Source organism: Drosophila subpulchrella, unplaced genomic scaffold, assembly GCF_014743375.2.
Source record: "Drosophila subpulchrella strain 33 F10 #4 breed RU33 unplaced genomic scaffold, RU_Dsub_v1.1 Primary Assembly Seq66, whole genome shotgun sequence".
Lineage (NCBI taxonomy): Eukaryota > Metazoa > Arthropoda > Insecta > Diptera > Drosophilidae > Drosophila > Drosophila subpulchrella.
This window is the reverse complement of record NW_023665702.1, coordinates 737,938-810,026: the sequence shown is the minus strand read 5'-3', so window position 1 is coordinate 810,026 and position 72,089 is coordinate 737,938. Positions and strand designations below refer to the sequence as shown.

General features: G+C 42.4%; 1 protein-coding gene across 2 annotated transcripts; it reads left to right on the top strand.

Moving 5' to 3' along the window:
• Nucleotides 1–37,853: 37,853 nt before the first annotated feature.
• On the top strand, nt 37,854–63,374 carry LOC119562590 (2-oxoisovalerate dehydrogenase subunit beta, mitochondrial). 2 transcript variants are annotated; one of them, XM_037875811.1, is made up of 7 exons: nt 37,854–37,894; nt 38,023–38,365; nt 38,420–38,497; nt 61,607–61,853; nt 61,920–62,138; nt 62,812–62,904; nt 62,967–63,374. In XM_037875811.1, the coding sequence occupies exons 2-7, from the start codon at nt 38,055–38,057 to the stop codon at nt 63,192–63,194; spliced, it is 1,176 nt and encodes a 391-aa protein (XP_037731739.1). In that variant the 5' UTR covers nt 37,854–37,894; nt 38,023–38,054; the 3' UTR covers nt 63,195–63,374. The 2 variants fall into 2 exon arrangements, with proteins under 2 accessions (XP_037731739.1, XP_037731741.1); XM_037875813.1 differs by lacking the exons at nt 37,854–37,894; nt 38,420–38,497 and having other exon boundaries at nt 38,070–38,365.
• Nucleotides 63,375–72,089: the final 8,715 nt, after the last annotated feature.

The following is a 72,089-nucleotide window of genomic DNA, read 5'->3' as shown; positions in this document are numbered from 1 at the left end:
GGAGTGGTGTGAGTACAACCTTTTAAATTTGAACTGCCTTAAATGCAATGTTATGACTTTTTATAGGGGTACTCCTACTTTTGTTAGTTACTCTCTTTAAAATACGTCACTCGACCGTATATATTCCGTTAATGACTAAGGCGTTCTTCTCGACCCAAAACTTTAATTTGACTGCCACATAATGTCCACTGTCAACAAGGCCATGAGTGTTCTTGGGTTTATAAAGCGTTGGTCAAAAGAATTTGATGACCCTAATACATCCAAATTATTATTTACCTCCCTTGTCCGTCCTATTTTGGAATATTGTTCTTCGGCTTGGAGTCCACAATATCAAGTGCACATTGACCGTATTGAGTCGGTACAAAAAAAATTTCTTCTTTTTGACCTTCGTAGTTTGAACTGTGATCAAAACGTAAGGATACCTTCCTATCAGAGTAGATTACTATTGCTTAATTTACCTACACTTGTAAATCGTAGAACAATGCTTGGTACTATTTTTATGCAAAATCTTATTAGAGGTGATATTGATTCTGTAGAACTTGTAAACCGCCTAACTTTCAATGTCCCTGCTAGACTAACACGAAATTATTAGCCCCTAAATTTGCCACGATGTACATCAAATTTTTGTCTGCACGAGCCCTTTCTCGTTCTATGTAGTAATTATAACAACCTTTACCATTTAATTTGCACATCAACTTCTATCCCGGTATTAAAATCTAATATTTTAAATCATTTGCTTCATTATTAGTTGCTTCTTTTATTTTCATTTGTGTCCCGTCTCTATTTGTTTTTTGTATCTTACTCGCGAACTCGCATTTTTGCCCAAATTGATAAGGGCCCCCGCGCGTAACAAGCACGTGCTTGGTGTCATTGGGCCACTTGTTTGTACTGCTCGTAGTGCTTCAACGTCCATCATATGTATAACTTTTGACGGACAACCTTGACAATAGGGGATCGTATTGCGCGGCCCGCGACGATCCATTGGCACACGAATGTGTGAAGGGGAGGGAATATGGCCAAAACACAGCCCGATCGTATTGCGATCAAGCGACAGCTAAGCTAGTTGGGCAGTGTGGACTGACGACTGACGAACTTTATGACTAATATTATTTTCCAGGCACTTTTAATATTTATTCTCGTTATGTTGGAGAGGAGAGAGGCTTACCAAGATCTCACGACCCGAATACGACGTAGCTTATGCCGGCAAATGGTGCCAGAATATCGGACGCCACTCCCTCGGCCCAAGTCCCTGTCAGGACTCAGCCACTAATATGCCTACGTAACAGAATTGGCACCCAACGCTAGGATTTTTCATATTCCTTAAGGAATATTATTAGGGTCAACCATCTCGATGCCTGCGGTATCGGAGTGGATGCACCTAAGTATGGCAAAGCTTTCATTTTTTTTTGGCCATAGGAAATTTTACTGTTTTATAGAGCAGGGAGATTAAATAATTTTAAATGTCCCCAACTTCTGTGACTGTCAGTGTTGAGCGGCCGCTCAATAAGAACTTCGTCTCAGAATAGTGGCTTGACTTTAGGATGTTTTAATTTTTGTCTTTTACAATCGTAGAATTCCCTGTTTTGTTCATGGGTCAATTTACCGAAATTTCCTTAAACCAAGAACTATGAGTTATCCTTTTTATAATACTATACCTACAACTAAGTGCTGACCGACTTTTTGTTGAAATTAACGTAAATACAATTTATAGGTGCTTTCTGGCCGACGCCCCACGACGTACTAGGCATTTGCCAGGTCGTTTGATAGGTTCGAGTCCAGAAAGAGCAGAAGCGCAAGCATTACGATAACGAATTTAGCAGTTGCGGTGCGGGTCTACTGAACTGACAGGAAACGCAAAGCCGACGCCCCACAACGTACTAGGCATTTGTCCGGTCGTTTGCTTGGTTCGAGTCTTTGCGGTTTCCCTTGACCATATTTGGGCGGTGGACGATTTTTAGTTCCTCTGGCCGACGCCCCACAACGTATTAGGTTAGATGGTCAGGTCGTTTGCTTGGTTCGAGTCCAGAGACATAGGAGACGGTTGTGGAGCCCGAGAATGATCGGTCAAACAACTTGTTTTCCGACGACTGGCGGGAGAGGGTTTTAGGACAGATTCCTTATCTAAACACAGCCATTCCGTTTGGAACATTAGAGCTGTCTAGAGAAAGGGAAAGTAAGGGCATGTTAGCTTAGCGGAACCCAGTTGTGCAGAAGCGGCTAACACCCCTAGTTAGGGATATTTATTTTGTTTTGTTTTTGGGGCTTAAATATCGGACGGTTCTTTACCGAAGAGAAACTTGAGAAGCAGAGAGAAGCACCCCCAGGTTATAAACATTTTTATTGTCGACTTACTCAGCGTTACGTCGCTGACCAGGTGTTTTGAAAAGAATCACGTAAAGCTTTTATACCAATCGAAATAGAGTGAAGACATTTTTAGTGCGGGTATTAATCAGCACAAAGTGACAATTTATAAAAAGAAAGCGGAGGCCTTTAAAGAAGGTCCAATCATATAAATGAAGGGGGCCAAGAAGAAGGTCCTATTCCAACCCAGCACCGGAAGAGTGACCCGAGCAACAACGCGCGGAGACAATCACCAACCCCGGAGTGCGAGCGCGCCAAGGCTAGGAGATTCACCTGAAAAGAGCCGTCGGAGCTCGCACAGAATCAGCCAGGACAGGTAGATACCCTGTCCGAGGAAAACAGTTTGGACCAATATACTGAAATGGAAGGAGCCGCCGGTGGGGAGAATCTTCCGAAAGGAAGATCAAGTATGCTTCCCCAATTTCAGAGGCACGAGGAGGACAACTTAGAGTCCGCCGTGCGACGTGAACAAAGATTGATGGAGCTCTTAAGGCAGAGCAACGAAATGCAGCGTGGTATGAGCGCCCAGAATTGCAGTCTCCGACACCCAGGAGACCCCAACAGAAGGGACTGCCTTCGCCGCCCCGTACTGTTCCGAAGCCAACCGACTGCTTCTTGAGGTACCAAGATACTCCGCCTCTGGAACCGGTAACACAGGACATGCTCAATAGCCAGATGCACCGGTTAAGAACACCCAGGCGGATGGACACCCCGTCCCACAGGCAATCCAGAACAAACGAGAGGGAGACGAGTCATCCAGAGATCGATCCGAACTCATCGTTTCAGGGACCGAGATTGAAAGACGTCAGATTAGACAGATGGAACCTAAAGTTCGATGGAAGCGGACGCGGCATGACAGTTGAAAGTTTCCTGTTCCACGTGGACCTATTGCAAGAATTGTACGACCTCAGTCGCCAACAAATCTTCTGCTGGCAGGTGCGGCCACCAAATGGTATTGGCAGTTAATGGAGGACAGGGCAGAAGACTACGATTTTGACTACTATTCGTTGACACAGGAGATGGAACGAGCGTTTTCCGCTACCGGAAGTGACCTTATGAAAGTCAAGGAATTAATGGAACGCAAGAGAGAACAGCACGAAACCTTTAGCGATTATGTCTCCGGTATGCACAACTTGCATTTCAAACTGAAGCATAAAATCGCTGAAGATATATTTGTTGAGCTTCTGAAAGACAACATGAACTCCCAGATGGGCGGCTTGCTGCTAACATCCCCATTCACTTCGCTAGCGGAATTCAAAAGGGAGGGTCTCCGAGTGGACCGCTGGTTAAAAAGTACTGCGAAAAACATGCCCAACACTACAAAGCTTTCCTAATAGTACAAACGTACAAACATATAAATCAAACATTTCTAATAAATATGCTTTAACAGATCGTCAGTTAGATCAAACACAGATTCCATGCGCCAAGTGTAAGAAAAATACCAGAGTACATAATATACCTTTAACATAAAGCAACAGCAGTGATGATATCAGCCCGGACAGCTCAGCCGATAAAACATGAGACTCTTGATCAGAGGAGTGGGTCGAAGCCACACGTGAATGGGCGCCTAAAAAGGAGAAGAAACACGGAACAGACAACGATGGTCGTACGCAGATTCCTTTTGCGAAGTTATTCCATGCGGTCCGCATCGATCACGTACGCCCTCCACATAGAAAGATTCACTTAGAGAAACAACGACGAATCTTTAGACAGCGGGAGGGGAGCATGTAACTAACCAGACTCATAGACCTACTGGTAACCATACTCCATTAGCCGGCAAAGTGCAACAGCCGGCCGTTGACTCCCAAGATAGCAGATATCGAGGAATAGTAATCCTAGCTGGGAACACCTAGGTGATCCGATCCATACCGGCAGCCAAGTAAAAGCTCTAGTCTGGTATAAAAGACCTTAGACAATTAGAGCCGAGAGAAAATCCATTTTTGTGTCTTGCTGACGGAAGCCGGCAGCTCCGAGGGAAGACGACTTTCCCTGGGGTAGTCGTTCACGGAGTCTTCCGCCACCAGGACCAGCCAACATATCCAACAGTCCTTGAGGAGGACACAAATCGCAGCTCGAAAGGTTCTTATGTGTCGGACCAGCGCCGCCATTGCCATCAAAGAACTTGGAGAGGATCAACAATACGGACAACATCTGTCATACTGTGATGTTTGTAGCCGCAGTACCCGTGATCCGAAAATTGTTCAGCTGTAGGAGCCATCCGTTCAGAGGCGTAGCGACCAATAGCATACGTCGGAGAAAGTAGTGATGCAATATAAATGTGTTAGTCGAGCCAACCAAAGTGAACTTACGCATAACCAAAGACCAATATCCTCTAATAATACAATTGGAGAACAAGTGAAAATCAAAAAAACATTGGATTCATTCATACATGCATTCAAAATACATTTAAACCAACCGAATCAATAGACAAAGTGCGAATCATGATGAACAACCAGAGAGGACGAATCTCTCCACCAGCCGTTGAAGAAGTCGTATGCCTCTGGCATAATATATCTATATATTTTGTGGTTAAGTGAATTGGTATACTTAAGAACAGCCGTATTTTGGTATTTATATATATATATATAACCAATATAATATTTTCCAAAGCCCAGGATCCGGAGCGTCGAGATCTTATCGCCCAGGATTTAAAGAGGGGGTAAGTTTGTCGGAACACGGTTCCTTTCTTATAAACATACATATATAATTATTCGTGCAGTATCCTACAGTTTTATAGACTACTATAATATATTACCCAATAAATTTATAATGTGAATAAGAATTCGAAACCATGGTGTGCTAGAACTCTAACAAGGGGGGAGTGCTGACGCGAGGAGTGGAGTAGGTCAAGTATAATGACATAACTTTTGACGGACAACCTTGACAATAGGGGATCGTATTGCGCGGCCCGCGACGATCCATTGGCACACGAATGTGTGAAGGGGAGGGAATATGGCCAAAACACAGCCCGATCGTATTGCGATCAAGCGACGACTAAGCTTGTGGGGCAGTGTGGACTGACGACTGACGAACTTTATGACTAATATTATTTTCCAGGCACTTTAAATATTTATTCTCGTTATGTTGGAGAGGAGAGAGGCTTACCAAGATCCCACGACCCGAATACGACGTAGATTATGCCGGCAAATGGTGCCAGAATATCGGACGCCTCTCCCTCGGCCCAAGTCCCTGACAGGACTCAGGCACTAATATGCCTACGTAACAACTTAAAGCATATTCTGTCCTTGGAAATCGCTTAATGCTGAGTTTACGGCTTACGGTCCAACGACCAAATTCCACCAAACTCTAACAACTCGGAAGCCAGCAATTGAAATAATCTTGAAAATAAATATTGATATTCTTTTTTAAGGAAATGGCCAACTTCCAACTTATGTCCTTCTTGGCAAGACCTGGCACCCGTTGCACCAAAACGTACATTATTATCTAAAGAAAAAGACATAAGAAGGGGCATCCACCACCCAAAATTGTTGCCTAAAAAATAAATGTAGTCAAAGAACCTTCTAAGAGGACGGTATTATAAATGACGAAAACCGCGAGCTAACCATAGGAGCGCGTTACTCAGATGAGCTAAGGAAATACCAGAAAAAATACCAGATTTCGCGAGTGAATTTTCGATGAACGCCGTTAGCCGCGGCCCAAAGAATAAGAAATGTAATCTTTGGCGGTGTTCGTGCGGAATTTAAAAATTAAAAATGGAAGAAAAACACCAAAAACGGCTAAAGGAGGTCAGATCATTATCTATTATTGTGGGACTTGACTGACAGGAAGCAATACCACAACAAGGCAAAGCCGCAGAATAGTTGAAGAGAGTTACCATAACTTTGGTAATTGGATCCCGATTTCGAAGTGTCATACCTCCATGAGTTTGTGGTTGAATTCTCTATTAATCTACATTCAAATATTTATTCTATTCGAGGGTCCATTTCCAATGGCTTCTAAATGGGAACCCAAAACTAGACTTTTGAGTTCCATAACTTTGGTAATTGGAGTTGGAGATCCACTAGAGAAGGAACATGGGACATCGCTCGATCTCCGACGAGCTCTCCATTGGGAACTCCACCTCTACCAGCTACTTGACAGCTAAAGCGGAGATGGAGGGCGAGCCTTCTATAGGGAGCAGAAAATAAGGTCGCCAGCTAAGGGACAGCTGGAGGAGCCATCACCAGCCATTATTGGCCAGCTAGAAGCTAGACTACAGATAGCGCGGGAAAGATGGCGAAACATCCTTGGGACGAGAAGGAAGCCTTAAACTTATAATTTACATGAACAAAAACATTCGTTGAAAATGTCATTTATTATACCCGTTACTCGTAGAGTAAAAGGGTATACTCGATTCGTCGGAAAGTATGTAACAGGCAGAAGGAAGCGTTTCCGACCCCATAAAGCATATATATTCTTGATCAGGATCACTTTCCGAGTCGATCTAGCCATGTCCGTCTGTCCGTATGAACGCTGAGATATCGGAAACTATAAAAGCTACAATACTGGAATTGGGCATAAAGATTTCTGAGATTCCTGCGCAGCGCAAGTTTGTTTCAGCAGAGTGACAAGCCCACTCTAACGCCCACAAGCCGCCCAAAACTGTGGCTCCTACAGTTTTGATGCTAGAATAAAAATTTTAACTGAAATAAATTGCTCTCGTCAAAAAACGCCTTAATCTGTCTACCGCCGGTAGGTGGCGCATTTCAATCTCACTTTGCTGCTTGCATATCTCCAGTTCCCATTGGTCCCTTTAGCTGAGTAACGGCTATCTGATAGTCGAGGTACTCGACTATAGCGTTCTTCCTTGTTATACCCGTTACTTGTAGAGTAAAAGGGTATACTAGATTCGTCGGAAAGTATGTAACAGGCAGAAGGAAGCGTTTCCGACCCCATAAAGTATATATATTCTTGATCAGGATCACTAGCCGAGTCTATCTAGCCATGTCCGTCTGTCTGTCTATCCGTCTGTCCGGATGAACGCTGAGATCTTGGAAACTACAAGAGCTAGGCTATTGAGATTTGGCGTGCAGATTCCTGAGCTTCTTACGCAGCGCAAGTTTGTTTCAGTAGAGTGCCACGCCCACTCTTACGCCCACAAACCCCCCAAAACTGTGGCTCCAACAGTTTTGATGCTAGAATAAAAATTTTAACTGAAATGTATTGTTCTCATCAATACCTATCGATTGATAAAAAAAAAGTTTGCCACGCCCACTTGTACGCCCACAATCCGCCCACAAACTTCAAAAAATCGTAAATATGAAAGTGGATATCTCGGAAACTATCAAATATAGAGAATTGGGATCTCAGATTTGGATTCCGTAGCCTTGTGCGCAGCGCAAGTTTGTTACGCGAATATGCCACGCCCACTCTAATGCCCACAAACCGCCCAAGCCTGTGGCGCCCACAATTTTCATGCTAGATACAAAATTTTAACTGAACTGTATTGGTCTTGTCAATACCTATCGATTGACCCAAAAAAAATTTGCTACGCCCACCCTAACGCCCATTACGCTTAAATCTGTCTACCACCGGTAGGTGGCGCATTTCAATCTCGCTTTGCTGCTTGCTTATCTCCATTTCCCTTTGGTCCTTTTAGCTGAGTAACGGGTATCTGATAGCCGAGGCACTCGACTATAGCGTTCTTCCTTGTTTTTATTTTAATTTCATTGTGCACCAGCAGACTCTTCTTTTTTAAATTGCTTAAATTGATTTGTTTTCCTTTTGGCAATAAGCCCAGCCGCTTGACAGTAAGACCATGCCACATGCATCGCGGGTGAACTTTGAAAACTTCGGTCCCACAACAAAGAATAAGATTTTTCGACTAGTGAAACTCTTAGCCGATCTGGGTACTAGGCTTAAAAGGGTCCAAACGGTTCTAACTTGCGAAAATTCTGGTGGCGTCACCGTTGTCTCAAAATAATGTCGATTCAATTTTGACTTCGCTTGCATGAATAACAATGAAATAATCATTTGGCGATGAAACATTCCACATACTAGCTATTAAATTGTATTAAGTATTGCGTTGTTTATTATTTTTTCGGAGCAACTGAATTTGCACATCCTCTCCCTTTGCTCAACTTGTATAACCCGATCAGGTGTTCGTCTGAGCTATTCTGTATGTGAACAAGAATCCGCTTAAAATTGCAACAACGATTTTAAGCAAAAGTGTACATAGGGTATAAGGCCGCGCTTGGACTGGGACTTAGATTCGTGTTTAAGCCTAGTACTCAGATCGGCTAAGAGTTTCACTAGTCGACAAATCTTATTCTTTGTAGTGTGACCGAAGTTTTCAAAGCTCACGCGCAATTCATGTAGCATGGTCTTACTGTCAAGCAGCTGGGTTTGTCGCCAAACGGAAAACAAATCAATTAGAGAAATTTAAAAAGGAGTAGTCTGCCGGTCTGTAAGTTAGTCGTTTAAAGCTTCCTTCTCGTCCCACGGATGCTTCGCCACCTTTTCCGCTCCACCGCAGTCCAGCTCCGAGTCCGAATAGGCATATTGGGAGCCGGGTTGGGCACGGGGTTGTTCCGCTGATGCTGCAGAAAGTCGGCCAACACCCTGGCAACGGCTGGCTGTGCTTCTCCAACTGTTCCTTAGCGGGCGCCCTATAGAAGCCAGCGCGTTCTCCAGCTCCGCTTAAGCTGCCAAGTAGCTGGTGGTGGTGGTGTACGGAGTCCTAATGGAGAGGTCGGAGAACGTATTACTAGTGGTTTTTTCTAAAAATATACTTCTATCAGTACAACGTTACCAAATTGTTTTGGCCAGAACTTACATTCCTTGCGAGGACACGCCCGGCAGGATGTCCATATAGGCAGCGAAGTCCCACCGGCATGTTCCTCCCTGTTGTGGTATTGCTTTCTGTCGGTAAAATCTCACAATAATGGGCAACAGCTTGGATTAGGCGTCCTATTTCATCTGCACTGACCTCCTGCAGTCGATTTTGGGGTTTTCCATCCATTTTTAATTTTCAGCTTCCACAGCGTCGTTGCACGAACACCATTAAATTTCTTATTCTTTGGGCCGCGGCTAACGGCGTTCATCGAAATTCACTCGCTAAGTCTGGTATTTTTTGTGGTATTTCCTTAGCCCATCTGAGTACCGCGCTCAAAAACAGACCCGACGAAAAGCGTTAGCCGCGTATCTGCCTCTCGCTCACTCCTATGGCTCGCGGTTTTCGTCGATGTGAGTACTAGGCTCTATTGACATGACTTCTGGTCATGGTATTGAGGTATACTCTTCTCTTTAAAAACGCCTGATATCAAACGTAAGAATCTAGTGACGATCGCGCTTACATTATACAAATTTTGCATTAGAAAAGTTTTAGTATCAACAATATATATTATATGAAACGAATTAATAAACTTTCTAAGTTACACTAGAATAATCTATTGTAAATGTATTTATTTATAAATAAGATCGTATAATACATTACAGTCACAAAAGTTGATTTCAAAACTATTGTATGTTGATGGTGTGATCGCCACTAGTTTTTTACTTCGTTAAGAGTTGTTTTTGTTTGTAGTAATAAAACATTTGCCAAAATAATAAGAAAAATAAAAAAAAAAAGCCTGTGAATTTGGAAAAAAAATATTTAAAATATTTGTGTGCACCAGTGTTGTAAAGCGGCGACAACTAAATTATGAAGTATCCATAGATTGTTCAATACAACCCGATAGTGTTGCTATCCACTTTCATAGCTTATAGCCTCAGCACACAGCCGCTTAAAATACCTGTTGCATTTAAAGTGGATTCTTATCTATATAAACAGCGTCAAATAAATCCGAAACGCCAAGAATAGAAATCACCTAAGCTAGTAAAAAAAAGGACGAAAGGAACGTACTTTTAGTACGGAAATACTGCTTCTGAGGTCCCACTTTTCGCAGAAGCGGATTATAAGCACGAACAATTGGTGGTGTAAGATCAGTTAATGCCTTTGCTTTGCACAACCGTATGCTCTCTAATACCAGTTATTTTTTTATTTTTTTAATATTTGGGTCATGTTTTCTGGGTGCTCTATTGTATTAGTTCATGTCGCGGCTAACACTTTTAATGGTTTCGGCGGCACTTTTATGAGGCCTTCAGCTCATATTAACACATACCAATGCTGTCGGTTTTCTTAAAAGCTGTTTGCGAAGCTATTTTTCAATTGATTTTTTGAAATACTTCAATACCTCGAACGTGTTCAAGTCGTGTGTATATCGTTAGATTTTTCTTAACATATCTGTTTTTGAATTTTTTGATTACGCCCACATCGAGAAAATGGTGCAGTTGCAGCTAGGTGAGGTTTCAAGGCAGTAGCTGCTATATTGGGGATCAGAGCCGATCCCATAAAAATCACGCTCTGCTGAGAATTAAATAAAGAAGATTAGTAGTGACAGCTAATTATACCCGTTACTTGAAGAGTTAAAAAAAAATGCAGAGTTCCTTTAAGCATAGCAACATCCCACTCGCAGTTACGAGTATTTAATAGTCGAGGCAACAACACGTATGTATGTATCTCTAGGCCCATCAAAAGGGCCCCGGGACATTTTTTATGCGAAGCTTCTTGGAACACCCTTATACTTAATCTGGCATTAGCAGCAGCAGGTGGTAAAACATTTTGACGAGAGCTTCCTTCGTCTACAGTGGCAGGATCGAACGGCGCAATTACGACCCCACAGGAATCCGTCGACGGTGAATCCGTTCCGAGCAACCAGAATCCGGTTGCTCCGCGACACCAGGGTGGCCCTGCTTAGCAGCGCAGGACACGAGTGTCGCTCCCCATATTTGATTCCCCTGCGTTCCGCCAATCTTCGCCTAGTTCCAACTACCCTCTTCTCAAGGTGAAGCGACGGGCACTAGGGCCAATATACTTACCTCTCCGTCCAACTATTGTTCGGCCGTTGAACCATCCAGAGACAGCCGACCAATCCTCGCCACCCGCAGCAGTCCCACGGCCAGCAACACTTACCCGAAAAAAAATTAAATTTGTTTAACGCAAGTAAATCGAAAGACAATTGCAGCGCACACATATACTATGATTCTTATCCCTTGGAGCTTTTCAGGATCAGGTACCCATACAGTTTATCGGTGCAAAAATAGACCGTAGACTACCAAGAGTTTATTCCGGCCGTTGATGATGGGTGGTGTCTCCATTGGGGGTACTTCCGCCTAAGAAATTCCGAAGCTAATCGGAACTGTCCTGGTCAAAATGTAGCAGTTCCTTAACGAAAATCAAGGAAGAAGCCTAGTACTCACATCAACAAAAACCGCGAGCTAACCGTAGGGGTGAGCGAGAAGCAAACACGTGGCTATCGCTTTTCGTCGGGTCTGTTTTTCAGCGCGGTTCTCAGATGAGAAGAAATACCAAAAAAATACCTGGTTTAGCGAGTGAATTTTGATGAACGCCGTTAGCCGGGGCGCAAAGAATAAGAAATTTAATAATTTAACCCAATTTAACCACCCCCTGCTATTTGACAGCTAAAGCGGAGAGAGAGAGGGAGGAAAAAAGTGCGCCCGCTAAGGGATACTTGGAGGAGCCATTGTCAGGATGCTGGGTGACTTTCTGCAGCATCAACTACCCCGGGATAAGCTTCCGTTTAGCTCCAACGCCCGATTTTTTTCAAACTTTCCATATCAACGTGTTTTTGGGTTGTTAAACCAGGGATGCAAAGTGGGTTTAGGGTTTCCAGTGATGGGCAACGTGAAAATTGGAGTCAGTTCGAGGCGAATTCAAATTCAAACCGGACAAATGGAGGTTATAGGGACATTGACCCAGAATGCAGGGAACAGAGGTCCGTAATCTGCATGGGTTGGCGGAAGGAAAATGGCCGACACTAGATCAGTTCAGATTTGGTGTTGGCGGCGCGCAGTCGCAGCGGGTTCGGTGAATTAACTATCTCCTCACGCGGTCGTGGTGTTCAAGTGGCCATCAGCGCCTAGATAAGTGCAGCCAAAATTTCGAACGCAGTACCGATAAATAGTTTTCGCCGGTTGCCGACGCCGGAGAACGGTCTCTGAAGCCGGACTGGCCAAGACCCTACGGTGAGTGCGTTCCAGTTAGTGGGGGGAAAGAGAAAATTCCAATAGGAATCCCATTTCAGGCCAGCGAGAAGAGACGAGGAAGGTAGTGGCCAGGTTCCATTAATTAGGGCCTGGCCAAGTTTTTTCTTGGAGTAACCCCGGTTCTCGGCCGGAGATTACGTCATCGGCGAGTCCGGTGCCTCCAGCCGCTAGCTACCTGGAGGAACCTGTCGTGCCTGCGAGAAGTCATCCGCGCGCGTGGAGAATTTACTCCAGGAGGGGGCATAATCCTCCCCAGAATTCGGTGGAAGATACGATTGCGCGTAACAGCACGTGGAATTACGTCACCAACCGGACCTGGAAAAGATCGGCGGCTTAACGCGAAATAATCATTTCATCTTTATATTGTGTTGTCCCTTATTTTATTTAGTTATTTGTTTATTTAATTATTTATATTCTTTTCATATAAAATTTGTTGGGGGAGGGGATCTTATATAGCACTTAAAAATTAACCTATATATTGCACATAGATACTACCCATAATGCACTATTATTTATTTATTATATGACAAATTTTAAACTGTTTATTGCCGGATGTGAACAATTCACGGCGAGTTTTTTTTCACATTTGTATCTATTATGGGCGAGGCTTGACATTTAAACCGTCAAAGCCAAGCACTTGTTAATCCCACGGGAAATCTTCTCCAGCGACCGCGTCGAATAGGTTCGCGTGTTATCATCGGGTCTGGGACCCACTTAAGAGAGCTCTTTTAGGTAGGGACCGAAATAAAGAGAACAGACCAGTCTACGTAAATCCCGCCCGGCGGGCGGTGGTTGATGGGTTTCCTTACGGGAAGCTGAAGCCCTGTAAATAATTTAAGTTAATAAATGGTACTAGAATGAATATGGAGTAGACATATCTTTCAGAGGGGAGGGAACATGTAAACGGTTGCAAGGTATATCACGGTGACGGGTCCAAGGGGCAGTCGGAGACATCTACGGCTGCTACGGTTGGGTGGGAGCGCAGAGGCTTTGGGTTTGCCCCCTAAAGCCCACAATATATCTGATGGCGTCCTGTGACCTAAAAAGGAACAAGTCGGGGAATTAGTTTTGTGACAATCACGTGTTGTGTTAGTTTTATAGTTTCGCATATTTCGTCAATGTTTTGGTCGAGTCATAAGACAGCTGTTGCAGCGTGAAGTGTTGTGAGGTACAAACATCTGTTTGTATATTGTTGCGTGTGTGTGGGCAGGGTTGGAGTACCCACACCCCAAGTGCTCTAGAGCTAGCCGGCGCTGCCCACTCGCGGACACACGTAGTCCTATTTTGGGACATAACAATATTGGCGCCCAATTTTCAAATATAAATGGCAGCGCACCAGGCTCCAACAGGATTTTTCTCTTCCCATAAATCTTTTTGAAGTCCTCGTCTGACCGGTAGGCGAACAGCAGAAAGATCTGGGGGAAATACGAGAAATAAAGTTTGGATTAGGAAAGTAAGAAAAGCAAGAAAACGTTCTGTACTGTGTTTCTTTCTCGACGACATCAGCTGGTCCAAGCAAACTGGAAGATTTGCGATCGAGATACAGGAGCAACAGTCGGGGGGACGTAAAAAGATCCTTTTTCTTCAGGCAGTCGACAATACAACCGAAATCCGGAGTCCTGAGTTTCTTAAGGACAGGAGTCTCAGAAGCTTCCGGATGATTCCTCGGTGTCCTTAACTGACGAACGGTGGTTAAGATGTATCGAGAGGTCGATGGGATGATGGCGAGTGAAGAAACGTGGATTTTTGATTACTAAATAAAATGACACCCTTGACTCCCATACTTCGACTGAGTCGAAGTTGGAAAGAGTCGACTCTGTCATTGTTTTGTGTTAAACGTTAAATGTTGTTATCATGTTCCGAGGTCGAGGACAGTCCATTAGAGAAATAGCGCCGCAGATCAGTTCACCGTGTAGGATGGGACAGTTTATAGTAGTTCTTTCCCCTTCTGTTTCCTGAAAGAAAAATTACGAACTAATAATTTTTGAAGAAATAAATAATCAAATTAAAATGGGTAAGAATGGAAATAATATGGAAGATTGCGGGAACCTTACGACCCCTTTAGGGAAGGCAGGATCATTCACTTGTCCCCCACTGCAACCAATGCCGTTTCACACTCTAAACCGGGTGGGAAACCCAAAAAGATTAGAGCTTGGCGACAACTCCACACCAATACCGACTTTTTCACACATCCATCTAGATCCGATCCAAGAACAGTATAGCCTCGAAGGAGTCGACAACCAGGGCCATGGTAGCGATTTGAGGAACTTTGTGGTAGAATCCCAGAACCAGTTTCGAGCTGAAATGGAACGGTTTATCGGCGACAAGATTGACAAAAATATCAAAGAAGGCTTTGCTGAGTTGATGAGGCAGGTCGAAAGGAGGTCATCTCTATCGGGGGGGTCAGAACCATCAACTAGGTCTCAGGGACTCCCTGCGGGCGGTCATTTTGGAAGTCGTCAACCTGGGAATCAGCCGACAATACAAAACCGATTCAGGAATGACCCGGAAGTAAATCCTGGCCCTACTGGACAACGTCAGCAAATCGGTCCGTCGAGTTATCAGCAGAATCTTTAACAGGAAGGTATGCACTTCCGACCAGGTTCCTCTTCCAGTGGAAGCCATCAACCAAGAGATACGGAAGGGCGTCAAGGGGCTCTTCGGCGGAATCATGAAGTCTACGGGTATTCTCAACGAGGACACTGTGTCCCAGTGCACAAATGGGGGATACAGTTCTCTGGCAACTCCGATGGGATGAGTGCGGAAGAATTTATATTCCGAGTCGAGCACTTAAGGCAGCATTATGGCACGCCTTGGGCGGATCTTATCCGAAACTTTCACCGCTTGGTGGTCGACGGTGCGACGGAATGGTATTGGCCGCTAGTCCGTACTAACAACATAGCAACCTGGATGGAATTGCGGACGGCTATTGAGCGTCGGTATAGCGACACTAGATGCGATTATGAGAGGATCCAGGACCTGAGTGGGCGGAGGCACATGCCAGGAGAGTCTCTGGATTCTTTCTTCCACGCGATGCCAAGACTGAGGGCTGCGGTGCGGTTACCAATTACGGAAGAATGGATGATCAAGACCGTCAAGCGTAATCTGTGCGAGCCCTTGAAGCAGTACGTGTTTCCGATTCGGGCATACACCTTGGAGCATCTCAGAGACGAATGTCGAGAAGCCGAAAGAGCTTTCGCGGAGGAAGTGGGACGAGCCAGACAGACACCACGGTAGACGAAGTCCAGTACAGTAGCATTCCAGACCAGGATTTCCGGACAGTGGTCGAAGATGAAAGCGAGGGAGGACTAGTAGAGGCCATCCAATCTGTCAGCCAGCGGAAAGCCGTAGTATGTTGGAACTGCAAACAAGCCGGGCACGTCTACAAGCAATGTGAAACACCGCAAAAGTCCTACTTCTGTTTCAAATGCGGGCGAGCCGACACGTTGACTCCTAAATGCCCAAACTGCAGTCCGGGAAACTCGAAGGGGAACGTAATAAACCCAGTGGAGTTGCGTTCCGGACGGGAGCCGGTCGGTGTAACCCCAATGACCCAGAGTCGTGCGAAGTAAACGCAGGACCAAGAGTGGAATGGCAAGGAAGACTGGCTATACCACTGGAGGCGAGATGGCGTCGATACAAGGAGGCTCGGGAACGCATTTTTAAGGACCACCAACTGGAGGGAATGACAGCTGTAACCAGACTGATTCATAAGGCCAGGCAGCGCTTCAAAAAGAGGAAAATGGAAAGGCAGGAGGTCCAGCGCACGATATTACAAATAGAATCCCTTAAGTATACTAACGACGATCCAAGGCCCTACGCGACAGTGACTATAGCAGATCAGGAGATCCAAGGAATGCTGGATTCCGGAGCTTCTATTAGCGTCTTAGGTACCGGCTGCCAGGAGTTGGTGGATCGACTTGGATTGCATTGGTTACCATACAGGGGAAACGTGAAGACAGCGAACGGCGGAGATCAACGGATACTAGGCAAGGTCATCGTGAGAAACTTTCACCGCTTGGTGGTCGACGGTGCGACGGAATGGTATTGGCCGCTAGTCCGTACTAACAACATAGCAACCTGGATGGAATTGCGGACGGCTATTGAGCGTCGGTATAGCGACACTAGATGCGATTATGAGAGGATCCAGGACCTGAGTGGGCGGAGGCACATGCCAGGAGAGTCTCTGGATTCTTTCTTCCACGCGATGCGAAGACTGAGGGCTGCGGTGCGGTTACCAATTACGGAAGAATGGATGATCAAGACCGTCAAGCGTAATCTGTGCGAGCCCTTGAAGCAGTACGTGTTTCCGATTCGGGCATACACCTTGGAGCATCTCAGAGACGAATGTCGAGAAGCCGAAAGAGCTTTCGCGGAGGAAGTGGGACGAGCCAGACAGACACCACGGTAGACGAAGTCCAGTACAGTAGCATTCCAGACCAGGATTTTCGGACAGTAGTCGAAGATGAAAGCGAGGGAGGACTAGTAGAGGCCATCCAATCTGTCAGCCAGCGGAAAGCCGTGGTATGTTGGAACTGCAAACAAGCCGGGCACGTCTACAAGCAATGTGAAACACCGCAAAAGTCCTACTTCTGTTTCAAAAGCGGGCGAGCCGACACGTTGACTCCTAAATGCCCAAACTGCAATCCGGGAAACTCGAAGGGGAACGTAATAAACCCAGTGGAGTTGCGTTCCGGACGGGAGCCGGTCGGTGTAACCCCAATGACCCAGAGTCGTGCGAAGTAAACGCAGGACCAAGAGTGGAATGGCAAGGAAGACTGGCTATACCACTGGAGGAGAGATGGCGTCGATACAAGGAGGCTCGGGAACGCATTTTTAAGGACCACCAACTGGAGGGAATGACAGCTGTAACCAGACTGATTCATAAGGCCAGGCAGCGCTTCAAAAAGAGGAAAATGGAAAGGCAGGAGGTCCAGCGCACGATATTACAAATAGAATCCCTTAAGTATACTAACGACGATCCAAGGCCCTACGCGACAGTGACTATAGCAGATCAGGAGATCCAAGGAATGCTGGATTCCGGAGCTTCTATTAGCGTCTTAGGTACCGGCTGCCAGGAGTTGGTGGATCGACTTGGATTGCATTGGTTACCATACAGGGGAAACGTGAAGACAGCGAACGGCGGAGATCAACGGATACTAGGCAAGGTCATCGTGAGAGTAGTTTTCTGGGGACGAGAGGCCAGCATGTGTTTGTATCTATGTCCTGCTTTAAAGCAACAGTTGTATTGGGGGTAGACTTTTGGAAGGAGTTCAATATTGCTCCGGAACTATTTGGAGGTGGCGTCGAGGAATTGGTAGAGTCGCAGGAAGTTACAACTGTCGAGCCCGAGCGTCATCAGCCATCGGCGTCCCAGGAATCCCGACTCGCTGAAGTCCGATGAGTGTTTCTTTCTTACGAAAAGGTTGGATTATGACGAACTAAGCTTCTAAAGCACAGGATAGAACTGGAAGAAGGAGCGGTACCAGTGAAGTCAAGGCACTATCCGATGTCTCCGGCAAAACAGGCGGCGGTCTATGCTGAAGTGGATGAGATGTTGCGACTAGGCGTCATCGATGAAAGTGAAAGTGCTTGGAACAATCCTGTGACGTTGGTCATGAAACCTGGGAAAAATAGGCTTTGTTTGGACGCGCGCAGGGTGAACAAGGTGACAAAGAAGGACGCGTATCCGCTTCAAAACATAGATGGAATCCTAAGCAGAATTGCCTCAACCATATTTATCAGCAGTGTCGACCTGAAACATGCTTATTGGCAAATCGAGCTGGAGGGAGAGAGTCGACCGATCACTGCATTTACTGTCCCTGGAAGGCCCTTGTACCAATTCGTCGTAATGCCCTTTGGGCTCTGTAACGCGGGTCAAAGCCTGTGTCGGTTGATGGATAAGGTCATCCCATCCAAACTACGGGAGAAAGTCTTTGTTTATCTCGACGATCTACTGATAGTAACCCCAGACTTCGAATCACATCTGTCCATTTTGAAAGAAGTAGGAGAATGTTTGAAGGCAGCCGGACTCACAATCGGGTTACAAAAATCACATTTCTGCTTCAAAGAATTGCGCTATTTGGGTTTCGTAATTGGCGGAGGGGAATTAAGAACAGATCCCAAGAAGGTAGAAGCTATTCGAAAGCTAAGTAATCCCCGTAATCCGCGGGAGGTTCGTAGTCTGTTGGGTACAGCAGGATGGTACTGCAGGTTCATCCATAATTTCGCAGAAATTTCCGCCCTCTTACAGATACCTTGAAGAAGAGTGGGAAATTCCACCTAACCCCCGCGGCTCAGCAAGCCATAGAAACCCTGAAAACTGCACTCGTAACGGCGCCCGTGCTAAACCATCCAGATTTCTCACGGCGTTTTTTCATACAGTGCGATGCGTCCGACACGGGAGTTGGGGCCGTGCTATTCCAGCTGGATGATCAGGGAAACGAAAGACCCATTGAACAAATGCCAAAAGAATTACAGCGTCACAGAAAATGAATGTCTGGCGGCCATCCTCGGAGTGAAACGATTCAGACCGTATGTCGAAATGATGCCCTTTACTATTATAACAGACCACGCCAGCCTGAAGTGGCTGATGTCATTAAAGGACCTGGATGGGCGGCTTGCTCGTTGGTCGTTAAAGTTGCAGATCCATGACTTTGTTATAGAACATAGGAAGGGCTCAGAAAATGTAGTGGCTGACACTCTTTCCAGGATGATAGAGTCGATTGACTTAGAACCCTTGCTGGGGTTCGAGACGACAGAACTCGAGTCTCCAGAGTACGCTGAGTTTAGGAAGGAGGTATTGGCACATGAAGAACGTTTCCCAGATCTCGTTGTGGATGGAGATTATGTGTTTCTGCGGTCTAAACGAGATGATAATAAACCCGAATTAGGGGTGGAATGGCGAAAACATTGAGTTGGCTGCGTCAGAGATTTCACTGGCCGGGGATGGTGAGCCAGGTCCGAGCTTATGTTAGGGATTGTACAGTATGCAAAGAAACCAAGCCAACGAGATTGGTTCGGAAGTGGTTACACTTAGGCCATTCCAGAAAATATGCATCGATTTTCTGGGAAAGTATCCGAGGTCTCGAGGAGGAAATTCATATGTGTTCATAGTAGTTGATCATTTCTCGAAGTTCACACTCCTTAAAGGCATGCGGGAAGCAACCTCTGCGGGGGTAATTCGATTTTTAATTCAGGAGGTGTTTAACAAGTTCCGGAATTGTTACATTCCGATAACGGGAAACAATTTGTTTCCAAGCAGTTCTCGGAATTTCTGAAGGAATATGGAGTTAAGCACATTCGGACCGCTGTTTACTCACCTCAGTCAAATGCGGCGGAAAGAGTCAAGCAGTCTGTTTTAAATGCAATTCGAGCCTATTTAGAGGACGATCACCGAGATTGGGATCTGTATCTGTCGGAGATTGAGTGTGCGCTCAGAGGAGCGGTTCATCAGGCTACTGGAGTATCTCCATATTTCGCTCTGTTTGGGCAAAATATGTTCACCAACGGGGCAGATTACCAACTGGCGAGACGTTTGAAGGCATTAGAAGACAACGAACTGTATGTCCTGCCAAGAGAATCTAAGATCGTCCTGATGCGCGAAGAAATCCGGAAGAATTCAAACAAGGCATACGAAAGAAGCGCAGCTGTGTACAGTCGGACAGGAAGTATACCGGAAGAATTTTACTTTGAGTAATTTCGGCCAGAACTATAATGCCAAATTCGCGAAGAAATTTGTTAAGTGTCGAATCAAGTCAAGGATAGGGAACAACATGTATGAGACCGATACATTGCAAGGAAAACCTAGTGGAATATATCACGCGAAGGATTTGAAGCAGTAAGAACGGACCTACAAGCGACCCCCGACGAGCACTGGAAGAGAAGGTGTTGGTGAGAAAAGTTTGCTGCGATTATGTACTCACCTGGCTCCCGCGACGAGATTCCGAGTCCATTAGTGGTCATCCACCCAAAAAAAACCAAAACAAACACAATCCGATGTCCAGCTGGGGAAGAAGAAGACATCGCAACGAGCTGTTCGGTAGTATGTGTGGGTGTGATCCCTCGTTGGGCCTTGTCCTGATGTCCCAAAATGATCCTCCGTGTTTTCAGGGTAGTTCCGAATTTACAGATGTCTGGAAGATGTCCATAGGAGGGATGTCTTCTATATTTTATTAGCGTTTCGGAGAAACAAGCATCCGAAACGCGTTTGGTTGTTATGTCGCCATCCCTCAGTAATCGAGTAATCGAGAAAACCAGGGATGCAAAGTGGGTTTAGGGTTTCCAGTGATGGGCAACGTGAAAATTGGAGTCAGTTCGGGGGCGAATTCAAATTCAAACCGGACAAATGGAGGTTATAGAGACATTGGCCCAGAATGCAGGGAACAGAGGTCCGTAATCTGCATGGGTTGGCGGAAGGAAAATGGCCGACACTAGATCAGTTCAGATTTGGTGTTGGCGGAGCGCAGTCGCAGCGGGTTCGGTGAATTAACTATCTCCTCACGCGGTCGTGGTGTTCAAGTGGCCATCAGCGCCTAGATAAGTGCAGCCAAAATTTCGAACGCAGTACCGATAAATAGTTTTCGCCGGTCGCCGACGCCGGAGAACGGTCTCTGAAGCCGGACTGGCCAAGACCCTACGGTGAGTGCGTTCCAGTTAGTGGGGGGAAAGAGAAAATTCCAATAGGAATCCCATTTCAGCGAGAAGAGACGAGGAAGGTAGTGGCCAGGTTCCATTAATTAGGGCCTGGCCAAGTTTTTTCTTGGAGTAACCCCGGTTCTCGGCCGGAGATTACGTCATCGGCGAGTCCGGTGCCTCCAGCCGCTAGCTACCTGGAGGAACCTGTCGTGCCTGCGAGAAGTCATCCGCGCGCGTGGAGAATTTACTCCAGGAGGGGGCATAATCCTCCCCAGAATTCGGTGGAGGATACGATTGCGCGTAACAGCACGTGGAATTACGTCACCAACCGGACGTGGAAAAGATCGGCGGCTTAACGCGAAATAATCATTTCATCTTTATGTTGTGTTGTCCCTTAATTTATTTAGTTATTTGTTTATTTAATTATTTATATTCTTTTCATATAAAATTTGTTGGGGGAGGGGATCTTATATAGCACTTAAAAATTAGCCTATATATTGCACATAGATACTACCCATATTGCACTATTATTTATTTATTATATCACAAATTTTAAACTGTTTATTGCCGGATGTGAACAATCCACGGCGAGTTTTTTTTTCAAATTTGTATCTATTAGTTATTTGCACTTATCGCTCCTTCTGGGCGAGGCTTGACATTTAAACCGTCAAAGCCAAGCACTTGTTAATCCCACGGGAAATCTTCTCCAGCGACCGCGTCGAATAGGTTCGCGTGTTATCATCGGGTCTGGGACCCACTTAAGAGAGCTCTTTTAGGTAGGGACCGAAATAAAGAGAACAGACCAGTCTACGTAAATCCCGCCCGGCGGGCGGTGGTTGATGGGTTTCCTTACGGGAAGCTGAAGCCCTGTAAATAATTTAAGTTAATAAATGGTACTAGAATGAATATGGAGTAGACATATCTTTTAGAGGGGAGGGAACATGTAAACGGTTGCAAGGTATATCACGGTGACCGGTCCAAGGGGCAGTCGGAGACATATACGGCTGCTACGGTTGGGTGGGAGCGCAGAGGCTTCGGGTTTGCCCCTAAAGCCCACAATATATCTGATGGCGTCCTGTGACCTAAAAAGGAACAAGTCGGGGAATTAGTTTTGTGACAATCACGTGTTGTGTTAGTTTTATAGTTTCGCATATTTCGTCAATGTTTTGGTCGAGTCATAAGACAGCTGTTGCAGCGTGAAGTGTTGTGAAGTACAAACATCTGTTTGTATATTGTTGCGTGTGTGTGGGCAGGGTTGGAGTACCCACACCCCAAGTGCTCTAGAGTTAGCCGGCGCTGCCCACTCGCGGACACACGTAGTCCTATTTTGGGACATAACAATATTGGCGCCCAATTTTCAAATATAAATGGCAGCGCACCAGGCTCCAACAGGATTTTTCTCTTCCCATAAATCTTTTTGAAGTCCTCGTCTGACCGGTAGGCGAACAGCAGAAAGATCTGGGGGAAATACGAGAAATAAAGTTTGGATTAGGAAAGTAAGAAAAGCAAGAAAACGTTCTGTACTGTGTTTCTTTCTCGACGACATAAGCTGGTCCAAGCAAACTGGAAGATTTGCGATCGAGATACAGGAGCAACAGTCGGGGGGACGTAAAAAGATCCTTTTTCTTCAGGCAGTCGACAATACAACCGAAATCCGGAGTCCTGAGTTTCTTAAGGACAGGAGTCTCAGAAGCTTCCGGATGATTCCTCGGTGTCCTTAACTGACGAACGGCGGTTGAGATGTATCGAGAGGTCGATGGGATGATGGCGAGTGAAGAAACGTGGATTTTTGATTACTAAATAAAATGACACCCTTGACTCCCATACTTCGACTGAGTCGAAGTTGGAAAGAGTCGACTCTGTCATTGTTTTGTGATAAACGTTAAATGTTGTTATCATGTTCCGAGGTCGAGGACAGTCCATTAGAGAAATAGCGCCGCAGATCAGTTCACCGTGTAGGATGGGACAGTTTATAGTAGTTCTTTCCCCTTCTGTTTCCTGAAAGAAATATTACGAACTAATAATTTTTGAAGAAATAAATAATCAAATTAAAATGGGTAAGAATGGAAATAATATGGAAGATTGCGGGAACCTTACGACCCCTTTAGGGAAGGCAGGATCATTCACTTGTCCCCCACTGCAACCAATGCCGTTTCACACTCTAAACCGGGTGGGAAACCCAAAAAAATTAGAGCTTGGCGACAACTCCACACCAATACCGACTTTTTCACACATCCAGCTAGATCCGATCCAAGAACAGTATAGCCTCGAAGGAGTCGACAACCAGGGCCATGGTAGCGATTTGAGGAACTTTGTGGTAGAATCCCAGAACCAGTTTCGAGCTGAAATGGAACGGTTTATCGGCGACAAGATTGACAAAAATATCAAAGAAGGCTTTGCTGAGTTGATGAGGCAGGTCGAAAGGAGGTCATCTCTATCGGGGGGGTCAGAACCATCAACTAGGTCTCAGGGACTCCCTGCGGGCGGTCATTTTGGAAGTCGTCAACCTGGGAATCAGCCGACAATACAAAACCGATTCAGGAATGACCCGGAAGTAAATCCTGGCCCTACTGGACAACGTCAGCAAATCGGTCCGTCGAGTTATCAGCAGAATCTTTAACAGGAAGGTATGCACTTCCGACCAGGTTCCTCTTCCAGTGGAAGCCATCAACCAAGAGACACGGAAGGGCGTCAAGGGGCTCTTCGGCGGAATCATGAAGTCTACGGGTATTCTCAACGAGGACACTGTGTCCCAGTGCACAAATGGGGGATACAGTTCTCTGGCAACTCCGATGGGATGAGTGCGGAAGAATTTATATTCCGAGTCGAGCACTTAAGGCAGCATTATGGCACGCCTTGGGCGGATCTTATCCGAAACTTTCACCGCTTGGTGGTCGACGGTGCGACGGAATGGTATTGGCCGCTAGTCCGTACTAACAACATAGCAACCTGGATGGAATTGCGGACGGCTATTGAGCGTCGGTATAGCGACACTAGATGCGATTATGAGAGGATCCAGAACCTGAGTGGGCGGAGGCACATGCCAGGAGAGTCTCTGGATTCTTTCTTCCACGCGATGCGAAGACTGAGGGCTGCGGTGCGGTTACCAATTACGGAAGAATGGATGATCAAGACCGTCAAGCGTAATCTGTGCGAGCCCTTGAAGCAGTACGTGTTTCCGATTCGGGCATACACCTTGGAGCATCTCAGAGACGAATGTCGAGAAGCCGAAAGAGCTTTCGCGGAGGAAGTGGGACGAGCCAGACAGACACCACGGTAGACGAAGTCCAGTACAGTAGCATTCCAGACCAGGATTTTCGGACAGTAGTCGAAGATGAAAGCGAGGGAGGACTAGTAGAGGCCATCCAATCTGTCAGCCAGCGGAAAGCCGTGGTATGTTGGAACTGCAAACAAGCCGGGCACGTCTACAAGCAATGTGAAACACCGCAAAAGTCCTACTTCTGTTTCAAAAGCGGGCGAGCCGACACGTTGACTCCTAAATGCCCAAACTGCAATCCGGGAAACTCGAAGGGGAACGTAATAAACCCAGTGGAGTTGCGTTCCGGACGGGAGCCGGTCGGTGTAACCCCAATGACCCAGAGTCGTGCGAAGTAAACGCAGGACCAAGAGTGGAATGGCAAGGAAGACTGGCTATACCACTGGAGGAGAGATGGCGTCGATACAAGGAGGCTCGGGAACGCATTTTTAAGGACCACCAACTGGAGGGAATGACAGCTGTAACCAGACTGATTCATAAGGCCAGGCAGCGCTTCAAAAAGAGGAAAATGGAAAGGCAGGAGGTCCAGCGCACGATATTACAAATAGAATCCCTTAAGTATACTAACGACGATCCAAGGCCCTACGCGACAGTGACTATAGCAGATCAGGAGATCCAAGGAATGCTGGATTCCGGAGCTTCTATTAGCGTCTTAGGTACCGGCTGCCAGGAGTTGGTGGATCGACTTGGATTGCATTGGTTACCATACAGGGGAAACGTGAAGACAGCGAACGGCGGAGATCAACGGATACTAGGCAAGGTCATCGTGAGAGTAGTTTTCTGGGGACGAGAGGCCAGCATGTGTTTGTATCTATGTCCTGCTTTAAAGCAACAGTTGTATTGGGGGTAGACTTTTGGAAGGAGTTCAATATTGCTCCGGAACTATTTGGAGGTGGCGTCGAGGAATTGGTAGAGTCGCAGGAAGTTACAACTGTCGAGCCCGAGCGTCATCAGCCATCGGCGTCCCAGGAATCCCGACTCGCTGAAGTCCGATGAGTGTTTCTTTCTTACGAAAAGGTTGGATTATGACGAACTAAGCTTCTAAAGCACAGGATAGAACTGGAAGAAGGAGCGGTACCAGTGAAGTCAAGGCACTATCCGATGTCTCCGGCAAAACAGGCGGCGGTCTATGCTGAAGTGGATGAGATGTTGCGACTAGGCGTCATCGATGAAAGTGAAAGTGCTTGGAACAATCCTGTGACGTTGGTCATGAAACCTGGGAAAAATAGGCTTTGTTTGGACGCGCGCAGGGTGAACAAGGTGACAAAGAAGGACGCGTATCCGCTTCAAAACATAGATGGAATCCTAAGCAGAATTGCCTCAACCATATTTATCAGCAGTGTCGACCTGAAACATGCTTATTGGCAAATCGAGCTGGAGGGAGAGAGTCGACCGATCACTGCATTTACTGTCCCTGGAAGGCCCTTGTACCAATTCGTCGTAATGCCCTTTGGGCTCTGTAACGCGGGTCAAAGCCTGTGTCGGTTGATGGATAAGGTCATCCCATCCAAACTACGGGAGAAAGTCTTTGTTTATCTCGACGATCTACTGATAGTAACCCCAGACTTCGAATCACATCTGTCCATTTTGAAAGAAGTAGGAGAATGTTTGAAGGCAGCCGGACTCACAATCGGGTTACAAAAATCACATTTCTGCTTCAAAGAATTGCGCTATTTGGGTTTCGTAATTGGCGGAGGGGAATTAAGACCAGATCCCAAGAAGGTAGAAGCTATTCGAAAGCTAAGTAATCCCCGTAATCCGCGGGAGGTTCGTAGTCTGTTGGGTACAGCAGGATGGTACTGCAGGTTCATCCATAATTTCGCAGAAATTTCCGCCCTCTTACAGATACCTTGAAGAAGAGTGGGAAATTCCACCTAACCCCCGCGGCTCAGCAAGCCATAGAAACCCTGAAAACTGCACTCGTAACGGCGCCCGTGCTAAACCATCCAGATTTCTCACGGCGTTTTTTCATACAGTGCGATGCGTCCGACACGGGAGTTGGGGCAGTGCTATTCCAGCTGGATGATCAGGGAAACGAAAGGCCCATTGAACAAATGCCAAAAGAATTACAGCGTCACAGAAAATGAATGTCTGGCGGCCATCCTCGGAGTGAAACGATTCAGACCGTATGTCGAAATGATGCCCTTTACTATTATAACAGACCACGCCAGCCTGAAGTGGCTGATGTCATTAAAGGACCTGGATGGGCGGCTTGCTCGTTGGTCGTTAAAGTTGCAGATCCATGACTTTGTTATAGAACATAGGAAGGGCTCAGAAAATGTAGTGGCTGACACTCTTTCCAGGATGATAGAGTCGATTGACTTAGAACCCTTGCTGGGGTTCGAGACGACCGAACTCGAGTCTCCAGAGTACGCTGAGTTTAGGAAGGAGGTATTGGCACATGAAGAACGTTTCCCAGGTCTCGTTGTGGATGGAGATTATGTGTTTCTGCGGTCTAAACGAGATGATAATAAACCCGAATTAGGGGTGGAATGGCGAAAACATTGAGTTGGCTGCGTCAGAGATTTCACTGGCCGGGGATGGTGAGCCAGGTCCGAGCTTATGTTAGGGATTGTACAGTATGCAAAGAAACCAAGCCAACGAGATTGGTTCGGAAGTGGTTACACTTAGGCCATTCCAGAAAATATACATCGATTTTCTGGGAAAGTATCCGAGGTCTCGAGGAGGGAATTCATATGTGTTCATAGTAGTTGATCATTTCTCGAAGTTCACACTCCTTAAAGGCATGCGGGAAGCAACCTCTGCGGGGGTAATTCGATTTTTAATTCAGGAGGTGTTTAACAAGTTCCGGAATTGTTACATTCCGATAACGGGAAACAATTTGTTTCCAAGCAGTTCTCGGAATTTCTGAAGGAATATGGAGCTAAGCACATTCGGACCGCTGTTTACTCACCTCAGTCAAATGCGGCGGAAAGAGTCAAGCAGTCTGTTTCAAATGCAATTCGAGCCTATTTAGAGGACGATCACCGAGATTGGGATCTGTATCTGTCGGAGATTGAGTGTGCGCTCAGAGGAGCGGTTCATCAGGCTACTGGAGTATCTCCATATTTCGCTCTGTTTGGGCAAAATATGTTCACCAACGGGGCAGATTACCAACTGGCGAGACGTTTGAAGGCATTAGAAGACAACGAACTGTATGTCCTGCCAAGAGAATCTAAGATCGTCCTGATGCGCGAAGAAATCCGGAAGAATTCAAACAAGGCATACGAAAGAAGCGCAGCTGTGTACAGTCGGACAGGAAGTATACCGGAAGAATTTTACTTTGAGTAATTTCGGCCAGAACTATAATGCCAAATTCGCGAAGAAATTTGTTAAGTGTCGAATCAAGTCAAGGATAGGGAACAACATGTATGAGACCGATACATTGCAAGGGAAACCTAGTGGAATATATCACGCGAAGGATTTGAAGCAGTAAGAACGGACCTACAAGCGACCCCCGACGAGCACTGGAAGAGAAGGTGTTGGTGAGAAAAGTTTGCTGCGATTATGTACTCACCTGGCTCCCGCGACGAGATTCCGAGTCCATTAGTGGTCATCCACCCAAAAAAACCAAAACAAACACAATCCGATGTCCAGCTGGGGAAGAAGAAGACATCGCAACGAGCTGTTCGGTAGTATGTGTGGGTGTGATCCCTCGTTGGGCCTTGTCCTGATGTCCCAAAATGATCCTCCGTGTTTTCAGGGTAGTTCCGAATTTACAGATGTCTGGAAGATGTCCATAGGAGGGATGTCTTCTATATTTTATTAGCGTTTCGGAGAAACAAGCATCCGAAACGCGTTTGGTTGCTATGTCGCCATCCCTCAGTAATCGAGTAATCGAGAAAACCAGGGATGCAAAGTGGGTTTAGGGTTTCCAGTGATGGGCAACGTGAAAATTGGAGTCAGTTCGGGGGCGAATTCAAATTCAAACCGGACAAATGGAGGTTATAGAGACATTGGCCCAGAATGCAGGGAACAGAGGTCCGTAATCTGCATGGGTTGGCGGAAGGAAAATGGCCGACACTAGATCAGTTCAGATTTGGTTTTGGCGGCGCGCAGTCGCAGCGGGTTCGGTGAATTAACTATCTCCTCACGCGGTCGTGGTGTTCAAGTGGCCATCAGCGCCTAGATAAGTGCAGCCAAAATTTCGAACGCAGTACCGATAAATAGTTTTCGCCGGTCGCCGACGCCGGAGAACAGTCTCTGAAGCCGGACTGGCCAAGACCCTACGGTGAGTGCGTTCCAGTTAGTGGGGGGAAAGAGAAAATTCCAATAGGAATCCCATTTCAGGCCAGCGAGAAGAGACGAGGAAGGTAGTGGCCAGGTTCCATTAATTAGGGCCTGGCCAAGTTTTTTCTTGGAGTAACCCCGGTTCTCGGCCGGAGATTACGTCATCGGCGAGTCCGGTGCCTCCAGCCGCTAGCTACCTGGAGGAACCTGTCGTGCCTGCGAGAAGTCATCCGCGCGCGTGGAGAATTTACTCCAGGAGGGGGCATAATCCTCCCCAGAATTCGGTGGAGGATACGATTGCGCGTAACAGCACGTGGAATTACGTCACCAACCGGACGTGGAAAAGATCGGCGGCTTAACGCGAAATAATCATTTCATCTTTATGTTGTGTTGTCCCTTAATTTATTTAGTTATTTGTTTATTTAATTATTTATATTCTTTTCATATAAAATTTGTTGGGGGAGGGGATCTTATATAGCACTTAAAAATTAACCTATATATATTGCACTATTATTTATTTATTATATCACAAATTTTAAACTGTTTATTGCCGGATGTGAACAATTCACGGCGAGTTTTTTTTCACATTTGTATCTATTAGTTATTTGCACTTATCGCTCCTTCTGGGCGAGGCTTGACATTTAAACCGTCAAAGCCAAGCACTTGTTAGTCCCACGGGAAATCTTCTCCAGCGACCGCGTCGAATAGGTTCGCGTGTTATCAGCGGGTCTGGGACCCACTTAAGAGAGCTCTTTTAGGTAGGGACCGAAATAAAGAGAACAGACCAGTCTACGTGAATCCCGCCCGGCGGGCGGTGGTTGATGGGTTTCCTTACGGGAAGCTGAAGCCCTGTAAATAATTTAAGTTAATAAATGGTACTAGAATGAATGTGTAGACATATCTTTCAGAGGGGAGGGAAAATGTAAACGGTTCCAAGGTATCTCACGGTGACCGGTCCAAGGGGCAGTCGGAGACATCTACGGCTGCTACGGTTGGGTGGGAGCGCAGAGGCTTTGGGTTTGACCCCTAAAGCCCACAATATATCTGATGGCGTCCTGTGACCTAAAAAGGAACAAGTCGGGGAAAAAGTTTTGTGATAATCACGTGTTGTGTTAGTTTTATAGTTTCGCATATTTCGTCAATGTTTTGGTCCAGTCATAAGACAGCTGTTGCAGCGTGAAGTGTTGTGAAGTACAAACATCTGTTTCTTTATTGTTGCGTGTGTGTGGGCAGGGTTGGAGTACCCACACCCCAAGTGCTCTAGAGCTAGCCGGCGCTGCCCACTCGCGGACACACGTAGTCCTGTTTTGAGACATAACAGGTCCTGATTCCGGGAAAAATAGTCAAAGTTGGCGCAATTAACGGGATCTTGGAAAATAACGGTAAAAACCGTAAAATTTTTTGTTTTTTGCTGTTTTTTCCGAAAATATAAGGAAAATCAAAAAATGTCTTAGACAAAAACTAAAGATATTTATAAAGCGGATCTTTTTTGTAATAATCATTTATTCCGAAAACTTAATGGTTTCCGAAAAAACGGAAAATAAATATTTTAAATAGGAGGTGAACATTTAAAAATATTGCATTATCCCGCCATAAAAATGGGGTCAGATAGTTACGATTAATCGATAACAGCATTTTGGGTGATGGACCATTTTCGAATTTTTTTCCGATATATCGTACTCATGTTTCTTTTTCCCATATAGCGATTTATACAATCACTATGCATTCAAAGCTTGAACTGAGAAGACCTGAAAATGGAAGAACTTAATTTGTTCAAATCGGTCTCCATTCTGAGCACCCGGGAGTGTACTTTGCAATGGCTGCGGGATGTCGGGTTAATACCCAAAGATCGCTATTGCCATAAACATAAGCAGAGCATGATTTTGTTAGATCATAAATCAATATGCGGGGAATTTAGATGCGTTAAAAGGGGAAAGCAGGACCATTCCAAGAGTGTTGCGAAGAACACGTGGCTAGAAGTAAAGCGCCGCAGGCAAAAATTTTGTTTAACAAAAATCGCGGCGATTTTTGTTAAAAAATATGTTTGCTTGCGACATTAGAAATGCCTTTTATATTTTTTTTGGTTAATACATTTTATTTCCGTTTTATAATTTGAATTTGAGTTTGTTTTCTTATCTTATTTTTAACTACGACAACTGAAATGGTCCTTCCAACATTTCTATTTTGCTTTTTCTTTTCATTTAGACTTTATTGTATTAATTTCGTGTTCCTAAAAATTTTAATGCCGTTCTCGTGTCTTGGTCGTTCCATCACTAAAACATCGAGTGACATCGATATCAATATCGACACGCCGATATAACAACAAGCTTTCATGCGACATATCGGTCAAAAGGACGCAAGTGTGCTCCAACGGTTTTTTTTCTTTCAAGCCTTGTGAAAATGTAATCTTATTCAGCGCTTTTAACGACAACTATTAATTTTACAGAAAAAATGTATAAAACATAAATTACACATTTCTTTAAAGCTTTCACTTCTCCTTGGCAAACCTTTTGATTAGGTTAATATAATCGAAGATATTTACGAAAAACTGTTTTTACCATTATTTTCCATGATCCCGTTATTTGCGCCAACGTTGACTATTTTTCCCGTAATCAGGACCCCAAATAACGTGGATACTGAAAGTTTGAACGAAATCGGGCGTTGGAGCTAAACGGAAGTTCAGCCCAACCCCGTTCTACAAAGAAAACGATTTTTCGACTAGTGACAATTTTAGCCGATCTTGTTACTAGGCTATAAAATAAAATAGCCCATTTTTCAAATCTAACCGTTCCTCATTTGACGCTAATAACATCTTCCCATACACACCACCCCTGCGAGAAAAAGGGCGATATTACTATCGTCTGTCGCCCAGAAGTCACTTCTAAGTCACTTCTGGACGATAGAAAGATGATAGTACACATTTTACAAAAACAAAAAGGGTCGGGATCGCGAAGAAGTAACTTCTGAGACACTGCTGAGCGATAGAAAGACGATAATACACATATTGCAAAGACAAAATTAGTGGGAAAAAAAACTCGATAAAAAGAGGTCGCGGTAATTTTCCCCCCTAAATGTATTAAGTTGCTTAACATATTTAAATGTTCCCCTAAACAAAGGGTGCGAAATTACGTGCTTATCGTGAGCTGTACGATTATTTAAAGCAATTTACGGACAAGCTAGCTGTGGACATTACTTGGCGTGTAACTGCGGAAAAACCCAACATCCAAGGATTCTAAAAATATTTCATTCTAAAAGTTAATCTCTTCTAGATTATTTTTACTTTGACTGAACAAAAAACAATTTTTGCTTCAGTTTCTTTTAGAAATGGTTATAAATAAATAACTAATGTCGACGGAGCTGAACCTAAATAACATCCCTTCAGTTCTGCAGTAGGGACGCGGTGACATGGCTCAAGGCAAAAAGCTTTTTTTGTGCCTAAAACGCTGTGCCGCTGTTGACGTCAGCAGAGCAGTCAGCGCAGCCGTAGAAGACTGCCCACGAAAACGATCGTGCAACAAAGAGAGGCAGATATTCGGATATTTCCCTCTCTTTCTTGTCTTATAATCTGCCTGCACTCCGCGCTCGCAGAGACAAATTTCGGCCGGTCCGTTTTTTTTTTTTGCGTCTCTCCGTTATGTTCGGCTAGCGACTAATATTTCGGCGGAAAAATTTTCATGGAGCAGCGACATGTGAATGCCCTAATATTTTAGGAGCCTTATTGTATATCGAAAATATACAACTGATATTGTTTTATAAAAGTAAATTATTTGATTATGGCAAAATTAAGTAATTTGGATTTACTTATAATGTTATGTTTACTTATTATACATTTTTATTACAATATGTTTTTTTAGTGTAATTATAGAAAATTAGTCCGTTAAAATTGATTTCAATATTTACAACATTAGTAGTATTAGTATTAACATTTTTAAAAAATTCGTATTGTATTTTTTACTTAAGAAAAACAAATTATATAGTCGGATACATTTCGCTTTAGAAAGGGTATAGGAGCAGTGGCACGCGCCAACAGCGAAAAGAAAACAAAAGAAATCAAGTAAAGGGGTGAGAAGACTTGGTGCATTCTGTTTGAGTGATTGAAAAGGAAGCATGCATTTTAATTGTGCGCAGCAGAGTTACTTTAATAGTTTAGTTAATATAATAAAGTCAGGTAAGTGCTACATAAAGTTTAAGATGCTGTGCATTGATCTTAGTTTAAAGTACGTATATTTTGAAGGTATTCAAGGGGTTCCGTTAGCCGAAAGTGGATGACGAAATGTTCTGTGGAAAAAATCCCGCAAAGGGTTTATACACAGCTATAAATGGTAAATATACAAATAAACAAATAAAACGCATTTTTGAAACATATGTTTTTTCAGGAGCGTTGGCCATGGATTCAGAGGACCCGGACAAAGGTTTAAGAACGGCGATGACTAACGTTAAAAATAAGCTTACGAAGCAAAAAAAACAGAAACAATAATTATACAATTTTTGAAAATCTAAATAACACCATATAATTAAAATGAATTAAAATGAAATTAAATATGTATGTACTTTAAATTCTATATTTTTATAATTGAAAACTCCAGGAAAAATTTTGATTTTCACAAGTGATTCACTTGGGACGTGTCCCTTGCAAGTGATTTCACAAGTGAAAACTCAAGGAAAAATTCTGATTTCCCCAAGTGATTCACTTGGGACGTGTCCCTTGCAAGTGATTTCACAAGTGAAAACTCAAGGAAAAATTCTGATTTTCCCAAGTGATTCACTTGGGACGTGTCCCTTGCAAGTGATTTCACAAGTGAAACCTCAAGGAAAAATTCTGATTTTCCCAAGTGATTCACTTGGGACGAGTCACCGGCACGTGACAGACCATACGAAAAATGAGTATAAGGAACAAGTGAAAATGCGGACATCCCATACAATTTTCTATATGGAGCGTCACTTGTTCTTCACTTGTGCACGAGGACATGTCCCAGGTGATTCCCAAGGTGATTCACAAGTGAAACTTTTTATTTGGAACTGAAGGGATTGTTCAGCAAAATTTCCTACATGCCAGGGACCGTGTATACAAGCGGACAAAGCCTTTATACAAAGAATAAATGCAAAATGTTGAAAGTATAAAAAATATGTTTTCGTTCAAGATTTTCCAATTGGGAAAGACTCTTCTAGGTATCTTCTAAACACATATGAGTTTTGAGTGACTTCCATAAGTGAACACGGCGACACTTCCAGAAGTTACTTCGGCGATATCGCATTTGGATCGTGGAAGTGACTCCCGTCGGGATGAAATGTGCCATTTCGGCAGCACTTCCAGGCGGGAGTCACTTCCGCGATCCGAATGCGATATCGCGGACGATCGTTTTCATCTTCTAGAAGTCACTTAATAGTGCCTTCCGCGATAGAAAATGCTTGCAGGGACGCTGGAAGCGATTGGGGCTGAAAGAAAAATTCAAGATATTGTAAGTAATACCCCCTGCACACAGCCGCTTAAATGATGCTTTTGCAACTTTAAGCGGACTTCTGGTCTTATAGAGAATCGCTGAAAAGAACAGCTGATCGGCATAGAAAATCCGTATCCGAATCCGTATCCGTATCAGTTGCTCCGAAAAAATGCAATACAATGTGAAATGTGTTTAGAGTGATTATATTGCTTTTGGCTAATTGATCAAGGATGAGGTTTCTATTCAGGCAAGCGTAGGAAAAATTGAATAGGCACTATTGCAGGCCAACAGTGACGCCACGAGAGTTTTCTCACGTTAGAACAGATTGGACCCTTTTAAAGTCTAATACTCAGATCGACAAAGAATTTCACTAGTCGAAAAATCTTATTCTTTGTAGTGTGACCGAAGTTTCAAAAGTCACCCAGAATGTGTGTAGCATGGTCTTACGATCAATCCGCTGGGCTTGTTTTGTTTGTGATTTAAAAAGGACGAGTCTCCGCGTCCAGCCCTGCTTCGCATTGTCATTTAAAATGTGAGTGGCGGCTCATGTTAGCCCTGATCACTAAAATTTGTCGAAGTCACAGCATTTTAAGAATAGGATGCAATTTTAGGGCTAATTTAACTATAGCGTTTACACACAATAATATCGAATTGAAAATAAAAACATTTTTTACTTGTGATTTCTGCAATAGGTGAATAGCCGGGGACAAATCATTTGTCACGCGTGACACTCCATATAAACATCTGTTCGTGACGGCCGCTTTTTTCAACTGATGACAGCTTCATACGATTTTTTTAGAAGCCACTCGCGGTTTCCCGCATGTCTCATGCGTATTTGGCGTTAATAGGTGACAAGTCCCTGGTGATTTCATATCCGCTGACGGCGACAGCGGTAGAGTGTTTTTGCCTCATCACTGTCATCCAGAGATGACTTCCGAACTGAAGTGAATGTATGTTATTAACACGAATTACGTTTAAAAACTATGTAAATTTAAAACAGATACATTAAATTTGAAATTAGGTGAATTTAACTCAAATGGTACTTTCTGAACCTGAAATAGTATTTAATGTTTTTTTCAATTTCCGATATGTCCGTCAAATTAGAGTCGACCTGTTAGCAACGAAAGTGGAATGGTGGAATTTGGAACATGGGGGCTCTTTCTGTTTTTAAATTTTCTTGCTATTTTGGGGACCAAATCGAAAAATCAAAAAGCTTATTTGTTTAGAAAGAACAGATCTATCGATCGAGGTAGGTTTGGGACACATCCGATGCCTATTAATGTTTCAAAAATGCATTTGAAAAGTCGTGTCCCCACAATTTTGTTGACTGCTCCCCTCACAGAGGTTGTGCCAATATGCCCGAATGTGCCCCTTCGAATGCGATACCGTGCAAGTTGGCACAATCTCTGTGATAGTTGTTAAAAGTTCTAGAAAGATAGCGTCGGATGATTGTCATGGCTAAGCTATTTACATTGTGGTTCATGTCTTAGCATACAATGGATCAGATTCTGGATTAAACAGCCTTTTACTAACCATTTGAACACCCCCAACTTTAAAGCAATTTTCTCTAAATCTATGGGTTTGATTTTGATAAAATTTTCACAGAACACTCCTTAGATTATCCCCTATCTACTTATATACTGTACATGTTGGCATCGTCTAGGAGTGGCGGCGCAGGTAATTTCAATTTTGACCCCCTTTTTTGTATGGGGAAAGTCCGAGGTTGCGTCACTGTTAGGCGATTTTCTCGAAAACTGTGGGTTTGATTTTGATAAAACTTTCAGACAATGAGCTTGAAGAGCTTGGCTTATTGTGCATATTGGCACAAGCACTGTGAGGGGAGCTGTTACCAAAATTGTGGGGACACGATTTTTCAAAAGCATATTTAAAACATTAAAAGGCATAATAGGATATATTAATAGGATGTGTCCCAAACCTATGTACCTAGGTCTTTTTATTCTAAAGCCTAGTACTCAGATCGGCTAAGAGTTTCACTAGTCGAAAAATCTTATTCTTTGTAGTGTGACCGAAGTTTTCAAAGTTCACCCGCCATGGATGTGGCATGGTCTTACTGTCAAGCAGTTGGGTTTGTTGACAAAAGCCTAGTACTCACATCGACGAAAACCGCGAGCTAACCATAGGAGTGAGCGAGAGGCAAACAGGCGGCTAAAGCTTTTCGTCGGGTCTGTTTTTCAGCGCGGTACTCAGATGAGCTAAGGAAATACCAGAAAAAATACCAGATTTCGGGAGTGAATTTTCGATGAACGCCGTTAGCCGCGGCCCAAAGAATAAGAAATTTAATCTTTGGCGTTGTTCGTGCAGAAGCGGTGGGAAATTTAAAAATTAAAAATGGAAGAAAAACACCCAAAACGGCTAAAGGAGGTCAGTGCAGATGAAAAAGGACGCCTAATCCAAGCTGTTGCCCATTGTTGTGGGACTTGACCGACAGGAAGCAATACCACAACGGGGCTAATCCGCAGAATAGTTGAAGCGCTGGAGGAGATCCACTAGAGAATCTCAGTGGGAAGGAACATGGGACATCGCTCGATCTCCGACGAGCTCTCCATTGAGGACTCCTCCTTTACCAGCTACTTGGCAGCTGGTGATGGAGCGGAGATAGAGGATGCGCCGGCTTCTATAGGGAGGAGGAAATAAGGTCGCCCGCTAAGGGACAGCTGGAGGAGCCATTACCAGCTATTATTGGCCAGCTCGGAGCTGGCGCGGGAAAGATGGCGAAGCATCCGTGGGACGAGAAGGAAGCCTTAAGCTTATAATTTACATAAATAAAAACATTCGTTGAACATTTAAATTAATTTTATTTTAATTTATTTGTGCATCAGCAGACTCTTCTTTTTTAAATTGCTCCAATTGATTTTTTTTCTGTTTGTCAACAAACCCAGCTGCTTGACAGTAAGACCATGCCACATGCATGGCGGGTGAACTTTGAAAACTTCGGTCACACTACAAAGAATAAGATTTTTCGACTAGTGAAACTCTTAGCCGATCTGAGTACTAGGCTAAACGGAAAACAAATCAATTGTAGCAATTTTAAAAAGAAGAGTCTGCTGGTGCACAAAGAAGTTAAAATAAAAATAAATGAAATTTTCAACGAATGTTTTTATTTATGTAAATTAGTTGTTTAAAGCTTTCATCTCGTCCCACGGATGCTTCGCCATCTTACCCGCGCCACCGCAGTACAGCTCCGAGTCCCAATAGGCATATTGGACCTTGAGGAAGTGGTAGCCGGAAGTCGCCCAGCATCATGGTAGTGGCTGGCCATGGCTTCACCAACTGCGCCCTATTTTCCTCCTCCCTATAGAAGCTGAAGCTGCCAATTAGCTGGTGGGTATGGTATACGGAGTCCAAATAGAGAGGTCTTCGGAGATCATATTACTGGTGGTTCTGCTAAAAAGTTTTTTCCTACGCAACCAAATTATTTTGGCCAGATCTTACATTCTTTGCGAGGACACGCCCGGCAAGATGTCCATGTAGAGAGCGACGTCCCAGTTGGCATGTTCCTTCCCACTGGGATTCTCCTAGTGGATCTCCTCCAGCACTTTAACTATTCTGCGGATTTGCCCCTGTTGTGGTATTGCTTTCTGTCGGTCAAGTCCCACAATAATGGGCAACAGCTTGGATTAGGCGTCCATTTTCATCTACACTGACCCCCTTTAACCGTTTTTGAGGTTTTTCTTCCATTTAAAATTTTTAAATTCCCCACCGCTTCTAAACAAACACCGCCAAAGATTAATTTTCTTATTCTTTGGGCCGCGGCTAACGGCATTCACTCCCGAAATCTTTTTTTTTTTCTGGTATTTCCTTAGCTCATCTGGGTACAGCGCTGAAAAACAGACCCGACGAAAAGCTTCAGCCGGCTGTTTGCCTCTCGGTTTTCGTCGATGTGAGTACTAGGCTTAAGCAATTAAGCATTTTAGATTTTTCGATTTGGTCCCCAAATAGCGAGAAAATTTAAAAATAAAAAGAGCGCATATGTTCCAAATTTCACCATTCCACTTTCGTTGCTAACAGGCCGACGCCAATTTGACGAACATATTTCCGATATGGAACTTTGTATCGGTATCATTGCGGTCACTGGTAACCATTCGTGCAGCAATATCTTGTCAAATATATACATATTGATAAAAAAGATGATAGTTTCTCAAGTAGCGGGAAGGTTGTTTACTTCTGTTCGGTTTGATAAAAGGCCACCCATATGGATGCGATCGCATTTTACCTACTATCCTTCCACATTGGGATCTGGTAAAAAAATGAACATGTTCAACGCTATAAATAATGCAATGGATTTGGCGCTCTCCGATGACAAATCCACATTATTGTTTGGAGAGGATGTGGGATTTGGTGGAGTTTTTCGGTTAGTTAAACGACTTAAATAGACTATTTATTACCAAGTGTTTGCTCTTAATAGGTGTTCGGTTAATCTAAGAGATAAGTACGGAAGTCAACGCGTCTTCAATTCACCTTTATGTGAGCAGGGAATCGCAGGGTATGCTATAAATATTTTTAATTTTTGGAACAGATTGTTTTTCCTTAATTACAAAAAAGGAGTGGTCTGTATGTTGGGACACCAAGATGTCCCAAAAAAGATCCGTAACAAAAATTGTTCTGTGCTTATGTAATGATTGGCTACGTCGTTGGTTGTTATGTACAGCGATGAACTAAATTTTTGTTACGGCAAGCATTTTAGACTTTATTTTATTAGATAGTATGAATAATTCACAGTTCTATGCAAGTTACTTCAATATTTCAGCTTTAAGTCTTAAAAAGAAAAACAATAAATAAGTCACATTTCGCTGAAAAAAATTATTAAATAGATCTGCATAAAATTTAAAAGTGTTTGACGATTTTGTATATGGTAACCCTTCAGTCCTGAGGAACGGAATATAAAAGGTTGCTAATCACATAAAGGCGTGTTCTCAGTTGCTCTTTAGTCTTGCTTTACCTGAAAAGCTTGTTATACCCGTTACTCGTAGAGTAAAAGCTCTTCAGTTCCAAAAAAAAGTTTCACTTGTGAATCACCTTGAGAATCACGTGGGACATGTCCTCTTGCACAAGTGAAGAACAAGTGACGCTCCATATAGAAAATTGTATGGGATGTCCGCATTTTCACAAGTGAAAATTCAAATGAAAATTTTTCGAAGTCCTACGGGATTTCACTTGTTCCTTATATTCATTTTTCGTATGGCCTCCCTTCAGTTCTGCAGTAGGGACGCGGTGACATGGCTCAAGGCAACAAGCTTATTTTGTTTTTTTTTTTGTGCCTAAAACGCTGTGCCGCTGTTGACGTCAGCAGAGCAGTCGGCGCAGCCGTAGAAGACTGCCCACGAAAACGATCGTGCAACAAAGAGAGGCAGATATTCGGATATTTCCCTCTCTTTCTTGTCTTATAATCTGCCTGCACTCCGCGCTCGCAAAGACAAATTTCGGCCGGTCCGTGTTTTTTTTTGCGTCTCTCCGAACATAAGGCTAGCAACTAATATTTCGGCGGAAAAATTTTCGTGGAGCAGCGACATGTCAACGCCTTAATATTTTAGGAGCATTATTGTGTATCGAAAATATACAACTTATATTGTTTTATAGAAGTAAATTATTTGATTATAGTAAAATTAAGTAATTTGGATTTACTTATAATGTTATGTTTACTTATTGTACATTTTTATTACAATATATTTTTTTAGTGTAATTATAGGAAATTAGTCCGTTAAAATTGATTTCAATATTTAAAACATTAGTAGTATTAGTATTAACATTTTTAAAAAATTCGTATTGTATTTTTTACTTAAGAAGTACAAATTATATAGTCGGATATATTTCGCCTTAGAAAGGGTATAAGTGCAGTGGCACGCGCCAACAGCGAAGAGAACACAAAAGAAATCAAGTAAAGGGGTGAGAAGACTTGGTGCATTCTGTTTGAGTGATTGAAAGGGAAGCATCCATTTTAATTGTGCGCAGCAGAGTTACTTTAGTCGCTTCTTTAAGTTAATATAATAAAGTCAGGTAAGTGCTACGTTAAGTTTAAGATGTTGTGCATTGATCTTAGTTTAAAGTACGTATATTTTGAAGGTATTCAATGGGTTCCGTTAGCCGAAAGTGGATGACGAAATGTTTTGTGCCAATAAAAAACCTGCAAAAGGTTAAACACAGCTATAAAAGGTAAATATACAAATAAACAAATAAAACGCATTTTTTAAACATATGTTTTTTCAGGAGCGTTGGCCATGGATTCAGAGGACCCGGACAAAGGTTTAAGAACGGCGATGACTAACGTTAAAAATAAGCTTACGAAACAAAAAAACAAACAATAATTGTCCAATTTTTGAAAATTTAATTACCATCTAATTAAAATGAAATTAAATATGTATGTATTTTAAATTCTATATTTTCATAATTGAAAACTCATAGGAAAAATTGTGATTTTCACAAGTGATTTCACTTGGGACGTGTCACGTGCAAGAGATTTCACAAGTGAAAACTCATGGAAAAATTCTGATTTTCACAAGTGATTTTACTTGGGACGTGTCACTTGCAAATGATTTCACAAGTGAAAACTCATGGAAAAATTCTGATTTTCACAAGTGATTCACTTGGGACGTGTCACCGGCACGTGTTTTTTTGTTTCGTCAGCTTATTTTTAACGTTAGTCATCGCTGTTCTTAAACCTTTGTCCGGGTCCTCTGAATCCTTGGCCAACGCTCCTAAAAAAAAAAATGTTTAAAAATGCGTTTTATTTGTTTATTTGTATATTTACCTTTTAGAGCTGTGTAAAAGCCCTTTGCGGGATTTTTTTTTTGGCACAAAACATTTCATCATCCACTTTCGGCTAACGGAACCCATTCATTCGGAACCTTCAAAATTTACGTACTTTAAACTAAGATCAATGCACAACATCTTAAACTTAATGTAGCGCTTACCTGATTATATTACATTAACTTAATTAAACGATTAAAGTAACTCTGCTGAGCACAATTAAAATGGATGCTTCCCTTTCAATCACTCAAACAGAATGCACCATCTTCTTCTCACCCTTTTACTTGATATCTTATGTTTTCTCTTAGCTGTTGGCGCGTGCCACTGCACCTATGTATACCCTTTCTAAAAGGAACAATATAATAATAATTACTTCTTGAGTAATAAATACAATATGAATTTTTTAAAAATGTTAATAATAAAATGTTTTAAATATTTAAATCAATTTTAACGGACTAAATTTCTATAACTAGACAACAAATTATATTGTAATAAAAATCAATAATAAATAAACAACATTATAAGTAAATAAAATTTACTTAATTTTACTATAACCAAATAATTTACTTTTATAAATCAATATTAGTTTTATTTCTATATACAATAATGCTCCTCAAATATTAGGGCATTCACATGTCGCTGCTCCACGAAAATTTTTCGCCGAAATATTAGTCGCTAGCCGAACATAACGAAGAGACGCAAAAAAAAAAAAAGGGACCGGCAGAAATTTGTCTCTGAGAGCGCCGAGTGCAGGCAGATTATAAGACAAAGAAAGAGAGGGAACTTCCGAATACCTGCCTCTCTTTGTTGCACTATCGTTTTGGCACAAAAAAAAAAAAGAAGCTTTTTGCCTCGAGGCATGTCACCGCGTCCCTACTGCAGAACTGAAGGGAGGGTATACTAGATTCGTCGGAAAGTATGTAACGGGTAGAAGGAAGCGTTTTCGACCTATAAAGTATATATATTCTTGATCACTTTGAATCAAAGCGTAATGTGTACTCGTCGACAACCAAATGAAGAATGTGACTTTTGTACTTGGGTTGATCAAATCGTTGATATTTTTTGTAAGCTTCTATTATCGATATTCGACACAAACAATCGACCAAAACATCGATTGAGTATTAAATAAACATCGATGATGTTTTCAATCGGCCATTTTTTAAAAAATCAACTGAAACATAGGTTGAACACCATGGAGATTGCTTAAAACACCATGTTCATTTTACTTAATTGTTTAAAAAAAGACCGATTGCATAAAAAAAAGTGGTTGCCAGTCGGAGTGGACTCCAACCAGCAATTCCCGCGGTTGAGCGACTAGACTCCTAGCCTACAGGCCATTGACACCCCGCGTTAGTCAAATGCGACATTGGGCCCTTCCCTTCAGTTTTGCAGTAGGGACGCGGTGACATGGCTCAAGGCAAAAAGCTTTTTTTGTGCCTAAAACGCTGTGCCGCTGTTGACGTCAGCAGAGCAGTCGGCGCAGCCGTAGAAGACTGCCCACGAAAACGATCGTGCAACAAAGAGAGGCAGATATTCGGATATTTCCCTCTCTTTCTTGTCTTATAATCTGCCTGCACTCCGCGCTCGCAGAGACAAATTTCGGCCGGTCCGCTATTTATACCCGTTACTCGTAGAGTAAAAGGGTATACTAGATTCGTCGGAAAGTATGTAACAGGCAGAAGGAAGCGTTTCCGACTCCATAAAGTATATATATTCTTGATCAGGATCACTAGCCGAGTCGATCTAGCCATGTCCGTCTGTCCGTCTGTCCGTATGAACGCTGAGATCTCGGAAACTATAAGAGCTACAATACTAAGATTGGGCATGCAGATTCCTGAGACTCCTGCGCAGCGCAAGTTTGTTTCAGAAGAGTGCCACGCTCACTCTAACGCCCACAAACCGCCCAAAACTGTGGATCCTACAGTTTTGATGCTAGAATAAAAATTTTAACTGAAATGTATTGTTCTCATCAATACCTACCGATTGACCTAAAAAAAAGTTTGCCACGCCCACAAACCGCCCACAAACTTCAAAAAATCGTAAATATGAACGCGGATATCTCGGAAAATATCAAAGATTGAGAAAAAAAAAGGTAAATATACAAATAAACAAATAAAACGTATTTTTTAAACATATGTTTTTTCAGGAGCGTTGGACAAGGATTCAGAGGACCCGGACAAAGGTTTAAGAACGGCGATGACTAACGTTAAAAATAAGCTTACGAAACAAAAAAACAGATACCATTATTGTCCAATTTTTGAAAATTTAAATAATACCATCTAATTAAAATGAATTAAAATGAAAATATATATGTAGTATTTTAAGTTCTATATTTTCATAATTGAAAACTCAGGAAAAATTCTGATTTTCACAAGTGATTTCACTTGGAACGTGTCACTTGCAAGTGATTTCACAAGTGAAAACTCATGGAAAAATTTTGATTTTCCCAAGTGATTTCACTTGGGACGTGTCACTTGCAAGTGATTTCACAAGTGAAAACTCATGGAAAAATTCTGATTTTCACAAGGGATTCACTTGGGACGTGTCTCCGGCACGTGACAGGCCATACGAAAAATGAGTATAAGGAACAAGTTAAATCCCGTAGGACTTCGAAAAATTTTCATTTGAATTTTCACTTGTGAAAATGCGGACATCCCATACAATTTTCTATATGGAGCGTCACTTGTTCTTCATTGTGCAAGAGGACATGTCCCACGTGATTCCCAAGGTGATTCACAGGTGAAACTTTTTTTTTTTTGAACTGACCAGCAGACCACACAAAATTATACACCAACACAACCAAAGAGCTTTACACGGACAACGCACACTAGCAAGATTGAGAATCCACATCAAAAATCCACACCAAAAATTTTGCCGTAAATTCCGTTGTATGGCCGTTACTCATCTTGTAGTTTATATTATCTTCGGTTTGACCATTTTCGAATATACTATCACCGATATTAACAAAACAGGATGTGATTGTTAGCCTTTGTCTTTTATGAATATTAAATCTGTTTTCGAACTATAAAAACATTAAAAAGTTAACAGTTCTAAAAGTTCATGAGTTTTACTGTTGTCCATTGACTTATCCTGATTCCAGGTCTAAAAGTCGAAGTAAAAATTTTTGTCCGTCCGTCTACTGTTGTCCCGCACATTTTTTATATTTTGTAAAAGTGTAAATGTGATTTTGATCTGATTATCAATACAAATTAAGTATGTGCAATCTCAGAAAAAGCCGATTTGCTGCATGCATATTTTCATTTCCCTCGACTCCCTTTAGCTGAGTAACTATCTATGTAGTATTTTATAGTCGAGGCCGTCATTCATTTCCCTCGCACTCCCTTTAGCTGAGTAACTATCTATGTAGTATCTTATAGTCGAGGCCGTCGACTGTAGCGTTCTTAACTATTTATATTTTGGACTTAAGGTTGATTTTTTTTTCAATGTTACGTGGGGACTATTTTCGGCACGTGATTTGCCTTTTTATGTTTATGACGCCAGCAGTAGCAAAGCGGGAGAGCATAGCGTCATATAAAAAGCTTCTCATAAGCTTTAATATACATTTCAAACCCTTTGTAGTTTAAAGAGTCAGAGTTGCTGACCAAAACTATACAATTAGCAGAACGGATCATCGAATGGATGCAATTCTCGGTTGAAATGTGAAGCTAAACCATAAAATCATTATAATTCCCCTTCAGTAGGGACGCGGTGACATGTCTGAAGGCAAAAAGCTTTTTATACCCGTTACTCGTAGAGTAAAAGGGTATACTAGATTCGTCGGAAAGTATGTAACAGGCAGGCAAAAAGTATATATATTCTTGATCAGGGTCTCTAGCCGAGTCGATCTAGCCATTTCCGTCTGTCCGTATGAACGCTGAGATCTTTGAAACTATAAAACCATATATTGTGATAGAGGGTAGGTGGTGCATTACAATCTCACTCTGCTGCTTGCATATCTCCATCTCCCTTTGGTCCATTTAGCTGAGTAACGGGTGTCTGATAGTCGAGGTACTCGACTATACCGTTCTTTCTTTTTTTTTTTGTGCCCAAAACGCTGTGCCGTTGTTGACGTCAGCAGGGAAGTCAGCGCAGCGTAGAAGTCTGCCTACGAAAACGGTCGTGCAACAAAGAGAGGCAGATATTCGGAGGATCCCTCTCTTTCTTCGTTTTATAATCTGCCTGCACTCGGCGCTCTCAGAGACAAATTTCTGCCGGTCCGTTATTTCTTTTGCGTCTTTACGTTATGTTCGGCTAGCCATCAGCGAAAAAGTTTTCGTGGAGCAGCGACATGCCTTAATATTTTAGGAGCATTGTTGTATATCGAAAAAAATCAACTAATATTGTTTTATAAAACTAAATTATTTGATTATAGTAAAATTAAGTAAATTGAATTTACCTATAATGCTATGTTTACATATTATATATTATTATTACAATATAATTTTTTAGTTAGTTTATGGAAATTTAGTCCGTTAAAATTGATTTAAATACCTAAAACATTTTAGTATTAACATTTAAAAAAATTCGTATTGTATTTTTTACTCAAGAAGTAAAAATTATATAGTTTGATATTTTTCGCTTCAGAAAAGGTATAGGTGCAGTGGCACGCGCCAATAGCGAAGAGAAAACAAAAGAAATCAAGTAAAGCGGTGAGAGGAAGACTTGGTGCATTCTGTTTGAGGGATTGAAAGAGAAGCATCTTTAAGTTAAAATAACAAAGTCAGGTGTATTACATTAAGTTTAAGATGTTGTGCATTGATCTTAGTCTAAGGTAGGTAGATTTTGAAGGTATTAAATGGGTTCCGTTAGCCGAAAGTGGATGATGAATTTTTTTGTGCCAATAAAAACCCCGCAAATGGTTATACACAGCTCTGAAAGGTAAATATACAAGTAAACAAATAAAACGCATTTTTTAAACATATGCCCATACATTTTTTCTGGAGCGTTGGCCAAGGATTCGGAGGACCTGGACAAATGCTTAATGAAGGCGATGACCAATGTAAAAAGAAAATTAACGTAACATAAAACTAGGCTTACTAACAATAAATGTCCTATAACAGAAAACCTAAATAACACAATTCAATTAAAATAAATTTAAAAGTAAATAAAAATTGTATGTATTTTAAATTCTATTTCTTAAGTGAAAACTCATTGGAAATATTCTGAATTTCACAAGTGATTTCACCTGGGACGTGTCACTTGCAAGTGATTTCATAAGTAAAAACTCATTGGAAATATTATGAATTTCTCAAGTAATTTCACGTGGGACGTGTCACTAGGAGGTGACAGGCCATACGACAAATGAGTATAAGGAACAAGTGAAATCCCGAGGGAATTCGAAAAATTTTCATTTGAATTTTCACTTGTGAAAAAGCGGACATCACATACAATTGTCTATATGGAGTGTCACTTGTTCTTCACTCGTGCAAGGGGACATGTTCTGCGGTATCCACAAGGTGATTCACAAGTAAAACTTTTTTTGGGAACTTTGGAAAAAAAAGAGATTTTGCATACATAAGCATTTATGTAGTGTATGTATGTACGGAGAGCCCAGCGAGCGGGATCGGCAACCGTGAGAATGCTTCCGTCAGCGAAAGCTTCTTGTTGAACGGGCAACGGTATCCAATAACGATGCGTGTGAGTACAGTGACCGCTACTGTCTAAGAAAAGCGAACATTACAGAACATAGGTGTTATGTAGGGCCAACTTAGGGTGGTTAGGGCATTTTTAGAGAGAACGACCAAACGGGACCAACGAATTCCCTAACCGGATAGTGTAATGTTCCTTAAGAGGGGTAATTCCATATAAAAATTAAACAATAAGAAATATAGAATAAATAAATTTGTATCTTTAAAAAGTATAATGTAATACAAAGTTTCCATTTATTGTTCGCTTAAAAGCGCTGACTATCAGGTGTGTTACAGAAACCGCGCGCCGCAAATGGGGTTGGGTTTCTTAGAAGTAACAATATACATTTCAGGACTTTTCAGGACTGCGCTATTTTATTGTCGCCTCCGTAAATATACGGGCTTAAAGGATTAGAGTTGCTGGCCAAAATTATAAAACGAGGAATGCAGAATGGATCATTTAAAGGATGGAGTTCTCATTCGATATGTGAAGCTAAGCCATACTTAATTCTTAGTACTTAAATGGGTTTTGTTGTAACGCTGTTTTTTTTATTATTTTATTTATTAGTCCCAAAACCCAAACAATTAACGAATCTGCAGTACCTTTGGAACCAATACACTAGCAAAAAATAACTGAATCGCAATAAGATTATCGAAAATTGTTTTTGGATTGAAGGTTTGAAGTAGACTTTGACAAGTATTTTTCAAAACGAAAACACCGAAATTGTATACATTTTAAGGTTTTCATAGGTATGAAAAGCATAATGTAACTTATAAAGCGCCTAAATAAAATTGTGGACACTTGTTGTATTGCTTTAAAACTAAGCAAGTAATTTGATTGGAAATTTATATTGTACAAAAATACTTTGTTTCTCTTAATTGGAGTGACCAACGATCGGTTTCTTAAAGCTTTTAAACACAATTTCGAGGTCATCTTTTTATATTACTAGCAATGCTTTGGTAATTATCCCCGACTACGTTGCGGTTGGGTATTGCTAGTGCTAGAATAAAAATGTTAGATGAAATGTTTTGATATAGTCAAAAAAAAAAAAAAAAAAAAAATTTGACTCGCCCACTTTAACGCCTACAATCTGTCCGCCACCCACATTTTTAAGATTTTGTGTACGTTTGAATGGGATTATGTTTTTTTAATATTTTGAAAGCGTTCAAGACCATTAACATATTTCTGAGTACGGGGTTTTTAAAAGATTTTTTTAATAAGTAATTTTTTGGTACCTCCATGTTTCTAATTATATCTTGAAAAAAATGTGAGTACTTGTGCTTATTTTTATTTATTTGTTAAAATAGTTATATTAATTGCGATATTTCGTTTCACAACACTACCTAAGGGATTAACATGAACCTCCTTTCGTTGGCTTATCCTAGTATCGTATTTTTGTAGTGTGACCGAAGTTTTCAAAGTTCACCAGCAATGCATGTATCATGGTCTTACTATCAAACAGCTGGGTTTGTTGACAAACGGAAAAAAAATCAATTGGAGCAATTTAAAAAGATTCGTCATCTGCTAGTGCATACAGAAATAAAAATAAGTGGAATGTTCAAAGGATGTTTTTATTAATGTTAATTAGTAGTTTTTCTTTCTTCTCAAGCCGCGGATGCTCTGCCATCTCCGCGACACCTGCAGTCCAGCTCCTATATGAGCGTTAAGGGAGTGGGAGATGGATTGGAAATGGGGTTTTTCCGCTGATGCTGCAGGAAGTTGCCCAGAATCCTTTTCAATGGCTGGAAACGGCTCCTCCAGCTGTCCCCTACCGGGCGACCTTTTTCTCTCCTCCCTATAGAAGCAAGCACGTTCTTTAGCTCCGCTTTAGTTGGCAATTGGTGGTGGATTCCGGCGATTCCCCATTGGAGAGTTCGTCGGAAATCGGTATTACTGGTGGCTCTGTTAAAAATATACTTATATCAGTACAATGTAAACAAGTTCTTTTGGCCACAACGTACTTTCTTTGCTGGGTCACGGCCGGCAAGTGCATGTAGGGAGCCAAGTCCCACTTGGAATGCTCCTCCCGACTAGGAGTCTCAAGTGGACCTCCTCCGACACTTTTAATTTTTATCGGATTTGCCCTGTTGTGGGATTGCTTTCTGTGGGTCAAGTCCCACAATAATGGGCAACAGCATGGATTACGCGTTCTTTTTATACCCGTTACTCGTAGAGTAAAAGGGAATACTAGATTCGTCGGAAAGTATGTAACAGGCAGAAGGAAGCGTTTTCGACCCCATAACGTATATATATTCTTGATCAGGATCACTATTCGACTCGATCTAGTCATGTCGGTCTGTCCGTATGAACGCTGAGATCTCGGAAACTATAAGAACTACAATACTGGGATTAGGCATGCAGATTCCTGATATTCCTGCGCAGTGCAAGTTTGTTTTAGTAGGGTGCCACGCCCACTCTAACGCCCACAAACCGCCCAAAACTGTTTCTCCTACAGTTTTGATGCTAGGAATAAAATTTTAACTGAAATGTATTGTTCTCATCAATACCTATCAATTGACCAAAAAAAGTTGGCCACGCCCACTTTAACGCCCATAAACCGGCCACAAAAATTAAAAAAAAATCGTAAATATAAACATGGATAACTCTGAAACTATCAAAGATAGAGAATTTTGATATCATATTTAGATTCCGTAGCCTTGTATGTAGCGCAAGTTTGTTATGCGAACATGCCACGCCCACTCTAACGCCCACAAACCGCCCAAGCCTGTGGCGCCCACAATTTTCATGATAGATATAAAATTGTAACCGAAATGTATTGGTCTCGTCAATACCTATCGATTGATCCAAAAAAAATATTGCCACGCCCACTCTAACGACTTAAATCTGTATACCGCCGGTAGGTGGCGTATTTAAATCTCGCTTTGCTGCTTGCATATCTCCATTTCCCTTCGGTCCCTTAAGCTGAGTAACGGGTATCTGATAGTCGAGGTACTCGACTATAGCGTTCTTCCTTGTTTTATCTGCTATGACCTCCTGGGGGCGTTTTGGGGTTTTCCTCCCATTTTTAATTTTGTGCTTCCACACCGAAAGTTTAAGTTACATATTCTTTGCGCCGCGACTAACGACGTTCATCACTCACTCGCGAAACCTATTTATTTTTTGTTATTTCCTTAGCTCATCTGAGTACCGCGCTGAAAAACAGACCAGACAAATTGTAGCTTAATGTAGCCTATTCATTTATTCGGAAAAATCAAAGGGTGACATTATAGATGTAAACTAAAGCATATATTACCTAAATTGGCTGAGCGCAATTCGATGTATAATAAACAAGAAAAAACAGTCGATGGCCTCGACTATTAGATAGTTACTCAGCTTTGACCGTCAGGTCAAAGGGATTTGAAGGGCGTGATGCTGTTATGGGCTCAGTGTTAAAGTTATTAATTATGTTGTGTTCGTCGAGATTCCCCTTTATTAAAGGGACCCCAACAGAAAAGTTGATGATATGGTGTGATGTGTATGTGTGTTTAGTTCAATTTCTAAGATTTTTCTGAAGCCTCTGCCGTATGCTCTATGGTACTACAGAAGCTGAACACTCCCTACTCGTATAATACATTAGCGGAACAATGTATAACACCCGTTACTCGAATATTGTATTCGGGGAATATTATGTAACAGGTGATCAGGATAACTAGCCGAGTTGATCTGGCCATGTCCGTCTGACCGTCTGTCCTTGTGAATGCTGTGATCTCGGGAACTATAAGAACTACGGAGTTGAGATTGCAGATTTATATTCCTTATCTTCGGACGCAGCGCAAGTTTGTTACGCTAATGTGCCAAAAAATGTTGCCGCGCCCACAAACCGCCCAAACCTGTGGCGCCCACATTTTTGATGCTACAAAAACGATTTTAACTGAAATGTATTGGTTTCGCCAAAACCTATCGATACCTCTAACCTATCGATACCCATAACACTTAAATCTGTATACCGCCCACTTAACCATATATTGAAATCACGGGTAGGTGGCGACTTACAATCTCGCTTTGCTTTTGATATATCTCCATCTCCTTTTTGCTTTCTTTAGCTGAGTATCGGGTATCTGATAGTCGAGGCACTCTACTATAGCGTCCTTGTTTTTGTATTGCCTAAGCTTGGTATATGCGTTGATGCGGGGTGGTACCAGGGCAATGAGAAGCTGATCATCTGTGAGGACGAAAGATCGGCAGCGCTTTACAAGGCTGCCATCAATAAGATTGGCGAGGTCTACCCCGGGGTAGTTTGCGAGGCTGCAGACATACCGTCTCGACCGAGAACGAGGGTGTGGCTGCCGTCTGAACCCTCGGAGCCATGGGATATCCTCAGCCTACTGACTAGGTTCAACCCGAAGCATCCGACAGATGGTTGGAAAATGGTTAAGGTGGAGAAAACCGAGCGCTTCACCATGAACGTGGTGATCCTCCTGAACCAGGCTTGCTTGAAACCCATCGCAGCGCAACAGAACCGGCTGAACTATGGGTTCGACAAGGTACAGCTTCGCATCTATGACACGGACAAACTAGCGGCAGACAACGTGGCTGCCTGCGCATCGTATGAACCCCCTAGTGAAGACGAAATGGTATGCGAGGAGGCCACCCATATGGGGTACATGTCAACTGACTCAGAGCTCACCGAAAGCCTGAAGCAGGTGTGCACTCAGGACACGACCCGACCAGGGCGCTCTGTTCTCCAGGACATAGCGGAGGGTACCCAGCCCGAGCACGGTCCTAAAGATGGTGCAGTTTCTACAGATTAATCTGCACAACAGCAAGGCAGCATCCGCTGCCCTCCTCACCCGCCTGGCAACAGGCAAAATAGACGTAGTCCTCAACTAAGAGCCATGGATTGTTGGTAACATCTGTGGCTTATCAAACCCCCTATGCAAGCTATTTTACACCAAGGGTAAAACCAGAACCAGAACCTGCAGGCGACCTCACCACGGTCAGACGGGGGCTAAACGAACACACTCATCACACCATAGCATCATTCTATCTGGCTAACGACTATGACGGGCCATTACCAAACACCATAACACAGCAACTCATACATGCACACTCATCTAACTCATCCTGGGAGGGGACGCTAACTCACAACACACGCAAAGGGGTGAGTTACTCTATGACTATCTCCTTCAATCAAATCTATCTATCTGCAACAAAGGAAATGACCCAACTTTCATCACTAGAAATGGAATGGAAGTCTTAGACATTACACTAGTATCTGATCCCCTGCTTAACCAGCTCGATGCGTGGAAGGTGGGGGTTGAACACTCATTCTCAGACCACCGGTACATAGAATTTATAATAACTCTAGACTATCCTGCCGCCGAGAACATTACTAATCTAAGATTAACCAACTGGGGTTACTACAAAAATCTCCTCAAGTGAAACTTACATGCTCCACCGACGCACGTACTTAACGGTCTAGAACTAGAAAACCTAATAAATTCTTTCACTGACATCTGCGGTGAGGCCATAAAAAGGGCTTGCCCAAGCAGATCAGTCAAAGCAAATCACAAACCGCCCTGGTGGATCACAACCCTTAAAAAGCGAGTGCAGAACTTACTTCAATAGAGCTAAATACAACATCAGCGAATCTTCCTGGAACTTATACCATACGAAGCTAAGCCTATACAAAAAAGAAATAGGAATATCAAAGCGAAGAGCATGGGCTAATTTATGTAGTAGCATAGAATCTAAGGCAGAGGCATCCAGACTCAGAAGAATTTTAGCAAAATCTCCAGCAACCATTGACTACCTAAAAACCAATGCTGACAGCTGACGGAAAACAGTCAGAAAACCCTTGAACTCCTGTTAGACACCCATTTCCCTAAAAACACCCAAGTAGTGTTGGACCTCTACATAGGGGAGAACCTTGACGACCAGAGCATAGTAAACATCTCAAACCCTGACCGCATCAAGTGGGCTATTAACTCTTTTAAGCCCTTCAAATCCCCCGGCCCAGACGGATGTCGTGGTTATCCTACTGCAGGGTACATTTACTCCAAGTCTTTGCAATCTGATGGAGACAGCCCTATCCACCCTCTCTAGGTGGACAGCGGATTGTGGACTGGGAGTTAACCCAGAAAAGACCGAACTAGTTCTATTCACAAGGAAGTATGAGATTAGCAACCAAGCAAAGTACTTAAGTGTCATCCTTGATAAAAGCTTCACTGGACAGACAACATCTTAGACCGCATACGTAAAGCGGCCATAGCACTCTTTGCTTGTAAAAAAGCTGTTGGGAGGAGGTGGGGTTTTTCTCCCGTAATAGTTCACTGGCTATACAATGCAATAGTCAGGCCCATTTTTCTCTACGGAAACATCATGTGGAGGCCTCCCCTAGAAAAGAACTGTTACCTCAGGATCCTTCACAAGATCCAGCCACTGAAGCACTAAACACAATCCTCGACCTTCAACCCCTGGTCTTACTTGCCAAAAGCTGGGCATCTGCAACGGCGCTGAGGCTCCGCGAAGCTGCGGCATGGACAACAGGCTTAACGCGTTATTCCAGTATCCTAACAAATCAGATATCCATACCACATATTACAGACTACGTTCCACCCACAGTCAACTTCGAAAGAAGATACAAGATCTTCATACCCACCCGTACACACTGGGACAACCTCCCACACCAATTCGAAAACGCCGTCAACATATACACAGACGGCTCCAAGCTTAACTCCCAAACAGGTGGGGAAGTTTTCTCTTCCGAACTGGACATAATAGTCTCATTCCGCCTACCAAACCACTGTAGTGTTTTCTAAGCGGAATTCATGGCAATCCAGGAATCCTTGTCCCACCTGGATACATCAGAACATCACGACACAGACATCTTCATCTTTTCGGACAGTCAAGCAGCCCTCAGGGCCCTCGACTCCTACACAACAAACTCAACAACTATCTCTGAAAGCCGCAAATCTCTGAACGAGATGGCCACTTATCTGAGAGTTAACCTCATCTGGGTTCCTGGACACCATAATATTGAGGGCAACTGCATAGTAGAGGAGCTAGCAAGATAAGGGACAACCGCCGACATCCTTCGCGATAAGGACACGGTGGGTGTGCCCATGGCTGCCTGCGAGCTCCTCCTCAAGCAGAGACTGTACACCCTCTCCAATAACCGACGGAACACAGCCTCAACATGCCACAATTTCAGACCCACGTGGCCAAATTACAACCCGAAAATAACCAAAACTCTCCTATAATGCAATAGGGAAGACATCTCCACTCTCCTTAATGCCCTCACGGGCCATTGTCTTAAAGGGACTCGCGCGCGCAGGCTGGGACTCAGTCACCACGACTATTGCCGCAGCTTCAAGCAGATAGACGAAGAGAAGAGCAACACCTCCTATGCTTTTGCCTAGCGCATAACCTTAAGTGTTTTCAAACCATAGGGAGCTCCACACTTCCGAACCTTGCGGCCATTCAGGGCGTAAGCATTCCCAAACTCCTATGTTTCCTAAAAAGAACAAACTGTTTCTTGAAAACCAATAGCCCATGAGCTAGGGAAAAGGATCTGCACAGAGATTACGTGGTATCACAAGGGGCCTAGTGTGGCCTAAGTGTGGGGATTAGTAATCTAATCTCAAACCACACCTATCTAACCTAGCTTGGTATACGTATAGGAAGTTTCGCTGTTTCTGTACTTTGTTGAAGTGAGCTCTACAATTGATTAAAGATTCGGCTAGGTTGAGTTTCACTATGGGGGATTGTCTCGACTGCTTTGCTTGGTCTAGCCTTTTTTATGGCTTCTTCACAGATGTCAGTAAATGTATTGACTGTCATGTAGGTCCGTGCGACGGGTGAGTATGTAAGTTTCTTGTGAGAAGTTTATTATGGTAGTCCCAGTTAGTTCTTAGATTTCTGAGGGATATCTTCAAACATTATAAATTCTATATAACGACGGTCTAAAAAGGTGTGTTCGACTCCCACGCTTAGCGTTTCAAGTTGATCGAGCACATAATATCTACCACTTTTCCCCTATTTCTAGTGATGATAGTTGCGTCAATACCTTTGTTGCAGATAAATAGATTTGATGGAGGTAATCGTTGAGTAACTCAACCCTTTCGTTCGTACATGTACTTCCCCATTGTGCGTGGAGAGAAATTTATTTAAATTACAATTTTATTTAAAGTAAACGTTTTCAAGCTTATTTTTTTTTTTTAAGGAATGCGTTGCAGCGTATTTTGCCTTTTACTAACTTTTTAGCACCTATGTACATTGTACATATATTATGAAACGACTCCATCAGGGGTGTTACAAAAACCGGCGACGGATTTGGGGACGGTTGGATTGGAAACTAATCCATCGAAACCGTAGTTGCCACAGAAGTTCGAGCGATTTTCTTTGTTCGGATTAATTACCGGAAAATGACCAGGGCTGGATACATACACTAAATATCGAATATTGAATAATCATCGAATTTTATTGGACTTATTTTGACCATTTTCCAATAAGTTTTAAACTTAATTTATGCACCCAAGCCATGCTCTGAAAAGTTAAGACTTTACTTAAAATATATATTCTGTAAAGTCTTCAACGTGCTTCTAGCTGGAAAACTTTTGAAAAGCAGGGTTCGAAAATAACTGTTATTTTTGTTTTTTCAAACAAAAAAATCACTAACAAGGGAAAATCCTGAAAAAAATCCAACTACACCACTGACGTTATTAAACATTGTATTTTACATAACCGCAATGGTTTTTATTTTTCAGAGTTTTATTTAAAACTCATGAAATAATCGTTATATTGTAAGTTTTATATAAAACTTAACAAATAAAACTTATTTTTTGAGTTTTACTTTTCGCTTGAAAAATAACAGTTATTCTTTGAGTTTTATATAAAAATCAAAAAATAAAACTTATTCTCTGAGTTTTATTATTTAAATCAAACATAAAACTCAAAATCATATTGTGGCGGTTCCGTGGTTCGTAGAAATGTGATTAAAAATTTAAAATACTAAATGCGCGGTTGGCTATTTCTAAATTTTGAATTACATTTCTATGAACTACGGAACCGCCACAATATGATATTGAGTTTTATTTTTGATCGAAATAATAAAACTCAGAGAATAAGTTTTATTATTTGATTTTTATATAAAACTCAAAGAATAACTGTTATTTTTCAAGCGGAAAATAAAACTCGGAGAATAAGTTTTATTTGTCAAGTTTAATATAAAACTGAGAACAAAACTTTTAACAGGCAAACTTTCAAAAAAACTTATACACTCTTTTGACACCCCCCTTAAAAAACTCACTAAAACCTCCAAAAAGAAATTCAAATATCCCAGTACAATAGACAGAATAATTAACATTTGTAAGCAACTTCACCTTCCCTTTGCACCAATCAAAAACAACTACAATAAAAAATACGACATGGATATTATTAACAAAGCTACTAACACAACACTATCCAACTACAACAAAACCAACACATCTCCCACAATATATAAACAACTCTTTCAATCGCTAAAAAACACTCTGCCCAACCACCAATTTCTTTACACCGACGGCTCTATGGCCAACGGTATAATCAGCTATGGTGTAACCAGCGAAACGAATACAATCAAAACAGGACTCCTTCCCCACTACTCATCTGTTCTCTCTAGCGAGCTTATAGCCATACACGAAGCTGTCAAAATTGCGCTTAAAATACCAGGAAAACATGCTATCTGCTCAGACTCTCTCTCTGCATTAAAGTCCCTCACCAACCCCAATAACCATTCCTACTATCCCTCAACCATCAGAAACCTGGTTTCTAATCACTTCCCTAAAATTACACTAATCTGGATCCCCAGCCACATTGGCATAACAGGGAACGAAAACGCCGATAAAGCAGCCAAAGAGGCCCACAAATACCCCCTTACCTACTCCACAAACAACAACTCTAACGACATTTCACACTTCCTGAAAAAGCACATACAATCAAAACAAGCTGACATCTACAACAATGTATCGCCTTGGTACAAACAAATACTTCAGAACTCACCGCAATCCATCTGTCAGATACCCCCAAACACCAATAGGAAAACACAAATACTCATACACCGGATACGACTAGGACATACCAAACTGACTAATGCCCATTATATGGATAGAACACTTCCCAACACATGCCCATTCTGCCACCACTCCCCAATAGATATCCAACATATCATTTTACACTGCACTTCCTTATCCCAACCCAGATCAGAATGCTTCCAATCACTTAACCCCATCAACACCATCTCAAACCCAACCCCCAACAACATCATAAAAATCATATCATTTCTTGAAAAAGCTCAAATTAAGCTTAAAATTTAAATGTATATAAAAATGTTGTCAATTCCACATCTCAGATGAGCTGAAGGCCTACGCTGCTAGAGCTCCTATTTTTTTAGTTAGCCTATAGTTTTAACTTTAAGCTAGCTTTATATAAATAAATAAATAAATAAACAATTATTTCATGAGTTTTAAATAAAAATCATGACATAACTATTATAAAGTGATTTTAAAAATAAAACTTATAACAGTTACGAACCCTGTGGAAAAGTGACTGAACAAAAAAATTATCATGCTATAGCGACGTTTCTATGAATTTAATTAATTAATAACTTACTCAACCATATTTATGGTTCCGATAACTACCCTTTTATACAGTTTAATAATTATACCCGTTACTCGTAGAGTAAAAGGGTATACTAGATTCGCCGGAAAGTATGTAACAGGCAGAAGGAAGCGTTTCCGACCCCATAATGTATATATATTCTTGATCAGGATCACTAGCCGAGTCGATCTAGCCATGTCCGTCTGTCTGTCCGTCTGGATGAACGCTGAGATCTCGGAAACTATAAGAGCTAGGCTGTTGAGATTTGGCGTGGAGATTCCTGAGCTTCTTACGCAGCAGAGTGCCACGCCCACTCTAACGCCCACAAACCGCCCAAAACTGTGGCTCCTACAGTTTTGATGCTAGAATAAAAATTGTAATGCCCACAAAAAATCGTATATATGAACGCGGATATCTCGGAAAATATCAAAGATAGAGAAATGGGATTTCAGATTTAGATTCCGTAGGCTTGAGTGCAGCGCAAGTTTCGCGAATATGCCATGCCCACTTTAACGCCCACAAACCGCCCAAGCCTATGGCGCCCACAATTTTCATGCTAGATAAAAAACTTTAACTGAAATGTGTTGGTCTCGTCAATACCTATGTATTGATCCAAAAAAATCTTTGCCACGCCCACTCTAACGCCCACAACGCTTAAGTCTGTCTACCGCCGGTAGGTGGCGCATTTAAATCTCACTTTGCTGCTTGCATATCTCCATTTTCCTTTGGTCCCTTTAGCTGAGTAACGGGTATCTGATAGCCGAGGTACTCGACTATAGCGTTCTTCCTTGTTTTTTTTTATAGAAACTCTTACGTGTAAGTATTACATAAAAGTAACTATTTGATGGGTAAAATTGACGGTTGTAGACGGTTTTAGCATTATGTTAGTCTATTTTACCAATCGATTTTTTTTTCTGTGGATTTTTGAGTTAGTGTTTAAGCTTCTTCAAATTTCTTATATAACGGATTCGATCTTGACCTAAAGGCTAGGTTAATAACGCTCAGCATAAAACTGTGCCGCCCACAGCTTTGATGCTAGAAATAATAAATTGCCTATTAAGATTCAAGCGTTACTTTTTTACAACAATCAAACCAAACAAGTCATCAAAGTACGATACAAAAACGTTTGGCACAATGTTTTACTTTAAACTTACAAAATACGTTATTGAGGAGTGCTTTGGATTTCTAAATACCTTTTCAACGGCGTATTTATTATGTAGATCTGTTTTCTCGGTAAACTGGACATTTTTTTTTTAAAGTCGTAGAACAAAAGTTTATATTATCGAGCTGTTTAACACATCATTATTTTAGGATCCTGAAAAAGAGATTGTATATTCACAAACTAACAAACAAAACGACAAAAATTACCGTTTGGAAAAGTTCGCCTAATCTTATTTTTATACCCTTGCAGAGGGTATTATGATTTCAGTCAGAAGTTTGCAACGCAGTGATGCAGACGTTTCCGACCCCATAAAGTACATATATTCTTGATCAGCATCACTAGACGAGTCGACCTAGCCCTGTCCGTCCGTCCGTCTGTCCGTCCGTTTCTACGCAAACTAATCTCTCAGTTTTAAAGCTATCGGGCTAAAACTTTCCCAAAAGTCTTGTTTTTTGTAGGTGGTATATAAGTCGAAACCAGCCGGATTGGACTACAGCTGCGAAAAAAAAAATAGCACCATCTACTCGAGCAATGTTTGGATAGCCACCCTACCTATATTTTTAGCTCTGTCAAAACATGCAATACCTTTTTGGAATCGAATTGCAACATAGAATCAGAAAATGAAAAAATAATGTAGATTTTTTTTTTAGTTTTTAAATTATTTAAGAAACTTTATAAAAAGTCGAAAAACCTAACGAAAAAAAAATAGCACCACTTTTCAAAAATGGATTTAAAATTATAGGAACTACCAATATTCATGAGATAAGAATATGGAACTATTAAATCGATGTTTATATTCTTCATTTAATACTTTGTGGTGTATCCTTTATTGGAAATAACAGCTGCGCAGCGTTTTGGGATGGAGTCAACTAGGTCCTGGCATCGCTTTATGGAAATTTGAGTCCAGGACTCCCTAATTACTCCGCAAAGGGATCCCATGGATGTTGGCGACTGCCTTCTTGACGTCCGACCACAGATTCTCTATTGGATTAAGGTCTGGAGACTGCGGAGGCCACTCCATAGCGTTTACAGAGTTGTCCCCAAACCATTTCTTTGCCTTCTTGCTGCTATGTTTTTGGTCATTACCTTGTTGGAAGACCCACACGAGCGGCATTTCATTCTCTGCGAAAGGTAGCATAATGGTATCCATGATATCCACGTATACGTGCTGATCCATGATGGCCTTGATCCACTGTATCGGGCCTACTCCGTAATAGGAAAAGCAGGCCCATACCATCACACTACGCCCCACATGCTTTATGGTCTACTGGGGCTTAAATTCCGAGTTCTTTGGACGTCAGACACACGATCCTGATCCTTTTCCACCAAACATAATTACATAATCACCTTGCTCTGACCTGACCATAAAAAATTCCTCCACTGTTTGGGTGACCAATTTGCATGATCCTTGGCAAACTTCATTCGCCTAGAAATATGTCTGGCATTTAAAAGTGGTACCTTTCTCGGGCTGCAGGCTTTTAGGTTATATTCCCTGAGATATGTACGCAGAGTTTGCACCGTCGCATTTATTTTAAGCTCCTTTTTAAGCTCAGTAGCAGATTTAAAAGGATCCTTCTTGTTCTGACGAATCAATCGATTGACGTGAAGGGGGGTCATAGACAGTTTTCTTCATCGTGTTTTAGGTTTTTCTTTAAAGTTTAGAGCGTTCTTAATCATTTTATTTAAATATCCGACCAATCGACCAACTTCTCTGTAAGATTTTCCATCCTTTATCGACTTTTGGATGATATCACGCTTTTTCTCAGTGCATTGCCTTTCACGCCCCATTTTAATGGTATTATCAAACTTTTTATGTTCAAAATATTTAAATTATAGATAAATCTAATTGACCCGTGCTTTGTTTTAAGGCTATTCGGCAAAATATGGGGTTTTTGCTAATAAATGTGGAAGTGGTGCTATTTTATTTTTCTCCATTTTTTGGGCTTTTTTAATAAAACACTTAAAAATAAATTTATAGGAAGGATTTAAAAACAGGGAAACACATTTTTTGGTTAGAAAGAATACTAAAGAGTACAAAAAAATTTTGTGTTGAAAAAAACAAACACTGAAAACAATTTTATGTTACCCAGAAGAAAATGTATTGAAGTGGTGCTATTATTTTTTTCGCCACTGTATATCTTATAGCTTCCATAGGATTAATAAAAAAAACAAATGTGAAAAAATGTTATCCTCCTACGCTTGGAAATAAAATTTTTAAGTAGTTCTGAATTTTGAATTTCATTTTTTTAAAATCTGTCTACACTGGTCGGCATAAGTATTTTGACAAAATAAAAGTTAAGTATACTCATAACTTGAATTTACTTCTTGTAAACTATAGGCATCAATGGAAAGGTAATTTCAATGCCGTTTGAATGATACAATACATTTCTTTACCCATTCAGTACTTATTGAAAAGGACGAATTTGTGTAAATCAACTTTGAAATTTTTAAAAAAAACTTTTTTCCTCGTCTTGAAAACTTAAATTTTTTGATGCAAAAAGTTTCTTCAAACAAAAATAATAGTAACTGCAAAAAGAATTTTTCAAATATCATTTTGCTTATATTTTTTATGATTTTTTGAAGGTGACAATGTCGGAAAAAATTTGTATGAAAAGGACAAAAATATGGCTAAAATGCCTGTTTTTAAGCATTTTCAAAAATTCATAAAAAATATAAGAAAAATGATTTTTGAAAAATTCTTTTTGCAGTTACTATTGTTTTTGTTTGAAGAAACTTTTTGCATCAAAAAATTTAAGTTTTCAAGACGAGGAAAAAAGTTTTTTTTAAAAATTTCAAAGTTGATTTACACAAATTCGTCCTTTTCAATAAGTACTGAATGGGTAAAGAAATGTATTGTATCATTCAAACGGCATTGAAATTACCTTTCCATTGATGCCTATAGTTTACAAGAAGTAAATTCAAGTTATGAGTATACTTAACTTTTATTTTGTCAAAATACTTATGCCGACCACTGTACTATATATATATACATATATGTATATATATATATATATAGCTGCCATAAGAACAATTGGAAAATTAGTAGGAAAATAATATGAAATAAATTATAGCTTCGGTGTTTTTTTTACATATTATCTTATACTATTGGGAATATCACTTGGAATTTTTAAAAATTTCGAATTAAATTTAATATTTATAACTGCAGGGGTATACGAACTTCATGTTGCCGAAGTTAACTTCCTTTCTTGTTTTGGAATAACTTTAGAAAGGAGCGTTGGATAGGAAATAAAATGTAATTCGATGCGTATTTTCAATGATAATGCAACTGGGCTCCAATTTCACATGCAACGCTAAGATGGCTATTAGCATGCTACAAATTTATTAAATCAGACCTTTTATTAGGTGGAGCCAGCTCGTGAAATCGGGAGCAGTCGCTTTGGCGCTTGCCTATCTTCATCTCCTTCACATTTCGAGACACTCAACTATAACGTTCTTTCTTGTTTTAAATTTATTTTATAGCTTCGCGATTGGTGTGGCAAATACTGGAGCTACCGCAATAGCGGAAATTCAATTTGCTGACTACATATTTCCGAGCTTTGACCAGATAGTAAATGAAGCTGCCAAATATCGATACCGAAGTGGTGGGCTCTTTGACTGTGGATCATTAACGTTTAGAGTTCCTTGTGGTGCTGTCGGTCACGGAGCACTCTACCATTCCCAAAGTCCAGAATCATACTTTGCTCACACCCCGGGCCTTCGTGTTGTGGTAATTTTAAAGTGTAAAGTAATGGTGGAAAATATAATTTGTATTTTGTATTTTTTATTAAATAAGGTTCCCCGTGGACCCATAAAGGCAAAGGGTCTTCTTCTTGCATGCGTTCGTGATCCAAACCCTTGCATAGTTTTTGAGCCTAAAACTTTGTATCGGGCAGCTGTTGAGGATGTGCCAACGGAATACTATACCTCGGAACTCGGCAAAGCTGACATACTTCGGGATGGAAAAGATGTCACACTTGTTGGCTGGGGTACACAAGTCCATGTTTTATTAGAAGTATGTGCAGACATTTTTATACCCGTTACTCTTAGAGTAAAAGGATATACTAGATTCGTCGGAAAGTATGTAACAGGCAGAAGGAAGCGTTTCCCACCCCATAAAGTATATATATTCTTGATCAGGATCACTAGCCGAGTCGATCTAGCCATTTCCGTCTGTCTGTCCGTCCGGATAAACGCTGAGATCTCGGAAACTATAAGAGTTATGCGATTAAGATTTGGCATGCAGATTCCTAAGCTTCTTACGCAGCGCAAATTTGTTTCAGCTATGTGCGACGCCCACTTTATCGCCCACAAACTTCGAAAAATCGTAAGTATGAACGCGGATATCTCGGAAACTATAAAAGAAAGAGAATTGGGATCACAGATTTAGATTCCGTAGCCTTGTACGCAGCGCAAGTTTGTTACGCGAATATGCCACGCCCAAACCTGTGGCGCCCACAATATTCATGCTAGATAAAAAAAATTTTCCACGCCCACTCTAACGCCCATAACGCTTAAATATGTCAACCGCCGGTAAGTGGCGCATTTCAATCTCGCCTTGCTGCTTGCATATCTCCATTTCCCTTTGGTCCCTTTATTTGAGTAATGGGTATCTGATAGTCGAGGTACTCGACTATAGCGTTTTTCCTTGTTTGTTTTGTTTTCTAAGATAATAAATCGTTTTATAGGTTGCTGAACTGGCCAAAATACATTTGAATGTGGATTGTGAAGTAATCGATTTGGTCTCTATTTTACCATGGGACACAACTTTAATTTGTACCGTAAGTAAGCGAATTGGATTTCCTCTTAACAAGTTTATATAATATTTGTAAAAATTCTTTAGTCTGCTCAAAAAACAGGAAGAGTTATAATTGCTCATGAAGCTCCATTAACCCAGGGATTTGGCTCAGAACTAGCATCATACATCCAAGAAAAATGTTTTTTTCACCTAGAAGCTCCCGTGAAGCGGGTGACTGGATGGGATACACCGTTTCCTCATGTCTTTGAGCCCTTTTATTTGCCCGATAAACACCGATGCTTGTCGACTATAAAGGAAATTGTTAACTTTTAGTACCTTGACCCATTTTTTTTCATGTAAAGAACGGACATGAAGATAACTAAATGCATTTACTTACAAAATATGTTATGTTTAAATGTTTATTATTATTAACAACAATAATTTACATATTAAACTTCCTTTACTTTACTTCCTGCAAAACGGGTCATCCAAAATATAAAACTTAAAAGATAATTGGTTATTTTATTATAATTTTGTATAGCTGAACAATGAATGTTTTTCAAATGGCTTCAGGGGTAAAAAAATGTCCACATCACTTTCACAATACTGGTAATAGTTTTTGGTAATAGTATGGAAAATGAGCCTGTACCTGTACCAACAAGTTCGACTCCAACCCCATTGCTTTATCTGGTGTGCCACAAAAATCGCAAGGCGCCCATTCAATGCCGAAGGGATTTCTGTGGCATCGCGGTATAACTTCACCCAACAACATTACATTATTTTGTGGTAATTTTGTATTCATATTAAAATATGTCAAATCATTATTGCTTTAACCTCCGAGGATATATGTATATATACACCAAAACAAAACTAAATATATACGTATGTCGGCGATTGGTATATCTCAGTGTATAAGGAATGCTAGTTTCTTGTGTCCTCTCTTGTGTCATCTTATGTCCTGCATTTTTGCCATATCATTGTTTCTCTCTGCTCGCCGTGCAAGGTACCGTTAGAACTGTTGCCTGCGCGGCGCTACAAAAAGTGTAGCACGACAAACGGCTGCGTTGCAGGCTTCGTGGATTTTGTCATGTCCTTTTTGAGAGGAACCGTTATAGCGAGGCGTCAGCGTTGTGGCGATGTCGCCGTGTATGGTTCGCAGGAACAGTATAGGCAATTACAAGAACGAATAGTCACTCTCTGTAAATCGACGCCTGTGTTCAGACCGAAACGCACTCCGCTCTAATGGAACCCGAACGTAATTCGACACGTATATAAAACAAAATAAAATTAAAATATATATATAACAAGGAAGAACGCTATAGTCGAGTACCTCGACTATCAGATACCCGTTACTCAGCTAAAGGGACCAAAGGGAACTGGAGATATGCAAGCAGCAAAGCGTGATTGAAATGCGCCACTTACCGGCGGTAGACAGTTTTAAGCGTTATGGGCGTTAGAGTGGGCGTGGCAAACTTTTTTTTTTGGTCAATCGATAGGTATTGACGAGACTAATACATTTCAGTTAAAATTTTTTATGTAGCATAAAAATTGTGGGCGCCACAGGATTAGGCGGCTTGTAGGCGTTAGAGTGGGCGTGGCATATTCGCGTAACAAACTTGCGCTGCGTACAAGGCTACGGAATCAAAATCTGAGATCCCAATTCTCTATCTTTAATAGTTTCCGAGATATCCACGTTCATATTTACGATTCCTTGAAGTTTGGGGGCGGTTTGTGGGCGATAAAATGGGCGTGGCTAACTTTTTTTTGGGTCAATCGATAGGTATTGATGAGAACAGTATATTTCAGTTAAAATCTTTATTCTAGCCTTAAAACTGTAGGAGCCACAGTTTTGGGCGGTATGTGGGCGTTAGAGTGGGGTGGCACTCTGCTGAAACAAACTTGCGCTGCGTAAGGAATGCTCAGGAATCTGCAAGCCAAATCTTAATAGCCCAGTTCATCCGGACGGACGGACAGACGGACATGGCTAGATCGACTCGGCTAGTGATCCTGATCAAGAATATATATACTTTATGGGGTGGGAAACGCTTCCTTCTGCCTGTTACATACTTTCCGACGAATCTAGTATACCCTTTTACTCTACGAGTAACGGGTATAAAAACTTTACTTTGTGTTTAAATAAACGATGGTGTATGTCAGGATTAAGATAATAAAAGAAGATTAATTTGTGTGTCACAAGTCATCTTTCATTATAATTTCAAAGAGGAAACCAGAAATGTTTTTACATAGTGAAAGAGGGACATTCATTTTAAAATTGCCAGTCTGTAAAAATACACGGAAATCTCTTCCAACCTAACTTTTCGGTATCACTTGCGTCCTTGTCAGGGGTGTCACAGAAACAGTCGATAGTTTTGGGGATGGTTTCTATTAAAAGCATACTTAAAAATCAGCAAATCAAATTTATTTTAACTATACTTTTATTTACTTTCTGTGATTGTGTTTTAACTTCCAAAAATTATTACAAAAAAATAATTATCGTCGTAAGCCCTGTTCGTCATGTGGGATATGAGTAGGTCCTGGTACGACTAGCCAGGATGGACGAGCTGTCGATCGACGTGGTTTTAAGGGACGCAGTCCTGGAGCTCAGCGATTTTACCGGCGAAGTCGCAGAGCGGCGGCTGACCGATACACCGAGAGCCAGAAACCACGCAACTTCCTTTCAAGCAACAAAAACACCTAGGACCAGAGCACAGGACATCGCAAACGGCGTACATCGTCAACAACAGCACAGAGACCTCACTGACACAAGCAATAGCGTGAAACTAGGGTGGAACGAACTGTTCGCCAGCCTCCTGGCGAAAGCCTTGACTGGACCGAAATAAGTGAGACCTGTCGGCAAAGAGCAAGGGACATGAGGTTGTGGCTTCGAAAGGCGGAATCCTGGAGAGTACGGCACCTGATCACCCTTGCCTGAAGATGGTGCCGCTTCCCTAAGTTCGCGCAGCCAGTATTCCGGCGAGTCCAAGGAGAAAAAGGGGTCATCAAGTTAACTCATTAGCGAGCGCAAAGGAGACGCTCCACCAGACCACCAGGAGCATCTGGAGCTACAGGACCCGAGGATGGAGTCGACAAGGGGCCACATTAAGCCGAGTCAGGCCACCGAATACGATTTGTTCAGGCCATTGTACGGCGAATCTGTACCATGGCACAGCTATCCCATTGCACCGCTCTCCCGCTCGTTTCCCATCTCTCCGTCGTGAAGTCTCCACTACGCACTGGAACGCATAGCTTACGCAGGCTTAAGTTATTAATAGTTCTGTCGCCCAACAAAAAAGACCGCGGTCGCTCCCCCGACTTTTTTATAACGAAGTTCTTCAGCGTGTGCATTCTTTTCATCTTGGGTCTTTTACGCTTGCGCCTTCGATTGTTTCTCCCCTACAGCCGGCCCCAGCAGCAGTCCGCTGCTACAGCATCGAAGCCAGTCACAGCGCCCCGTTTCCACTGCAAGTCAACTGAACGCATCCTCGCATCCCTCTATATTTTTATCCATGAAGACGAAGCTTTGACCAGATAAGTAAAGCCTTTTCTCTCCTATAAATTGCTTTTCTGCAGTCAGCCACTCGAAAACACAATTCTTTTGAATTTCTGCACGATTTGTCTAAAATCAAAGTCCGATTAAATTATTATTAAATTACATCGGCAATTATAAAATTCTTCGCCATTTTTCTTCGTTTTTCCTTTCCCACGTGCGGGAATATTGCCGACTCTCTTCTGGGTGCATATTGCTGTACGACAAATTTCATTGCATTTGCATTGCATTGCATATATAAAATCGAAGAAAAAAATCCTAAGCATAAAAAATAATGTGTAAGTATAAGCCAAGCATACAGTGAGACTTAATTAATTTTCAGTGTTCTGCCAATTAATGCCCCCAAAAATTGTCCAACACATTTTTGTTGTATATTAGATACTGCATAAATATTTGAATTTTTATTTCCTTCAAATACAGTCCACACAAAATAGAAAACGTCTATCACAACACATATGTACTTGTTGAATACAAAATATATACATACGAAATACATACATACTTATTTTCTACACTCCCAGCATTATATTCCCACAAATTAAAGTTTTCTGTCGGTCATCCTATTAAATATATTCAAATAAAAATCCACCAACCGACGTGAAAAATGTTGTTTGCTTTGTGTGTTTATATGTCGTACAACAACCGCATTCAATCTCCAAATTCCCATGCATTACAGCATACACTTGACCGCTTTGGGTTGTCCCTTCACGCAGTTTTCCGCAATTCCGGGCCTTAATCAGAATTAAAGACCATCCACCAAGCTAGGAGTGAGCGAGAGGCGAACACGCCGCTAACGCTTTTCGTCGGGTTTGTTTTTCAGCGTGGTACTCAGATGAGCTAAGGAAATACCGGAAAAATACCAGATTTATCGAGTGAATTTCGATGAAGCCGATTAGCCGCGGCCCAAAGAATGAAAAATTTAATGTTTGGCGGTGTTCGTGCAAAGGATATGTGGAATTTAAAAATTAAGAATGGAAGGAAAATCTGAAAAACGCTTAAAGATGGTCAGCTCAGATGAAAACGGACGCTTAATCCAAGCTGTTGCCCATTGTTGTGTACCACGACAGTACAAATCCGCAGAGTAGTTGAAGTGCTGGAGGAGATCCACTAGAGAATCCCAGAGGGAAGGAACATGCCGAGTGGGACTTCGATCGATCTCCGACGAACTCTCCACTGGGGAACCACTTGACTCCGCCTCCTTCAGCTACTTGGCAGCGCCGGCTTCTATAGGGAGGAGGAAATAAGGTCGTCCGCTAAGGGACAGCTGGAGAAGCCTGTAACGAACTGATTTTTATGTTCTGCTCGCTACGAGATTCGTGCGGCTAGCTCAGTATATTGTGTGTTCGTCCCACCAAATTTATATTAACGTGACCGCCCAGTAGCTCAGTGAGAAAGCACAGAATTCACGGGTTCGTATTGGGTTTTATTGCGGGTATATTATTACAAGTGTCGTAGTCGCTTGGTTGGCCTTGACTCGTTGCTTGTGACCTTCGGTGCTTCCGACGGTCCTGATTGACTCGACGACCTCTCGCCTTGACGACTCGGTGCTCCAGTCCTGTAGCTCCCTGAAGATACTCGCAGCTCCCTGAAGATCCTCGCCGCTCCCTGAAGATCCTCGCAGCTCCCTGAAGACGCTCGCTCGCTGTTCACTTCTCACGCGTGACTTGGTGACTGCTGGTAACGACTCGGACTCGCGAGGGGTATCGGCCGTACGGGCTTAGGGAAGCGTCACCGTTCTCAGACTAGGGTGAACAGAAGCTGCGCTCTCCAGGATCGCTCCTTTCGACACACCGCCGCCTGTCCCTTGCTCTGTCCCGGATGGTCCCACTGGGGTTTCTGCTCAGCCCGCGCGGACAGTCAAGGCGGAACGCCAGGAAGCTGCCTCGCGCCTTACTTCGCTTCCACGCCTAGTGTAAACGAACGTTCCACCCTAGCCTCACCCTTTTGCTTTTTGTCCGGGACGTTTCCGTGTGGCTTTTGGTACTCGGGGTTCGGGCACTCCGCTCCGGGACCTCGCAAGTCGAATCCGTAGGGCTCTCCTGGATAATTCCACTCGAGACCGTACCGATCGACCGCTCTCCCTTCTGGCTTGTTATACTCGTGGTTCGGGCACGCCGCTCCGGGACCTCGCAAGTCGAATCCGTAGGGCTCTCCTGGACAATTCCACTCGAGACCTTACCGATCGACCGCTCTCCCTTCTGACTTGTTATACTCTTTCCAGGCGTAACGCCAGGACTTTGTGGACAGGGTTAATCGACCGCCTTGACCTAGCCGTGTGATGCCCTCTGGATCTCAGCTACCTGCGTCTCAATTCGGAGATTCCTGGTATCCCAATCCCGAAAGTCTCGACGTAGCAATCTCGCTCCTTGTAGGCTCCCACGGCGCTGCTTCTCTGGCGACTCGACTTGCTGCTGCTCCCTTGTAGATTATCTGGTTGTTTGATTGTTCACTTTGGTATCTGAGTGATCTTGACGGTTTGACTCCTTGTGATCGACTGATCCAGCTGCCAGCGCTCTGCGGCCTTATACAGGGCCTCCGGGAACCGTTATTTCCCTTTTGCGCACGCCCCGCTGGATCTCTCCACTCTGGGTCCAAAGTCCGTGCCTCCTGGATGACCCACTTGTCGTTCCCGTACCGCTTCCAATCGATGCTCCGCCCACTGCTGCCATCCCGCTGATTCCCGTGATGCTTGTGGCACGCCTGTGTGCCGCTCCACCGCCGAGATGTGGCACTTCCTCTCCCGGTCCAAAGTTCACGGGAGAGCCCAAAGTCCGGTGGAGTCCCGTTACCCGCTTTTGCACACGGCCCTCTTGCCTTGCCCGCGAAGTCTCCACTCTCTCTCAATCTCCATGCTTGGTCTCGAAACTCTTTCGCTCTCCACCCTTGGTCTCCAAACTCTCTCGCTCTCCACCCTTGGTCTTCAAACTCTCTCGCTCTCCATCCAAGTCTCCAAACTCTCCTCGCCGCACCGTTACTACGCGAATTCGCCGCGTATCTGGTAAGCGGCCGGCCATCTGCTGCTGCTCTTATTTCTGGGAAGTTATTTAACTCCTCACAAGCCATTACCAGGATGCCGGGCAACTTCATGCAGCATCAGGCGGAACCCCATTTTAAATCCTGCTCCCACTTCCTCAAGGTCCAATATGCCAATTGGGACTCTGAGCAGATGGCGCGGGAAAGATGGCGAAGCTTCCGTGAGACGAGAATGAAGATTTACACAACTAATTTAATTGTGTCCGACGCCGACCTTGCTATCCCGCGGTAATGCCTTCAACAACAAGCAAACAATCGCCTTTCCATAACAGTGAGCGATGAACGCAATAAGAGTTGTTTTATTCTATAAATGTACATCAGTTAGCTTAACTTGAAATACACAATTTTTCTTACGTACCGCAGTTTCTCTTCCCTCTCTGTGGGATAGCGCAATCGGAGTGATCCGAAGCGGTAAACATCGGTTAAACCTAAGCCGATTCAGTATGACCAATCTTAACAATTTCAAACATCTCACACGAGAATATACTAACACTGGTAGCTCTAAATTCAAACTTACAGTGGTCGGCATAAGTATTTTGACAAAATAAAAGTTAAGTATACTCATAACTTGAATTTACTTCTTGTAAACTATAGGCATCAATGGAAAGGTAATTTCAATGCCGTTTGAATGATACAATACATTTCTTTACCCATTCAGTACTTATTGAAAAGGACGAATTTGTGTAAATCAACTTTGAAATTTAAAAAAAAAACTTTTTTCCTCGTCTTGAAAACTTAAATTTTTTGATGCAAAAAGTTTCTTCAAACAAAAACAATAGTAACTGCAAAAAGAATTTTTCAAAAATCATTTTTCTTATATTTTTTATGAATTTTTGAAAATGCTTAAAAACAGGCATTTGAGCCATATTTTTGTCTTTTTCATACAAATTTTTTCCGACATTGTCACTTTCAAAAAATCATAAAAAATATAAGCAAAATGATATTTGAAAAATTCTTTTTGCAGTTACTATTATTTTTGTTTGAAGAAACTTTTTGCATCAAAAAATTTAAGTTTTCAAGACGAGGAAAAAAGTTTTTTTTTTAAATTTCAAAGTTGATTTACACAAATTCGTCCTTTTCAATAAGTACTGAATGGGTAAAGAAATGTATTGTATCATTCAAACGGCATTGAAATTACCTTTCCATTGATGCCTATAGTTTACAAGAAGTAAATTCAAGTTATGAGTATACTTAACTTTTATTTTGTCAAAATACTTATGCCGACCACTGTATCTGACTATCGACAAACTAATCCGTTCCGCGACATCCCCGCCCCCGTGAAGGAGCCGCATTCACCACATCCAGCACAGCTAGCCTCGAAGCGGGACGCATGGTAGTCTTGGCTCGATTGTCAGTCTGCACCGCCGCTCGTCGAGGTACTCCATCCCTTCCGGCGAACACCTCTTCTACGACGCCTCGTCTCCACTCTCTACGTGGTATGGCCGGATCGCAGATGAACACCAGATCTCCTCGACGTATGGGCTCGACTCGCTGGCACCATTTCTCCCTGCGCATAAGTGTTGGCAGGTACTCATGTACCCATCGTTTCCAGAATCTTTCCATCATCATGGCGATGCGCCACTGCTTCCTGGTGGCGCACTTCTCGGACACCTGACCGTCATCTCTGGGAAGATTCGGAACATCGGGCAATCCTTTCAGCAAATCCTTGGGTGTTAGCAGAGCCTCCTGGTCCACCGTAACCGGTAAATGAGTGACCGGACGAGAGTTCACTATGCTCTCCGCCTTAATCAATAAATTCTCCAGTACGTGCTCCTCGGGTGCAAGCTCCTTCATTGTATGCGCCAGCACCTTCTTCACCCACTGGACCATCCTCTCCCAACACCACCCTCAGCTGGGTTCGCTGGGCAGTTAAATATCCATTCGATCCCTTTGGACGACAGCTCGCCTTAGATCCTAACAGGCTCGAATACTTCGCTGAATCTCTTAGCCTCTTGATCGGCTCTAACGAAGTTCTTTCCATTGTCGCTCCTTATCCTGACTACCGGTGCACGCCGGCTCATGAAGTTCCTCATAGCGATGATGCAGGAATCTGTCGACAAATCATGGGCCATCTCCAGGTGTATGGCCCTTGTGGTTAGACAGGTGAATAAAGCCACCCACCTTTTCTCAGTGCGACGTCCAATCGTCACAAAAAACGGTCCGAAGTAGTCCAGGCCTGTATACTTAAACGGCCATCGATTGGCCTCCAGCCGGTCCTCTAGCAGGGGACCCATCAGGGACTGCGTTGGTCGCGCCCTCCGTAGTTTACATATCTAACAGTTAGCTACCAGCCTACGTAAGTTCGTAATCCAGAACTTCTGCCGGATCTCGCTGATAGTCGCCTCCAAGTTTTGGTGGCACATCTTCTCGTGGTGGTGATACACAATCATCTCCGCCAGTGCGTCCTTGTAGGACAGTATGATCGGGCGTCGCGCGCTGTATGCCACACAAGACGCGTCGTCGATCCTCCCACTGACACGCATAACTCGCTCGTCGTCGAAGTACGGGGATAATCCACAAAGTTGGCTGCCCTTGGCGACGGCCTTTCCTTGGACTTCATCAGCAAACGCTTCTCGCTGCGGTTGCCGGATCAGTGTGCGCTCTGCATCAGCGCATTCCATCGACGTAAGTCCGTGGTCCTCTCGTTT

What these genes read in the sequence shown, in the direction of transcription:
- LOC119562590 (XM_037875811.1), top strand. Translation starts at nt 38,055, where the DNA reads ATGGAACTTTGTATCGGTATCATTGCGGTCACTGGTAACCATTCGTGC. An exon ending in GGATTTGGTGGAGTTTTTCG is followed by an intron (nt 38,366 to 38,419) that starts GTTAGTTAAACG and finishes TGCTCTTAATAG; the next exon opens with GTGTTCGGTTAATCTAAGAG. An exon ending in AAGTCCATGTTTTATTAGAA is followed by an intron (nt 62,139 to 62,811) that starts GTATGTGCAGAC and finishes ATCGTTTTATAG; the next exon opens with GTTGCTGAACTGGCCAAAAT.